The 72,089-nt window shown below is 33.2% G+C and overlaps 1 protein-coding gene and 1 long non-coding RNA gene across 2 annotated transcripts; both read left to right on the plus strand.

The window, feature by feature from the left end:
• Positions 1-2,918: 2,918 nt before the first annotated feature.
• Positions 2,919-5,821, plus strand: LOC145318455 (uncharacterized). The gene is made up of 3 exons (XR_013879340.1): positions 2,919-2,971; positions 5,342-5,394; positions 5,768-5,821. It is a non-coding gene; the product is annotated as an uncharacterized LOC145318455 (long non-coding RNA).
• A 312-nt stretch (positions 5,822-6,133) lies between these two features.
• LOC145320063 (uncharacterized) lies at positions 6,134-15,821 on the plus strand. Its single transcript, XM_080162502.1, has 8 exons — positions 6,134-6,181; positions 7,379-7,488; positions 7,985-8,050; positions 8,800-8,918; positions 9,325-9,419; positions 12,133-12,167; positions 12,866-12,942; positions 15,739-15,821. The coding sequence occupies exons 1-8, from the start codon at positions 6,134-6,136 to the stop codon at positions 15,810-15,812; spliced, it is 624 nt and encodes a 207-aa protein (XP_080018628.1). The 3' UTR covers positions 15,813-15,821.
• Positions 15,822-72,089: the final 56,268 nt, after the last annotated feature.

Below are 72,089 nucleotides of genomic sequence, written 5' to 3' on the forward strand. Positions count from 1 at the left end.
AGGGGTTGCTAGACATTGGAGAAAAAAACCTCCGCCCCTTATCCTTAATTTATTTCAAAGATAAAAGGAGGTGTTATCAGTGCTGACAATGCACTTTGAAGGAAATCACAAAAATGTTTTGATTTTTTCTGTTTGTTTAGAGGAGCCAAAAGAAGTAAATGCTCCAGTTGACATTGAGGTTGTTGAAGAAACTGTAAAAGATAATGATGGAGAGATACCAAAAGTACTCTGCAGACAAATGTCCAGGGTAAGTGGGAACTGAGTAGATACCCCTGATTTAGGAATAACATGTAGCGTATCTGCTCAATGTCTGGAAGCTGATAAGTTTGAATCTCGGACAAATAACGTATCATAACTAAAGACAATAAAATGGTTCCTACTGCTGTTTTATCAGGTGTGTAACATAAATAGTTAGATTAGGTGGAATTCATTACTATTCATTAAAGTCTCTAGGAGGGTAGCCGCTAATGTTAATGATAATACTTTAAGTGCTCTGTCTATAAATATTTTTTTTTTTGGATAACAAAATTTATAGTTTGGCTTATTTGTATTTAAACATTTTTTAAATAGTTACATATTTTATTTAGAGGACCCAGTTTACAGAATTTCAAATTGTAATGCTATGGAATAGTTTTAAAAGAGAGTTCCCGAATGGATATATGAACTTTAACCAACTACACAACTTGGTCAAGAAACATTTTCCTAGGTATTTGAATATTTTATTAAAGACCTTGAATATTTAGTAATATTCAACAAAAATTACTTTCAAAGCTTGTTAAAAACATCAACTTTGGTCCAAGGGTTTAAAAGTTCCTTAGGAACTAATAATCAACCAACAAATACAAAAATGACCTTAGAATATATACAGGATGATGATATGGTACAAGGAATTACTTTTATGCAATGCATTTGACACTTTTCCCATTAAATAGCGTTTGCGCCCCTAGTAACTACGGGCTCTGTATTTAAAAAACACTTAGGTGTGGGGGGGGGGTGAGTTTAAAAAAAGAGAAAATAGTTTCAAAAAGAAGAGTAAAAACTGAGACAGCGAAAAGTGTCACCAAAAAAATGACGTCATACGATAAAATAACCAATGAGAGAGAAGTATAACTTTTACTATTAGTCAATTACAGTGTATACTGGCCTCTCATTGGTCAACTTTATCTATGACGTAATTTTTTGGTGCCACTTTACGGTGTCTCGTAAAAATAATATTTTGGGGTGGGGAATATTTTTTCTATGGACAATTTCTCCTTAGAGGATAGTGGTACCTACTCCCAAAATAGTTGTAAACCTTCCCGGATCCTTGAAAAGTTAAAGTTTTGAGGAGATTCTTTGGTACACCCAGACAGAATATAATCCTGTTTTTTTTCTGTAGAGACCTGACATTTTATTGAATTTTAGATCAAATTCTGAGTTGGTTACAGAGAACCTGTACAAAGTATTTGACCCTATGGAGACAGGAAAGCTTTATATAGTGCCAATAAAAAATACGTTATACTGGCATACAATTGGTCAATTAAAATGTATACTGACCTGCTATTGGTTATTTAGTCTGTATATTGGCCTATCATTGGTCATTTGTATTGTATGGCCTCATTTTTATTGGCACTATAAAGAGCTATGGAGACAGGTGGAGTAAGGTTTACAGAACTACTTCTAGCATTTTCAATGTCCATGAGAGGAACAGGTTAACCTAAAATTTTGTAATTTTTATGTCCATTTTCAAGGCAAGGTTATCGTTTTATGAATAAAAAAGAGTAAATTTCTACTTTTTGCTAATCAGTTTCCTAATGGTTTCGCTCATCTCTTATATGCTTTTTGGGGGGGAATATACTTCAGGTACTGTGATGGTTTTATGCTAGCATTATCCTGCCTATTGTTACTGAAAAATTGTCAGGGGATTGGGGGGGAGGGGGGATTAGGATAAAACACAAAATAATATTCTCCACATCTGATTATTAATTAGTAAGGTAGTTTGTCTGAAGCTTAAGATGTCAATAACTACTGATCCGATTGAGTTCTTCATTTTAGGGAAGCTCCACATAAGTCCCAGGATGGTTTTGGGCTAATTTAGTTTAAGATGCAAGTGTTTGGATGGTTTATGATTTTTTCAATCTCCGAATGCAGAGCCTCTAGATGCTAGTGGCGCAGCTAATTGTTTTTAACAAAGAATTATTTTTGTTTATCATGATTGAAGAGGATGGGAGGGGGGGGGGGAGGTTATTAATCATTCACCATACCTCTGAAAGTCACTAACCTGAACCATATTTCAGCACGAGATAAATTGAAATGGGCTTTCAAGCTGTATGATCAGGACAGTAGTGGTACCATTGCCAGGGAAGAGATGGAGGATATTTTCAACAAACTTTGCATGTAAGCATTTAATCATTGGTTATACCTTATAAACAGGTTTGTCTGTTTGTTTGTTTTAAAAGATCTCACCTAAGGTGGCTTTTACTAGAACTAGTATCTATGAATCACCGATTGGTAGCCAGATCGCCAAATTTTATTTGTGCGAATTTTTCTATAAATTCTAAACAGTGTTCTAGAACTATATGATGTTATTAACAGAAGATTTTAGAAGTTCTTGCAGATTTTTAATGTGATTTTGGTTATTTTGCGAACCATAGCCAATTTAGCGATACTTTTTATAAAGAACTTGTCTCTGTTCCATTGTACTTTCCAGGTTAGAGCACCTAGAAAAATTAACCTTAGAAAAATTAGATAATATTCATATTAAAAACATAATCGTACTGATAGGTATCCTAACACTCTCCCTTTGTTTATACGTGTCATGGAAAGTTGCTATTCTAAAGCTTCTACCAATATTAGGTTTCTTATTTTCATATATCTTTACCAAAATAATAATTTCATCCTTGTTTTCTAGGATAGCTGAGGGTCCCACCCCTGAAGATCTTCAGAAGATGAGAAACAGACAGAAAAGAGCTGTCAAACAAATAGCATTAAGGTTGGATAGATAGATAGATAGATAGATAGATAGATAGATAGATAGATAGATAGATAGATAGATAGATAGATAGATAGATAGATAGATAGATAGATAGATAGATAGATAGATAGATAGATAGATAGATAGATAGATAGATAGATAGATAGATAGAAGGTTTTGAAATCATATATGAAATTATGAATTTATATATGTTTTTTACACTATATCATTTGATGTTTCGTATTTCTCATGTCGTTTTGCATAATTTTGGGAGCTTTCCACTACTTTCTACTAATGCATTTTTTTGTTTAAGTATTTTGATGTTTAAGTATGTCTGTAAAATGTCTATTAACATCCTATTGTGCAATTTAAATGTCTGGGAATGTCCTATTGTGCACAGTGAATGGGATGCACCATTTTTATGTATATCGTCATATGGTTCATAATAACATTAATTAAATATTTTGGAATTCCAACAATGTATGAAAAAACAAGGATGACAACATCCATAAAAGCGAAGCACTAAAACGGTAGGACAAACGGACATTAACACTTGTATAGTATATGAACTGAAAAATCGGAACATAAATGTATAAATCTCGAATCAAAATTGTAGGTAAATTTGTTGAAAAACTGCTTAAAAACAGGATAATGTTTATGGACATACTTACATTTTTGGACTTGATTATAGAGTTGCTTCGCTTATAATATTGTTCTTTGTTGTCCCAGGAATCAATATACCAAAAATCAGATCAAACGGATAATTAAAACACTTTAAAATTTGTTGTTAAAAAAGTAGAAAAATCAACATGTTTAAAATGGACGTACGGACATTTTGGTAATGATTATAGAGTTGCTACGCTTTCTAAATCGTACCCAACTACTACAGGAATCATCATGCAAAGTTTGAAATCGATAGGACAATTCTAACATGCCTAAATTAACGAATAAAAGCTATCTATCTCGGACGGACGTACGGACGGACGGACCGACCCTAATTATAGAAAAGCTTCGCTTTTTAAAAGATATTTATAGTTCCTAAGCTCAAAGCCACTTCTAGGACCATTTTTTTTTATCTTAAAAACAACTTGAAGTACTAAATAGGGAAACTCATTAAAATGACAAATAAATAAAGACATAGGGACAAAGATAGGGTAGATTATAATCGATTTTAGAAAGCTGTCTTCAATAAAAGCCGAGAAAAACATATTTTCTTTAAAAACATACGAAATATTTATATCAGGGTCATTTATTGAGAGCTAGGAATGATTTTCATATTATTACTTATAGTAGATATCCTATGATCCCTGAAATTTTTTTATGAAATAAACCAGAAGTAAACAAAAGAAAAAGATTACTCATAAGAACATATTTTGAATTTTAGGGTATGAATACAATGGGTTTTAGGAATGATCACCTTTTATGTTGTGCTAATATAGTCCTTAGATATTGGTCAATACGATCTCCTTGCCAAGGGAGGGGTTATCTGTTATATTAGCCAGCTGAGAGAACATTTTGTCATGATATTCCAGAATCTTACACAAAATCCACGTATATTATATCCATTCCTATTTCATATTAGTGAACTACACAAACCCCCTATAATGAATTATATATTGACCGGACGGACCCTAATTATAGAATAGCTTCGCTTTTAAAAATACAGTAAAGCTTTTTGAAATATAGCTAGGTATCTGTGAGGGAGAGAAGTATTAAAATAGCATGCTGATAGCGACTTTTTGGTACAGACAGAAACGATTTTTTAATGTTGGATATTGAAATATCCTAATTTTTGATCGCATTAACTCTTTTTGTGTGCTTGGAAGCGGTTAATCTCTCCTTTTTATTAAAATTATTATTATCAAATCATTATATACAGATAGTATCAGTAAAATCATTTTTAGTAGCAAAGCTAAGATACTCTATAATATATAGGTCTGTTTGTCTGTATACAAATTATTATTTTTGAATCAAATATAGAGATAGTATTAGTAAATTTTAGTAGCAAAGCTAAGCTACGCTACATTTATAATCAAGAAGTCTGTTTGTCTATATAAAATGTGTTGATATTATCAGCTGTTATCTTAGATAGTTGACTGTCAAAAACATTTTCTATTTAATTTTATAGTGTCCAAACTCTGATTATGTGTCGATATTATGTCAGCCATGGCCACTTTCTTATAAGTAAACCTACATATTTTTTTATATTATTTACGTTGACTGTATGGCTTTTATAAAAAGTAGTCATGTCTGACATAATATCGACACATCGATAGTATATTGACACTATAACTACAAATGTACACAAAATTTTGACATGGATTTTTTTATTAGATTTTCAATTATTGAACGTATGCGTAAGTATCATTATTTCCATTTATTTTTAAGGAAAAAGATTGGGTTGTATAAAGCAGAGGAAGAAATTGATGAAGTCATAAAAGGTTATGTATTAGTATTTTTAATTGCAAGTTCAATGACACGCGTCTTTGGCATGACACGATGCGCATCCGCTCGTTGTCGAATCTTGACCCGACACCGAGTCATAAGTGTTAACAGAGTGGTTACTTTTGCTACTCTGTTAGGGGCGCTACATAAATAAGTTAGAGTAGGGGAAATGTCATTGCCAATGACAGGCGCAACTCATTAGCATTGAAATCTACGAAATTTTTAAAATCATTTTTCCAAGACCATTTAAAGTATTTTTGTTTTTGTTTTAGTTCCTTAGTTTAGTTTAGAAAGTGGTCTTTCTAGGTCAAATTCTTCAAAAATACATTTTCATCACTTATGTAAAGAATTAAAAATGACATTTTTTAGAATTCAGCCCATATGATCTTGCAAAAGAAGTAGTTCCTCTTCCAGAAAACAAAGGTACAAATTATTTTTTCTTCACTGTAAAAAAAATCTTTTTGGAAAGTACAAAGTCAAAGATTGTTGGTTTTCAAGACATTTTTATAATAGATTTTTAAAAATTAGGCTTTTAATGTTTTTTTCCAGTGTTTTTAGATCTTAATGTTTTTTTTTAAATCTTCCGATATCCTGATCCAATAATGACTTTGCTAAACTTTCTAGTGCACCGTGTAAAAAAGGAAAAAAATTTTTCTTCTAAAATGGAATCTAAGATATTAATTGTACTTTTCTTAATCTACAGTGTCTGCAAAGAAAAGTTCAGTGACAGCAGGAATGAATACGTCCAAAACCAGCATATCTTCAGAATTCACCAAACCCCAGGTTAGTTCGTTTAATTATAATTCATCCAGATGATAACAGTCAGGGAGGGAGGGGAGCTGTTTATTACACTAGTCCCCAAAGTTTTATAATAACGTTGTCTTATTAGTAGGCTAAACAACTTTGGGGACTTTGTTGAAATTTGAATTGGGTGTCCAAACGGTTCAACTACAAATTGTAATCTACAGAAGGGATAACTTTGTGTATGAGCATTGGGGATGTACATCAATATATTGGCCATTGTATTATTTCTTTAGATCCCTAGAAAGCAGTTAATACATTTTTAAAAGCGAAGCTTTTCTATAATTAGACCCGGTCCGTCCGTACGTCCGTGACGGATAGCCTTTTTCGTTAATTTAGGCATGTTAGAATTGTCCTATCGATTTCAAACTTTGCATTGTGATTCATTTAGTAGTTAAATACGATTTAGAAAGCGTAGCAACTATATAATCATTACCAGAATGTCCGTACGTTCATTTTAAACTTGTTGATTTTTTTACTTTTTTATTAACAATTTTTTGTGATCTAATCATCCGATTGATCTGATTTTTGGTGTATTGAATCCTGGGACAACATAGTAAAATGTTATAAGCGAATCAACTCTATAATCAAGTCCTAAAAATGTAAGGATGTCCATAAACATAATCCATATATCAAGCAGTTTTTCAACAAATTTACTTACAATTTTGCTTCGACTCTTATACTTTTATATTCTGATTATTAAGTTCTGACACTATACAAGTGTTAATGACCGTTTTCCTACCGTTGTGTGCTTCGCTTTTATGGATGTTGTCATCCTTGTTATATCATTTTTATAATCGAAACTTTCTGTTATTAGGGTATTATCCACACATAACATATAGCTCTTTTTTTACTTTTTTGACAGCATTTTTTCACATAATTATCATATTCATTTGATTTTTGTAACAATGATGAACGACAATATTTCAAGCACATTATCTCTATAAATAAGTTCTAGAAATGCAAGTATGTCCTTAAACAGTATATTTTTTGAAATATTTTGCAACAATTTGAAATGCATATAATTCTTTATAGATTAGTATTATAAAAGTCTACAATTGTTAATGTTTGTTTTATTAGAGCTTCGCTTTTTTCATCCTTGTTATCAATAACACTTTTGTCTCTTTGATAACTTTCATTTATACTTAATTCTTTTTAACAGTTTTCATTTTTTGTTAGGAAAACCGGAAATCTCTGAAAGATATAAAGAATGCAGCTGCCATACAAAAGAAAACCCTGGCTGCAATTCCTAGAAGAATGAAAGATGCTGAAGGATTGTCTAAGGCTAAGTAAATCAAAACAATGATTGGCATGTCCAATTAGATCCAACAATAAACTTATGAAAAGTAATAGTATGTGTATGTGTGTGTCTGTCTGTCTGTACCAAAGGATCCAGCTAATAGTTGAACTGATTGGGTTCTCCTTTATAATGTAGCTTCTCATAGGTCCCTGGAACGTTTATGACTATTTAGGAGAAGGTAACACCCACCATCCTCCAATGAGGAATCCCGCCCCCCCCCCAAATTGTTTTTTTATTTTAATAAAATTTAAATTTTAAATGGAGTGTGGTCTTTGGGTAAACTTTCCTTAACCACCCCCCGCCCTCTCCAAATCCGAACTAAAGTTTCCCTATAGGCCTCTAGGGGCGTAGTCGCTAGTAAATAATGAGGAATATATCAGAAAGACTGACATATTAAAAATTATATAAATTAAGATTTTTACCTACTTTTTTAAACAGAGCAATATAACAAAGTTAGTAAAAAAATTAACATATTTTTATTTCAGTAAATTTTTACAAGCAACCAAGACTGTCAGTACTATGAAAGGAGCTATGGATGAGAAAAAGAAACGGTAAGCCATCAATGCTGAACAGTTGACATAAAAAAATGTAGAATTTCTACGCAACAAAAAAAGTTTTGTTTTGGGGAATAAATACAAAGTCAAAGGAAACAGAAAAAAATTAGGTCAATAATTCTAGTTTTTTAATATTTTTCGAGATTTTTAACTTTTGACAGAGAGACTTTCTTCTTTTACAATATAGACTAGCTGCTTCGTCACCTAGATTCTAAAACACTACGAGGAAGTACCAGAACAATAGCCTAAAACCACCAAAAGGCATTAAAAAAGGTCCTAAAAATACACAACTGGATCAAACCATCCATTTTCGACATATTAAACCTCAGACTTTATATTAGAGGATTGAAATGTGATCCTGAAGGCTGATTCGGTAAACCTTCCAGCACCGTCTAAGCACTTTGTTATTTTTTTTTGCATTTCTAGTATCGCTTTGAAACCGATTAATATCCGTTGGGTTAGAACTGGTTCTCAGCCATACTAAAAAATTATGTATGCATCGTATTATATCCAGTTTTCTAGTAATATAAAAATCTTCAATCATAAGATCAAATCCGCAGAAAGCTGTTTTAATATGATGCGATAAATAACTATTCCAGTATACATAAATATCTGGAAATCTGATTAAAATTTTGTTGGATTAAACAGAATTTGAGACATACTGAAAATTCATTTTACTTTCTGCGGAAACCTGTCTATAACACAATGCCATTTATTTAATTACACTTTTTAATTGTATTCTCTAGGTTAAAGATGGACAACTGTGTAGATGCAAGACTTGCAATTGATAAAGTAGTGTCTATAAAAGAAGAACAAGCAGATGAATATGTTATTGTTGAAGCAGCACCAGTTAAAAAGAAATTAAGTAAGTTATTACTATTCTGGGAAGGAAAGGGTGCATAAAACGATTACCACCCCCCCCCCCCCCCTCCTCATTTTTTTCTCTAATTTTAATTGTGTGAAAGATAAAGTTACAAATTTCTTGAAACTTTGTTTGTATCCATTAATCCTGGCGGCCACAGGAGCCATCCAATATCCGGGGATATTTTTAAAGTGGCCTTAAAAATACTAAATCACATTTTTTGCTCCAAACACAAAGTAATTTGGAAAATTAAGCTTACCAAAGACTTTTTTGACCTTAGGTTGAACGTATTGACCTATATCAAAGGACAATATTAGCGTCCAAAATTGACGTCAACAATTCCCATGTCACAATATCATTATCCACGTATTCTATATCCATTAATACTGAACTTTGATTTTATTTGCAGCTGTAATAGAAAAGTTGAAAGCGCAGGCAAACTTTGCCAAGATGTCGCAAGACAGAAAGTTTATCAGTTCTTGCAGACTTGCTCAAATATTGAAGGTATGACAGCTGGCAGTTGAGCAGCTGCTTTATAACTAGAATCTGTTCACTATCAGAATACCTCTATATATTTAATATTTCTCTGGATTTTGGATTCGGTCATCCTTGTTTTTTTCACTATAATAAAAATATTAGTTGATGAACTGCATATAAAAATAGTTTCAGCAATTATTCAAATATTGCAATAATGTATGTAGACATATAATATTACTGCATATTCTCATTCTAGATCTTTCCCTTCAATGGAATAATAAAAAGATTGGCCTAATATGCTAACTGTAATAAGTCACATATGGAAATAAAGGTTTTTTTTTAAAGTGCTGCTTATTTACGGTCAAACGGCTGGTCTTTATTAAACTTTGGCTCTTTTAGATTGTTTTTTGCTATTTTGCCAATTTTCTCAATGTGCTTATGTCTATATTCAGCCAAAATATTCCTTCTTTCGAAAATCAGATCCTTTTAAATAAGCTTTTTTTTGCATATTAATGCTATATATTCTCTACATAATTTAGTTTATGCCTAACTAATTATAAACGCGATTTTAAATAATTCATTTTCTGGTATGCCAATATTTCGACAAGTAAAGCAGAGCATACCATTACGGGATACTAACATGCCCTATTTAACTTGGTCCTCTCTTTATTGAATAATAATAGTTTGACGCACAAATAAACCTCTTTTGTGTTTTCCTATAACTTTTTGCACGTAACAGCAATTAAACTTTGCTAGTTTTTTTACTTTCTGTATATTGTTTATAGTTAGAATGAAAGGGAGGGATATCTAATGTGTCGAAGGATACCAAACTATATATTTTTGAATAATGGATATAGAATACATATATTGACGATAATAACTATTCTGTCACAATATCAACGTATTCTATATCCATTTTTTGGATGGTTAGGTTTTTGTTTCTAAAAAGTAAAGTAAACTTCTGACTTTTAACATGCCCCTAGAGACTAGCGGCACAACAAATATAAGAAACCCTAATATTTCTAGAAGGTGTCGTAAAGCTCCTGTTATTAAAAAGACTACTATACATGCATACTAGCGGATTCGCTCCTAGAGGCCTCAAGGGACACTAAGAAAAGGGGGGGTCAGTCGACCCTATACTCGACTTTCTTAATTTTAGTTTCAACTAAATTTTGGTTGTGGTGGTAATTTTTTTCTGAAGGCAATATCTCTTGAGAAGGTGGAAGTACCCTCCACCAAAATAGTTATAAACCTTCACAGGACCAATGAGAAGCTACATTGTAAAAGAGAACCATATCGGTTTCACAGTTAGCGAGATTCTTAGGTACACGCAGATAGACATCCTTTTACTTTTATATTGGAATATATTTTGAAAATCCTCAAATCCTTTACTATTTAAACATAAAGGAGAATTGGAAAATTTTAGCAAATAACAAACGTACATATTCAATTTATAGAGTAGGTGCGGTGGTTCTAGAAATGTAGCACAAATATTCTAGAAGTTCTAGTTTATCACAATTACTCTGCATAAGAAGAATCTTTGCATATTTAGTGTTCATGCAAACTAAATTATTCTCATTGTAAAAAAGCATATACACCCAACTCCAAGTGGAAAGGAAAATGCCCCTAAAAACTTTATTTCAATTTAACATAATAAATTTACTCTTGGGAGTACCATAAGATATCCAATTTTAAGACGCAGCGCATGTTTCAAGGTGCGTGGAGAAGTCTAAAACCCGAAGCGACACCAAACCCTCTAAGTCATTAAGATACTCATGTTTAATTGGATTATTTTTTTTGGAGGGGGGGAGGGGGGTGGAGTAATGGAATTTTTATTAATACCCACAAATAACCTTGTACAACAAATTTTACTTTTTAAAAATTGCATTTGTGCACTTGCAGTGCTAGCGTTGATTATTTACTGTAGTGTATAAACTGTGAATCTATTATTTTCGCGCCTGGTTGAACAAATTCAAATTGCTGAAAGTTTTTGTTGACACATCTTAAAAGGTTCATAGGGTGTTCCAATCAAGCAACAAAAAATTATTAATCATTTGTTTTTCAAAAGAAGCTTTTAAATATTGTTTTGGGACATAATAGATGCGTGCACAGAGATTTTAAAGGATCTATGAACTACATTTTTCATGAGGTGTTTTTTGACGTTTAACTTTTCTAACTTTATCTAGCATTAAATACTATAACAATTCAAAATCAATGAAAAAATATATATCAAAAAGATAATATTATTTTTTATTAGAACAAATTTTTATGACATAGATTGTATAATGATCAATAAATATGAAATATTTTGTAAGATAGATCATTATATTCTAAGCAGCTTTTCAAACAACGAATCAAAATAAAAATAATTGTAACTTATATTGAATGCCTTGAATTGAGTGACGTAGCAACTAAATAACAAATCTTTTTGGTGCTGTTTTAGTTTAAATTTCCCCTGTTTTGTATGAAAATAATTGTCGTGACTCTAGTCTTTAAAACCAGTAGCATTAACATCACAAAATAACATTAAATTCTTTCAACAGTTTTAATACAAGTTTTATTCTACAAACACATGTACATTGTACATCCTATTTATTTTATAACATATTTGTGGCTGCGCAACTAGACTGAAAAGTTTTATCGCGGAAGAGGTTATTCTGGTTCTCCCTCGTCATTTTTTAAGAATATGAATTGTCTAAACCGTGAACTAATTAAAAAAGAACTTATATTGTTTTTACAGGATCCTGAAAGAAATTGTAAAAACTTCGATGCCAGGTAATTGATAAATTTTAGTTGATTTTTAGTATAAAAGCTACTCTATGATTTACTTTTCCTGTTCGTCAATAAGTCTGTCGTTACCCTTTTAGGGAAATCTGATTTTCTCGGCAACTAACGAGGCTAGACAGCTGGGATTGTTCGCCTGACTGTCGGCCATGCTTCAAAAGACATAAACCTATTCAAGGTTTCATAATTTTTTTTTCAGAGTTTTTAGTCTTTATTTTCTTTGTTATAACAATTGAACATCTGCTCTATAAATAACTTTGTCTGTTTCTTTGTTTATATTTACTATAGCTTCCTTGTTGGTAACAGATTTCAAAATTTAAACTTGTATAATTTGCAGAAGATGTCATAGTCAGTGAGTTATATACAACAAAATGCTACTTTCAAATTTTTGTTTTTAAAAGAATGCAAACAAAAAAAAACTTATGGAGGCCATTTTAAGGTAGATTTATCTTTGGATTAAGGTTGAACCCTTCCCAAAATGGTTATGACCATAACAGGACCTATAAGAAGTACAATGCAAAGGAGAACTTTATCGGTTCAGCGGTTTGAGAAATCCCCCGGTACAAACACACAGACAGACAGTCTCATAGACAACTTGCTACTTTTATTTAAGGATTATTGATAAAAATTTAAAATTTTCTCTACAACATTGTATGAAAAATTCTTCTCATAATAAGATCCAATTTAAGGAAAAGGGCTCGAGAATTATTTAGTACTTTGGATAGAGACAACAATGGACATGTTGATATCGATGAATATATTAATGGTAACACATAGATAGATAGATAAATAGAAAAAAAAGATATATAATTTCATAAATTGATAGATTTATAGACGTATAGATTTGGTGGAGGGACCTTAACCCTTAAATTACACTTAAACTAAAATTATCTTTTCGTTCCTAATACGAATACTTAGATCAAAAATCTTAATCTACAGAGGGCTTATATTGTTTATCATCATTGGGGACGCAGCCGCCCAAATGAAAAAAAATCCTGAGTAAAGTGGCAATATTTTTAGACAATCTGCAGTATAAAGTGCATGATAACAAGGGTGACAACATCCCTAGTTTAAACAGTAGAACACACGAACATAAACACTCGCAGAGACCAAGGACAAGGGAAGGCTATTCTGGCAAACAATGCTTTAGAGCTGATTTCATAGATTTCCAGTTAAAACTAGATGATGAGATTATGCAACTTTTGGCAGAATTTGATAAGAATCTCAAGCATTATTTTATTAGTTTTTGCTCACTTTACTACAAGCCATGCAAAAATGATAGTCAGAGATTAGTTCCATGTTCAGTTTTGAGATGAACGAGTCGAATAATGCTTTTTACATATTTTATATATTTTCTCTAAATCATAGACTACTCGTAAATTATATGTTTAATAGTGAATAAAATTTATTGAAAATCCCAAAGAGTGGATAGCTGTAATATTTTCAAAAATATTTAAGATTGTTTAGATATTTATCTCATCTAAAAATTTTACATAAAAAAAGTTTTTTGACACCTATCAATAAAATTCTGAACTACATAACTATTCTTTTCCAAATCCTAAATTTTATAATATATGTTGTGGTTTAATTTGGTATTTCTTGACAACTTCTTGCCTCTAATTGTGAAACAAGTTGCAGGGAAGTGGCGAAATGGGTAATGTAAATTAGAAGCTTCCCTGAAATCATGATTTATTATGTACTGCAATACTAAAAACAACTAATCTTCTCCGAATATTAACATTTACAAACTTTTCACAGAATTTAAAATATGGGGAATTTCCCCCATAGTGCCTTGTAGAGCACAGAATCCCCACTTTCCCGACCATTAATTTAAAACAAATTGTAAACGACCAAAGGGGAGGGAGTCTTGGTATAGCATTAAAGAAACCAAAAGATATAATTCAAATAAGGAGGGGGATCAGTGCTTGATAGGCAACTTTGTGGTAAGGCACCAATATATGTTTTTTATGATTTATATTAAATTAAGTTGATCGTCAAATAGAATTTAGTTCTTTATGTTTCTAGGTCATTTATTTTTTAAAAGTGAAGCTTTTCTATAATTAGGGTCGGTCCGTAAGTCCGTCCGTACGTCCATCCGTTACAGTTAGCTTTTCTCGTTAATCTAAAAAGGTTAGGATTGTCCTTTCGATTTCAAACTTTATATGCTAATTCCTATAGCAGTTAGGTACAAATTCGAAAGCGCAGCAACTCTATAATCATTACTAGAAAGTCCGTACGTCTATTTAAAAGAAGCTTTTCCATAATTAGGGTCAGTCCGTAAGTCCGTCCGTACGTCCATCTGTTACAGTTAGCTTTTTTCGTTAATCTAAAAAGGTTAGGATTGTCCTTTCGAATTCAAACTTCACATGCTAATTCCTATAGCAGTTAAATGATAAGCGCAGCAACTCTATAATTATTACTAGAAAGTCTGTACGTCTATTTAAAACAAGCTGATTTTTTACTTTTTTTACAACAAATTTTTATATATTCAAATTATCCTAGTCATCTGATTTTTTTAATACTGATTCCTATTACAACAAGGTATAGTGTTATAAGCGAAGCTTCTCTATAACTAGTCTTAAAAACGTTAGTATGTCCTTAAACAGTAACATGTATTTAATAAGTTTTGCAACAAATTTACTTACAATTTTGCATAGACATATGTTCAGTTTATTCAGTTCTGTCACTCTATGAGTGTTAATGTTCGATTTCCTTCCAATTCAGAGCTTCGCTTTTATAGATGTTGTCATCCTTGTTTTAATAAGTAATGAGCAAAGGATTTTATTTTTGAGCTTTAAAGTAAGATGTTTTTAAGTTATTGAATCAATTTGAAACTTTTACTTTAACTTGCTCTAAAGGGTTAATTAGGAAGTGTTTGAAAATGAGCCGAAGTAAAAATTTGTCAAAATATTTTGTTTTTCGTCTTTTAACAGTTACAAATTTTATGGGTAGGAAAAATATTTAAAGATTTTATTTTTAGGAAGTATTTAAAAATGTTTTTTAATCTCCCTACTGTGTTATTTTTTTTAAATCGGTCTGCTAATAACATAAATAATCAGGGTTTGGCAGCCGCGCCTCAGCCTCACTTTTAAACCTGCTTGTGAGCAGAAAAAGAAATTTCCGAAAGAAGGATTGTCTGCTAAAGAGCAGTTTTATACATCCAGCTGAATATTAAAGTAATAAAATGACGATATCACTGAGGCTTACACGCGGCTTACGTGCGGCTGCCGATCCCTGTTAATAATCTACAAACTTTTGATGAGGTTTAGTGAATTTAGATTAGCGAATTTATACTCAGACATAATTACTACAAGCCCCTTTTAATAATAGTTGAATCATTGATTATATTACACACTCATAAAGGTTTCGTGATTAGATTGCATGATTTTAATAGACTTTTTTGGTCAGAGAAACCTTCCCTTGTCCCTGGAAGAGACGGCTGAACGTACAGACGTATGGATGTACAGACTACAAATATTACAAAGCTTCGCTTTTAAAAAGTGCTGCATGCTTAAAACCAAATATTTTAGACTTTTTTCAATAAGACTTTTACATTATTTAGGTTGTATGATGGATAAAGAGTTTGTTTATGTGTTAAATTCATGGAATGGAAGCGCTATTTTGGATATTGAATAATCTTGTTATATCAAGAATACATGGATATTTTAATGGAAGATTAATTGCATTTTTAAAGAAATATAATTCAAAGTTCTATGTACCAACGAATTCAAGACCCTAAAAAGTTTTTTAAAAATATGAAAATCTTTGAAGTGTACTATTTCAAAATAAAGTGAATATAATTTATCTACTCTTGACCTATCTGTGTGTTCTATTGTTATTGTAAAATAAAATTCATAATTTATCCAATATTTATTAAAATCAACAAATAAAAAAAATATTAAATATTTGTTATATATTCTTAAACTCCATCAATGAAATTATATTCATGGTTTTATTACACTTTATGCATTTGTTTTTAAATTGATAACAATATAATCACAAGCTTTTAACTTATTGATAAATGGCATAAAAAAAAGTTACTATCGTGTATTTATTTATTTATCTATCTATGAAAAAAAATATATTCTTAAATGTTTGTTTTTGTTTATTTATTGAATTCTATCCAAACCTTAGTATAAAGTAACAAAGATATTCTGATATTAAAGTGGCGAAATATATGTATTACTGATCTTTCCCCCAACAAATTAAAATTTTGTAAACTATGCATAACCTGAAGGGACTCTAACTCCAAGGCAACCCAACCTGTCCTTAAGTAATAAACAACACCCCCCCCCCGCCCCAACCTTTTGTTTTAAAATACACAATATTTTAGGTAATACCATTCCATTCCAAGTAACAAGTTAAATTTGACTTTACTCTGAAAAGGATTAGATGAAAATAAAAAAAGCATATCTTGAGAGAGCATAAAAAGAGCGAGAGAGAAAGAATAATATACTTATCGAGATAAAATAATCAAGAAAAAAGATAATCAAGATAATAGCTTATCAAAATATAAGTCCATTTATCAATTATTTTCCAGTGTATCCATCCCTTCTTGAATTATGTGACATTCATAGTAACTAGTTATTAAAATACGAGTCTATTTATCAATTATTTCCAGTGTACCTATCCCTTCTTGATTATGTGACATTCATAGTAACTAGTTATTAAAATACGAGTCTATTTATCAAGGTTTCTTAGATAAGCTTAATATACAAACAGTCAAGATTCTTTTTATGCAACCAAACTATTTGAGACAATGTGCTGTTATATACAATAGTCCCCAAAATTTTATGATAGCGACTTATTCGTTGGCTAAATAACTTTAGGGACTACAGTGAATTTTGATTTGTTGGTTTTTTAAGTTGAATGTCAAACGTCTTAACAACTAATTTTACGCAAAAGAAGGGGTAATTTTGTGTAGCATCATTTAGGATGTACATCAATTTATCACTCACTGTCTTATCCCTTTAATTCCTGAAAACTATTGCTGTTTTTTTATCAACTTATGATAAACTAGCGGCTACGCCCCTAGAAGCCTCTAGGGGCACTCAACGCTCGACCTCATCTCATTTTAAATTTGGGTTTTAAAAGAGTAAAAAAAATATTTTTTTTGAGGGGAGGGGCAGGTACTGGTAGGGGGTTGAAGAAACCCTCTCTAAAAATAGTTTAAAACCTTCCCAGAACCTATAAGAAGCCTTATGGTAAAGGAGAACATTATCGATTTAGCAGTTACAAAATAGGTCTGGCTGACATAGTTTGATATAAGGTAGATTCTTATTGGTATGGATATTTTACAAGAAGTTTTGGCGTTATCCTCTTTTGAAAATTTTTATATCCCCACCTCCCACCCCCCAACAGAACAACTATTTTAGGTTAGGTTAGGTTTTAGGCTAGGGAGCCGAATGCTGCGGCTAGGCAGGCAAGGGGGCTAAGCGCTGCGGCTAGGCAGGCTAGGGGCCGAGCGCTGCGGCTAGGCAGGCAAGGGTGCCAAGCGCCGCAGCTAGGCAGGCTAGGGGGCTGATCGCTGCGGCTAGACAGGCAGGGGTGCCGAGCGCCGCGGCCAGAGTTCATAGTATTGTCAGGGAGTGGGGGGGGGGGGGGGGATATTTCTAAGAGGATAATACCGATATACCGATAATAGACGCCAAGAAAATAACATTTCTTAAATTTCCATTTCCATTAAAGTGTAATTGACTGATGGAAAAGTTAGTTATTTGGCATATTCTAATTGATTATTAATATCTTAACATGAAGTTTCAGACAGCTATCTTTGATAGCAAGCAAGAAAAATTAAGTTATAGACTACCTAAAATTCTGCCAATTACTAAAACAAGTCTCTCTGCCAAGGCATAATTTATAGCTGTTTACGAGTTCTTTAATGGCTTGAGTAAATAAATTGAATTAACGAAATATTAGAACTAAGCTGCAATACCCAAATCTTAAAACTTAACATGAAAGGAACCATGTCCTACTACTTTATATTTCAGAAAAAAATGAATAGAAATTTCGAAATTTGATATCATGCAATTATCCCATTAAAAACAACTTTAAAAAAGAATAAAATTGGAAAGCTGAACTAGAAAATTTTAGGATATTTTATTGTCTCTAGTCTTATATAATAAGAAATGCGATCAACCTTATATAAAAGTAACGATAGTGATGTGTGTAGTGTGTGTGTGTCTTTCTGTCTGTCTGTCTGTACCAAAGGATCTCGCTAACCGCTAACTGATATGGTTCTCCTTCACAATGATGTTTCTCATTGGTCAAGTTCATTACTTTTTTTGTGGAGGGTGAAGACCTTATGCAATGATTTTTTCATAATATGCTTAGATTATGTAAACACCAAAAATCTACCCAACACCTAATATTAGACAGGAAATTTGCAAGGCCCCATACAAAGCTTCTGTAGAAATAAAAATCATGCATTTTCTGAGATATTACTGCACACACCACACCTATATACGATACAACTACCCAACCAGAATATTTTTTGATTTATGGAGTGATCATATTTTTTGTCACATCAAAAGAAATTCCAAAAATTGTAAAATTAAAATTGAGAAAACTAAGATTTAAGTTTAAGATTAGAAAATTTGTCGAAAATCAAATTGAATGGTTCCTATGCTGTTTAACTCTGCAGTTCAATGTTTTTTCCATCAAAACCGATAAATATCAGCTGGATTATAACTGGTTCTAAGCCATAATGAAAAATAATGTATCTTAATGTATTGTAAAAAATGGATTTATTATTACTTGGATCTCACAGCAGATTTTTATGTTCTATGATAAAGTGAACTCTGTAGCAGGCCAAAATAACGATCTTCCACATCCCCTACTTTACCCCATCCCCTCCTCTCCTACTGAATAAAAGGCCTGACCATTAAAAGCGAGGGGAAATTGCAATATACATTCATTTTTAAACAATTGTCTACAAATAATAATATAAAAATTATAAAATTAATCTTTAATTTTCATTTTACTATCCATGGAAAGATGCGATAATTAACAATTATGTTTAATCAATGCTTTTTATTGAGCATAATCGTTCTTGTTAATAAAAAGATGAATAATAATAATTGACTATGAAAATTAATTAATTTAAATTGACTTGAGTTGTATCTGTAGATAGCCATAATCAAATGTAACTAACCTATCAGGACTTAAATATTATAAGCTTATACAATACAATAAATATTTAAAACTAGCTAAAATTATACTCTTTAAGCTTTCACTTAGAAAACTGCTATATGGATATTAACAGCCATTTATCTTTATATAAATAATAACAGCCAGTTATTTTTAAGGGGGAAATGACTGTAAATTTCACTGGTCCCGACAATTATCTATGTAGTCCAAATAGCAGTGTTTAACTTCTCCAATAATTTTAATATACAGAAGGTTTAATTTGGGTTTTCATAATAACTGGTGCAATTCAATCTTATCCCCTACAGTTTCTATACAATAGCTTGTGATGTTTTTCAATAATTAATATTTATTTTTATTTTGAGTTAACATTTCACCTGTTTTCCTAGATAACTTTTTATATTAAACTAGATTTAGAATTGGCACAATATTCATCAAAAGTCTCATCTTATTAAAGACTAGAAGCTTCGCCCCTATCCTACAGTGCCTTGCCACTCAAGGATGGTAGCAGGTGACCGCAATCCGTATATAAAGTGACAGGATTTCTGTCTGTGTGTCTGTATCGAGATATCTCGATAACTGCTTCAAACCTTTTATGTAAAGACACTTTGATTGTAATGAACAGCAAAAACGTAATTATGTTTAAAGTCATTTGTAGTAATGTAAAGCTAAAACAAATCAACTAACATAGTACAGACAAAGTAAGGAAGCTAAAATTTATAGAACACTGTTGTGCTTTTAAAATGATTCTTGCCACCTTTCCCGATGCTTCGTGTTTAAAGTGTTTTTATTGCCCCCCATACACAAAAAAAAAATAACAAAAACGATAATGTATTTTAGCAGCGCAGGTAGCAATGTAAAAAAATCTGATAATTTATAATAGTTTGATGATATTCCCTGTAAGTGGCAGAAAATTATCAAAACCTTTGGAACCTACAGTTTATACTTGCAAGAAAAAACTTGATCATTCATATGCTTACCTTAACCCCCCTTGCACTGGAATAAGTAGACCATGAAAAAAGTTACCCTACTCATCTCGACAATAAAATATAAAACCAATAAATCCCCCCCCCCCAAAAAAAAAAAAATAGTAATATATCTTGCATGTTTTTGTTTATGTCATTTAGAGAAAAATGCTATTAAAAACATAATTTCACACAGGAATCAGGAGGGTAATTTGATTACCATATATTGTATTCGTTCAACAAAGGTAATTCTTAATGTTATACATATGCTATTAGAACCAAAATACATGCAGAATAATTGTAGAAAACTTACACCGACAACAAAAGAAATTGAAAAGAAATAAAAACAATTTTACTTGATCTAATATAGACCATTTTTTTTGAAGGAAATTTGTAAGATCATGGTAGGTGAATGAAATACTTTTTTATAGTGAAAATAAGAAGGAGGGGTTATTAGTGGTACATCCTTCGATTCAAGGGATTATAAAAAAACACTAAAAGATTAAATTAAATGAATCAGCAGACATTTATAATTTTATTTTACCTTATACCTCTTGGATCAAAGAAACTGCCAATGGAAGATGAATAAAAAATTTGCGACTCGAAAATTTTCCTTAATTAAAATGTAAAAATTCCATCGAATAATATGATTTTATGTTTTTGATTGCCATGGAAATTTGTGAACTCAAATTATAATCCCATAAAATGATCTTATATCACAAGACTTACGTTTCTCTTCAAAACCCTTGCCATCATATTGCAAATATATTTGAAAATCTTCGCTTCGGTGGAAAATGATTTTTCTTGATTAAAAAATATTTCAATTGTTGTAAGAAAACAAACAAATGTATTAACTCTAATTTCTAAAGTAAACAACAAAAATTACAAGCAACAATGCTTTAAAAGCAAATTGCTTTCTTTGAAGCTTAGCTTTCCAAATTTGGTCTTTAGGTTTGTCCGTCTTTTTTTATGTATGCAATAAAAGCTTAGCCACGTTAATTTTAATTTTTTGGGGTTATATTTAAGGATTAATTACAAAATTTATGCTTTTGAACATTAAATTAAAGGATTGCAAACCATCATATTATTCGAGGCTAGACAATGCCTTTAAAACTAGACCCGTCTGTATTATTTCATTGTTTGTCCAATGTAAGGTATACAAAAGGGGCGTCGTAGCTCAGTGGTAACGCACTGAGTTACGGTGGTGAAAGTTCGAGTTAAAGTCCCCATGTGGCAACTCGAATTTCTCAGTCGCAATTCATTCACGCAACTTTCCCTTGGTTGTGTAAGAGGGGTGGTAATTGAGTAGTTTGGATACCCAATATTCAAGTACATAATATCAGTGCAACCCTTACCCAAGCTCCTCTGTGGAGATCGTCATTTATTATGGTGACTTAATTTGGGACACCTGCCTTACTCGGCGAGGGTGAGTTAATACAGAGTAGATCCCTTGAGACAGCTGGACAAATACTTGTACTTGAGCGTGGACCTTGAGCTGACCTGGTGCTAGCATACAAAATTGTCTCGTCCTACTCCATAACTACTTAGGTCCAAACACTAAGAAACTATGGCTACACACACACACAAGGTATACAATCAAATTATAAATTTTACGTTAAGTTGGATTTTTGTATTCTTAGTTTGAAAGAAAACGAGCATTGGAGGAAAAATTAACGATTCCCTTTATCTCTTCGTATTATGGCCACATTCGGTCTTGTTTTATAATCAAAATAAAGCGTAATTTTCTAATAACAAGCAACTCTTTATGGTACATTTATGACGGGAGAGGAAAGATAAACAAAATTAATAAGTAATAATGTTATGTTATTTCTAATTAGAAAATAGTTTAAATGCATATTTTAATCTATGCAATTTATTTTATTCATTTTCACAAGTAATATTAATTTAATAATTGAAAGATTTATAATTTCTCTAATGTTTATTCAATAAAGACAAAATTATATTAAATAGTAACAGAATGCAGGTTTGTATGTCTAATAAGATATCATAAAAACAGTTTGTTTTTTTAGGTTCTTTTTATAAAACATTGTTTTTTAACAAAGATTACAATATCCAAAAATAAAAGCCATTTCTATAACTTTTATAATTTTCGTATGAACATAATTATTTGCTTAATACTGAAAGGGGTAAAGCACATCAATTACAAATTTACTTAGCGTCAAATAATGAAGGGGGTGTGCATCTAAAACAACAAAAATAATCTTGTCAATAATAGCGAAACAAAAATTGAAGCAAAATTTAGTTGATGTATTAAGGAAATTACATAACATATTCAGTAAATGTGATGTTTAATGATTCTTTGTCTTTAGAATATAACATGGAACCATCCAATGGACGGAGGGAAGTAGTAACCCTACTTGTAAAATAGATTGGCTTCTTCTATCAAAAATATTGATTTATTGTTGTACATATTGCTTAATCACTACTAAAATATAGGTTTTTTAGCCAAAAAGTCGAATACTCTGGAAATTCGACCAGATATCATTTATTTATACCTATATAGAGAGCTCCACGTCTTTATTTAAATCATAAGTGCATAGCCTAAAGAATAAATTGCATTTGAACTTGAGTGTATTTTTTCTTGAAAAAAAGCTGTAAAAATGTGTTTTTAACCTAACAAATTCATTAAAAAAAATCCGTAAGTTAAAATATGAAAAATCCGGGAAGCTTTTTAGTAATAAAATTCATGTTTAGTGTGATTATTTCATAAATAATAAACATACCATATTTTGCAATAGATCATTTAAAAGCTCTAAAACAATTTGTTTTGCTTGTGAAAGAAAAGGCAAGAATTGCCAAGATTAAGAGAAAAATGAAACAGTGTTTGTTCTTGAAAACCTTGTGCAAATGAAGGAACTAACAGGTCTTTGTAATACTTGTAAAACATGTTTATAAAACATATTTGTAATTATGAATTATAAATTCAAAGTGATGTGTCTATTAAAAGCAAAACTGTTCTAAAAATAGTGACGGTCCATTCGCCCATCCACATAGTTTCTTCCCTGTTAACTTAGGCATGTTAGAATTGTCTTATTGATTTCAAACTTTGCATGATGATTCCTTTAGTAGTTAAGTATTTATTTAGAAAACGTAGCAACTGTATAATCGTTACCAGAATGTCCGTACTCAGTTTTTCAATAAATTTACTCCAATTTTGTTTTGACATTTAAAATATTTACATATATTATAATTATTATAAGTGTTGATGTTCGTTCGTCCTAGTGACCTATTCCATTATGAGAATCTGAATTGCTATAATAATTTTTTGAAATCTTTATATACTTTGAAATTTATTTTAAATTTTGAATGCCATCTTAGTTAATTAAATGTATTTATACAAAAAAAAACAAATATTATTGTGGATTTAAAAGAACTTCATATAAAATAAATGAATAAAACTTGTTGAAATGATGTTAGATTTTTGGAAAATAGAGGGTTTTATTAGGTATAAAATATAAAAATATGAAAAAAATTAGGCTATGCACTTATGATTTAAATAAAGACGTGGGGCTCTCTATTTAGATATAAATAAATGATAACAGGTCGAATTTCCAGAGTATTCCTCTTTTTGGCTAAAAAACCTACATTTTACTAGTGTTAAACATTTATTTCCTCATCCATCGCTCATGTAATAATGAAATAGTAGTGGCGGGTTCAAACGAAAGAGATAAACTTATATAACAACAAAATATAAGTCTCGCGTTAACTGTAATCTTATTATGATACTGAATTATTGGAATACAAAGAACCATAATCTTTAATGAATAGGTAAAACTAGATAGGTGAAAATTTTTATGTCAGGGAATTTTTTCTTTCAAAGAAACTAAAGTTAGCTTTTCAATTTGCAAAATTACTTATTTTACATTAAAAGATATTAAAACCACACTGGTGGTGAAACAAACATCATTATATTGTAGCATAATATCCTTTTCATAAATTTTCTTTCTAACAGTGCATTTTAATCAGATATCTTAAGAGGGGGACGGGTGTTCTATGAAAAAAAAAAACAAGCAGAGCCCAATTGATCCAGCGGTTAGAGAGATCTTAAGCTTCATCTGGACATACATTGTTGTACTTTGTAGCATTGATTGATTAAAATCAGTGAAATTTAAATCTATTCTTTATGGGGAATAATATTCTCAATTTTTTAAAAGTCAGCTTTTAAACACAAAGTGTGGAAAAACTTGCGAATTGGGCAGTTGAAAATTAATTATAAAAACCAATATAAGTAAGAATTTGGTGTAAATGAATACAAATTTCATTAAATCACAGCAATATAAGGATAAGTAAATGAAAATTTGTTTTAACTTTAAGAAATAGTTAAGAAGCAAAATATAAACAAACTAATATATCAAGAATAGCCAAACTAATGGTAGAAAACAGGGAGTTATAAAATTGAGGATTCGTTTATAAATTTCATGACTCTATAGCAATTGGGACAAAAAGACAGACAGATAGACCTAGTGATATGATATATTTTTTTATATGATATTTAATCCTGTGCAACTGCGCGCCTCTTGCACGGCAGCTTGCAGGCCTACATGACCATTTGCACCAACATACATTACATTAATGGCCTTAATAATAACTTTATTAATTACAAAATTTTAAGCTAGGGGCGCTAACTCGCTGCTGGTGCCGGTACAGCGAGTTAGCAACAAATATGTTTATTAGAATTATATTAATAAATCAATGTAGGCTGCAGCTGCTGGACAGTTACACTTGACCCATTCTTTCTGGTTCCTCCCTAGCCAAAAACTGGTCGGCTCTTAGAGGTCCTGCAGGCGTGCAGGACCCTTCTGGGGTTCCAAATTCAATTAGAAGATGCTGAAATACTGACATACTAACAAAGTTAATTATCCGAGAAATCTGTTTTTCTTAAATCAGCTATCTATCTTAAAGGTAAGCTGAGAAAACCTTTTTGGATAGATGGAGAAATTTTTCAGTATACGCAAGAATTTATTTAATATTTCAGTTTACTATTTTACTATAAATTTGAATATTTATTTTCATATTTTTCTTTCCTGTATTTACTTTTCATTAAATTTCAGATTAAGGTTACCACTCATATTTGAACTGTAAGTTTATTCATTAAAAGATTTCATGCATAATTTTACATAATAAATTTGCACTTTCTGCACCCACTAGTTGTCAGTTTAGTTTGGGTTACACATAGTTTTAGATTTATGCTGTTGTGAAAGTTCCTACTGCTGCTTACACATATCAGTTGAGCGAGGAACTCCAAGGGGTGTTTGCCCGCTCCCTACCCCAAAAAAAGGGGTTTCGTAGGCAACCTCAAACTTTTGGAAATACGCTAGATTAAAAAATTTAATACCCTGATTTTATACATCGCCCCCCCCCCCAAAAAAAAAAAAAAATTCCTTCCAGTCGAGGATAATACATCTTTGTTCATAAACAGTTAATTGAAATGATATATCAGATTTAAATAAACCCCCAATTATGATAAACAAAATTGTCTCTTTTATAGATTCAAAAAGATTTAACATTACTGAAGTTTAAAACCCAATCCAGATTTGATTAATATCCCAAAAGCTATTACTGATTTACGTATTAATGAAATTTGTTAATCAGTTTTATTTACAGTCAAATGTATTCTCCCTACCTCATTTTATGTTTTTATCTAATTCTAAAGATGGAACTTAACCTTTAAATCATATTGATAAGTCTATCCATTTTTAACTCTAATGTTTGAGCTAAGATCACAATTTTTTCTTAAAACTCACATTAATGTTATGCAATAAAATATATATTGTCTGTGCTTTTTTTATTCATGAATATACTCTTTTATTGAAAATGTTTGCAAGGCCGTTTGTCTGTCCGTCCGTCATTATTGATTGGTTTTGTATAGTTTATAACCAGAACTGTGAGCTTTGTAAAGCTTCCATCCATTTGGTTTAGTGGTTAGCAAAATCTTAAAGTGCAAACAAAAATCCTTACTATTTGATATCATAGTATGCATAAAAACAATATACAAATTCTTTAATGAAGAAAAAACACGCAGCCGTTTTATTAACACATATTGATGCGACGTAGTAGCATACTGACATATTCAAATAATATAGTAGATGGACTTCTAAAAAGGATAGCTTCTATCCCTAAGGCAAAAGTCTAAAATATACCTTCTTAAAATAAAAGAAACGAACAAAAGTCAATTCTCTAAAAAGATTCCGACACTTTTATCTACCTAAAGTAACTGTCCTAAATTATTCTAGGAGATCTCCGAACAATTTCTGGATCTCTTTATAGACGTTTTTTATATCTTTTTATAAATATTAACATCTTATAGTATAATAGTACTTATATGTATATATTTAAGTATCTTGTTGTAGCTACGTTACTCATGAACAGTGAATATAATGGTTCTTGTTGATGTCTATCGGTGGATTGAAAAGAAATTCGGAGTTCATCATGAAATTTGATGAATAAAAGATCTCTAAATGTTATATATATTATACATATATATTATTTACAAAGCAATTAAACTTAAGTAATTAAATAGTAATTTGTATATTTCTCAATTCTTCAATATATGTTATAGGGCTTTCCTTCAAAGTGCCCGTCGAGCACTGAAACCCCCATTTCTTACTTTTGTAATAAAACTGAAAATAGGGAGCGGTTTAGTTTTCGTTTCTATGCCTAACACATTGTTATGAGGGGGGAGGATGTTCCTAATCCAGTGGAGCTACTCATTACCTAATAAAACCTAATCAAACCTAACATAAATTATTGAACCAACAATCGAAAAACTACCAAACACTATTTTAAATTTGTTATAAAATAATGGATAGTTTCGGTGTTCAACCACTTTCAGGTAAAACTCCCACATGTTAACCATTTAAGTGGCCAGTTAAAACTATGAACTGTTTCGTGCCATAGTAACCTCAATTTTTAAGTGGTTACGCTAGTTACAATTTCAATACCTGTATAAATTATCTTTGACCAAGGGTCCGACAATTTATAAAATTTGGGCCAATTGAAAGTTTCCTCAAATATTGTTTACCAAAAGTTGGTGCTAGTTTTTTGTACATTTTGTTTTTGTATTTGTAAAACAATTCTATATACTAAAGTAGTAAGTATGTGTTTTTTACTTTATGTTTTTTTTTAAGTAGAAATAGCTGAAGCATTAGGTCTCGATTTTGAAGGGAAGCTTCATACAAAATACTAGAGAGTAGAGATGTATGATTTTTTCAAAGAATTTAATTATATGATGCAATCCAATTTAAAAGAAAGGAAGACCTAATTAATTAATCTTGTAAAATCAAAATTAAGGTTTTTGACTTGTTTTTCATTAATAGGCATTTGGTAAAATATATCATTGAAGATAGGTCAAATTGGTTAAAAGGATTTCAACCCTGTTAAAAAATTTTGTACGTATTATGCTAATGAAGCAATGTAAAAATTGTATGTCAATATTAAGGCATTCTCAACCACTTTTTTTTAAAGCCATATAGCCAAAATAAATTGTATGAAGGTAGAATATTGACATTTTTACCATAAATTAATACGGTTTAATTGTTAAAATAAATATAAAATTGAATATAGTTTGTCAAATAAAAATATAATCAACTGTACAAATTATTAGAGCCCGGTATTGAGATGTAGATTGTTAGTATAGAGAGTGGATAGTTTGCCTCAGAGGCAACTTTCACACCACCACCTCAGGATTTAAAGGACCATAAAATGGGGGTGTTGCAAATCAAGTAAATATCACAAGGGTACAAAGGTGATAAAAATACATAAATTTTGAAATATCAATAATAATTATCCAAAAAAGAAAAGATTTTGAAAATATGTTTCTAATTATAACTTAAATATAAAAAAAATAATAGTGTGCATAGCGAAGGATTTCGATAACCGCCGATTTTGTTCTCCTTTACAGTTCTTAATGTGTTTTGGTTATTTTTAATTTATGAAGCTGATCTATAATTCACTTCGTCAGTCAGTCCATAACGCTATGGAGGAAATGTGATTTTCTCGGCTGTTATTAAAGATAGACAGCTGAAATTTTACTGAAGATTCTTATGACATGTATGCAACTAGTCTATACATTGCTTTGTCCGTCGGTCTGTCTATAACGCTTCAAAATAACCATTTTTTTACAGTTTCTTGATTTTCATAAAGTTTTTGCAGATTGTTTTTCTTACTGTAATTTACTATAACTGACTTTGTCGGTTTTGCTTCGCTATTTATAAATGTTGCCATCCCTGTTTAAATCACTACTTAACAATTTATAGTTCTTATTTTCTTGCGCTTCTTACGGTCATCATTTTCATAAATATTTGTAGCACCATAAATAATTTAAATACTATAGACAAAATTATGCCTTTAGTCTCGTCACAATTTTTATGGGTTGGGGGTCGACACTCTCAAATATTTATAAGAGTTTTAGTCAGCAATAATTTGAGTGGTTAATAGTAGAATAGTGAGGAAAATTACTGTAATTTTAATTTAAAATCCTACCTAACAAACTACAGCAGAAAATTAATTTAATACATTTTGGGTCAAATAATTTTTCGGTCTTTGTCAAATGACCACATAAAAGTCGGTACGATAATTCATATTTATGAACAGATTTGAACTTTCTTAGAAATTTCTTTGAATACCTAAACTTTACAACAAAACTACTGTCAATGATATAATTGCATTACTTTCAAAAATTTAACATCAGTTTTTGTCACATGTTCTTCTTTTATTAAAAATTCTATTACCTTCAGGATATTATTGTCCATGTTGCGTTAAATATCTTTCAGAATAGCCCCCCCATAGAACCCGTCATTTTACTTTGAAAATTTGTGTAAAGGGGGTCGGATCTCTTTATTTTGCTTTGAAATCTGCGAGTTAATCTATTTTATTATCTTCTACATATTGAAAATAATAATAAATGTAGATATGACCATCAGATAAGGTTAAAGGAAGAAAAGCAACGCTTTCCTATATAAGGAAAGTTCTTCGTTCATCCATTGCATTAGTTATTGATTATGACACGATAGAAATATACTATTAATTTTATGTTATTTAGTATATTATAAGCAAAGTATTTCTATAATATCTAACTGTCTATAATTTTAACATAGAAATACCTATACTTTTTTAGCTTAAAGATATATTCAAATATGTATATTGGCTATTACAAGGGTTTTTTCTTAAAAATTATAACATTATTTAACAAGGACAATTATATCCAAATCAAAATGTGTGATATAAACGAAGAAAACAAGAATAAATATGCTGAGAAAAAGCGCAGCTTACATATTCTAAACTAGAAAAGAATAGCAAATTATTATTATATGTTGAAATTGTAATCTATGTAAATCTATTATTTAAACAGAAATCGAAAGGTTTTAGAACTTTATAATATGTGTGTGTGTGTTTGTTAATATTGGTTTGTTGAATTAATATTTTACCCCGAAAAAGCTTTGCTTTTTTTCAATTTTAGTTTAAAAGAAAAGTTAAATATTTTTTTGGGTTGGGGGACATTTTCTCAAGTAAGTGGACGATTTCTCTTGAAAGGTTGGTAGTACCCTCCCTCAAAAAAGATCCTTTGGTACAGGCAGTTTTCTATTACTTTTATATAAGGACACAAGAATTAAAAACGCTAGTAAAAAAAAATTCGCTTCCCTAATCTGTCAAATTGATCACCTTATCTAAATTTACCCTGGGTCATTTAAAGATTCCTGTGTACGCACGTTTGTTTGTCCCATCTTGACCTTTGACATAAATATTGGCCAATATCCTTTTTATTTTGTTTACACCAACTAAATAACCCACTCACTATGATAAATTTGAAATGATGAAACAAAATTTTAATTTTTATTAATTGACAATTTGACATATTACCCGTTAGACAACTTAACCTTCTAAATTGTCTTGTCATGCGCTCGATCTAGCAGGAGAAGAAATTAGTGTTATAGTTTGACCCATATTCAAACCTAATTTTGTCCTCTTCTCCCCCAACTTCTATTCAGATTTTTAAATGAAATGAAATTAAATTTTTTTCTGTTTTTAAACCCATTCCCCCTTTTGTATCATTTCAGAATCAGCGGATTAACCATTTTCGAGATCTTATTACAAAAATTCAATGTATTAAGAAAGGTGGCCTTTTTGGAGGTACAATGAAATCCCAAATAAATTGTCTAAGATTTGAATTTGAATGTTACTATTTAACCCCAGAATGGCCGAACATGATATTCGTACAATTTTGTAAATTTTCAAGGAAGTTTTATAAGGAAAGGTCTAACCCTTAAAGAGATTTCCCTCAAAATGTCCAGTCGAGCACAGACCCTGTCCGTCTTATTTTGAAATAAATAGAAAATAAGAGTGTAGTTTTATTACTTTAGGTCAGGTTAGGCTAGGTCCTATTGGGTACTGGGTAGCCCTGAAGGGATAGGGCAACGCAGGTATAGAGTTCGGCATAAAGCAAAAAAAAATTATTTGGAAAATGAGGAGAGGGGGTTACTGGGCTTACTAGGCATTTGTCGGGAAACACCTTTATATAAAAGATTTAACCTAAAGATCTTGTTTGTCTTTTACAGTAAAATATACAAAGAAATTCCTCTATCTCATCCTAATTTAATGGAAAATCGTTTTTCTTTAGATGAAATATTCCACTCAAAAAATTTTGTGAGAGAACGTATGAACGCCAATTTGTAAGGATATTTTTGCTTTTAGAATTTTCAAAAATATTAGGAGAATTCTTAGTAGCGTATTTTTTATAAGATTGTCTTAAATCTGTTTTTTTTTATAACAAAACAAAAAGAAATATAGTACTATTCATATTAAGGATGACATACAACCCTAGGATAGAAAGCAGGGATCTAAGGGGAAACAAGGATGACAACATCCATAAAAGTGAAGCCCTGAAACGGTAGGACAAACGGACATTAACACTTGTTTAGTGTTAAAACTGAAAAATCAGAATATAAATAAAGTAAAATTGTGAGCAAATTTGTTGAAAACTTCTTGATACAGGATAATTTTTATTGACATACTTACATTTTTAGGACTTGATTATAGAGTTGCTTTGCTTATAATATTGTACTTTGTTGTCCTAGGAATCAGAATAATCGGATAATTAGATCACATAAAAATTAGTTGATAAAAATGTAAAAAATCAACATATTTAAAATGGACGTACGGACATTCTGGTAATGATTATAGAGTTGCTACGCTTTCTAAATCGTACCTAACTACTACAGAAATCACCATGCAAAATTTATAATCGATAGGACAATTCTAACATGCCTAAATTAATGAAAAAATCCATCTCAGACGTACGGACAGACCGACCCTAATTATAGAAAAGCGTCGCTTTTAAAAACCGATAAATTTAAATATATCATAAATTATAATAATAAACAAATATTTAATGTAGAATTAGAATATTGGATAAAAGGCTTGGACACTGATAGCTTGTAACTAACAAATCAAAATTTAATAAGAGTAATCAAAGTTTTTTTGAGCCAAAAAATAAGATACGTGATTCTTTGGGTGCTAGTGTAATTTACACCCCAATTTCCTCTACTACCCTAGAAAACTGTTATAGAATGGAATTAGAACTTTTATAAATAAATTCTTGTTAACATTAATTGTTAAAACTAACAAGAATTCTAAAATGATTTCCATAATAGAAATATATACAAGTATAATTATGTGGCAACTTTAAAATATTTCTAAAGGACACTCTTTTCATTTCAACTATATTTTTTGCTTATGATATTCAGCGGCTAATCTTGTGCAAATGACATGATTTAGGACACCTGCCATACTCGGCGAGGATGAGTTGAAAATTGGGAGCTCTTATGAGAGAGTGTATTATAAGTTTAGCTGACCCTAGTAGCTGCTCGTTAAACACTTTAAGTGAAAGCTCCACAGTATGAATTTACAAAATTTAGCTGTCTATCTTCAATAAGAGTAAAAAAAAATCACAAAAACTTAAAAATCTATGAATCGATAGCAACTCAATTAATGATTTTATTAGCAAAGAGTGTATTTTTAATGATTGGCCTGATTATTTCTAGTATTAGAAATGAAATGAAATTTTTAAATTTATTCACCAGAAGCTTTTTAAACTAGTGTGGCTATAGAAATGTTATTTTTTAGATTTTTCTATAGTTAGCATTTGACCTACATTATATTACCAATTTACAAAAGTTCATAAAAATCAGAGGATTCTTTTTTGTAATTTCTGAATTCAATTGGTCCCACTGTAAATTAAATAAACATAAGCCATATTTCAAGCTAATCAAAAAGTTTGAAGTGCGATAAATAAACACTCCTTATTATTTAATGTTGCTATTTTTATGCCACATTAAAACGATGCTTTTATTTTAGCCCCAAATCAATCAATAGAATATCATTATTTAGAATGATAACATTGAAGGCTAGATGATAAATGTTATATAATTGATTTCTTACCAGCTAAAACTAAGATTGGACTGTAAATTATATAGTTATCCAAAGTTTCATACTCGTTACCTTAAAAACTTTGGTTACTTTATAAAAACCTTGATTGGTTTATTTACACTTGCAGTGTCCAAACTTTACAACCAATAATTTTTATCTACATAAAGGGTAATTTTTGCCATCATTATAGGAAAATACATAATTAATTTTAATATGTCTTATCCCTTAAGATCCCGGCATAAAATTATAAAATTAAGCGCAGTTATTAATTGATCACTGATTTGAATAAAGCAACTAATGTTGATCCCTTCTCCTATTCCCCTTTTCTAAGTCATCTCTTTCAACCAGGGAGCTAAAGGGATAATACAATGACCGACAAATTGATATACATCCCTAATGTTAAAACACAGAATTACGCCTTCTGTAGATTACACTTAGTGGTTTAAATGCTAAGACACTCAATTTAATGAAGCAACCAATCAAAATTCTTTATAAATCCCCAAAGTTGTTAAGCCAACTAATAAATAACGTAATTATAAAACTTTGGAGACTAGTGTAATGAACAACCCATTGTCCACTCTCTCGCTGTCTTCTACCAATGACGAGCTAAGATGTAAGTTTTTGCAACAAAAAAGCTTACTTTAACTTAATTTTGACATGGACAGATGAACCTGTAGTTTGATTTATTCTGTTTATATTAATCTAAAGCTCACAACCATTAATAAAGTTGCTATGACTGCTCAGGGGTAAGAAAGCTTATTTAAAATACAGTAAAAGAGTTTTATAGGCTTATACAATATAGTCGATTTTTATATGTTAGCTAATCTTAGAAAAGTCAAAAACTTTATTTAAGAAATTAAGTATCAAATGGATATTAATTGTAGAAAGATATCCACAGATATTAGAATGAAAAACTATACATCAAAACCACTTTTCTTAGCCCCTAGGTGTTAAAAATTGTCTGTAATACGATGCTATACATGATCAGTATTGATGAGAACGGTGCTAATCTAGCGGATATTAATCGGTTAAGAAGTCTTTATTCCACTAGCAAAGTGGTTAAAAACCTGCAAAGAACGAATGTGAAGCTTCTCCAAAAAGGTTCTATATGGTCCGACTATTTGAGAGACCTTAATACATAGAGATATCCTAACTTAAAATTAAAACTATATTTATCATTGCTACATATGGTATTATCTACATTTTTACTATTTTCTTTTCCTGCAACTTTTAGAAACACTTTATAATTTGAAATTTTCTAAAAAAAATTTATGAAAAGGTGAGAAGCATAATTAACTAAAACAACAAAAACATAATTGAACAAAAATTATCTAACATTAGTTTAAAGGATATGGGGTTAGGACAATTGACGAGAATATAATCTTTCCTCAATTAACATGCACTAAATAGAAATATAAGGATGACTTTAGAACAATTATTCGAGAGATTTTTCAATGGTCATTAAATGAATCCTCCCTGTAAAAGGAGTAAGGTTTTTGATCTGTAGACTTCAAGATTTCAAAAACTACTGAAATGATTAAGTTTTCCATTTTATGGAAACTTCTTTTAGGTCTCTGGATGGTTTTAGGCTATCTAATTTATATATCTAAGATTAGTTTTGGTTATTTAACTACTTTTCCTACTCATTAGAATACAGAGCTCATAGATGCTAGGAGCGAAGCCGTGCTGTATATTGGGGAATTTAAGAAATAAAGAGTCTTCCAAAAAAATATACTCCATTTACCTATCCCTGTAATTATGTCGTAATTTAGATGTTAGATTGCATCTTTATAAATGTTATGCAAGTAAAGGGGACAGTGCATACCTGCTAGAAATTTGCAGGATTGTGTACGTTTCTGCAAATAATATTTTTTTTGTTCATCTCAGGGCTATTGTCCTTAACCGCAGCCACAGACGAATAGTTAGCCTTGCATCTGATTGCAAATGTAAGCCATCCAGAAAGCATCATCTGCGGAAATGCAGCTTATAGACAGAGGCCACTATATGTTTCGGCCACAGCCACACTGACCCTAAGCGACCATCAGCCGAAGCCTAAAATCTTTAATTTTGTTTGTGGCAGTTTCTCTCAGTTTCAATCTTTCTAGCCTCAGCTGCAGCCACAAAATTCGAATTAAGCAACTGCCAGGTACATGATAATAAGGTAGCTGAATATAGCTGCGGCTTAAGTAACGAAAGCAGCTAATCAGCTATATCAGCTGCGACTTCGAATGATGAGGGTTAAATCTTACATAATTAACTTTATTAGGGGGGGAGGAGGGGGCAAGTCGACCTTTTCTCATCTCAATTTAAGTTTTAAAAAGAAAAAAATTTAAAAATGATTTTTGTGAGATACCCTCATAAAAAAAGTTACCTGGATCTATAAGAAAGAAGAACCATATCAGTTCAGCAGTTAGCGAGATCCTTTGCCACAGACATAAAGGTACTTGAATTGAAATAAGAAGACAACAAACCATAATATTGGAATATCCTTTTGAAAACATTTCAATTATCTTTTTATGCATTAAGTAATTTTTCAAACAAAGATTTTTTATACATTTATCTAAATTTAGAAATGATGTTTATTTAATTAATCATTATTTTTTTTATCTTTGAATTAAAAAGGCAATGATTTAAGTACAGAATCGAGTAAATAATATTTTGTACTTTATGAAATAGTCATAAACCTTACTGGGACACATATGAGCAGGGATAAGGGATGGGAAACGTAGGAAAATATTATTTCAGGCCTATTTCAAGCCTAGGCCTATTTCTAGCCTAATAAACCAGTTTTGGGATGGCGCAGTGGTTCGTCCTAAACGCTAATGAAAAAGCTGTGTGTGTGTGTGTAGATAAAGTATAGAATCAAATTCAGGTAGCTAGTTTAAAGTAAAAAACATAACTTTTTATAAACCTATATACATTAGGGTGGGTCGATTTTGGACATTTTTTTTCTGAGGCCAAAGCGGGGATCTGCACTCAATTTATATAGATATAATACACCTCTGGATGATTTAAAATTTATCCTAAGTCTTAAAACCGCTGACGACCAGACATTCAATTGTATAGCTATTTGTAAATGGGAGTCAAAAATTTATTGAATCAGAACTATGGCTTCATGGTGCTCCCTGGAAATGCCTTGAGGAGCTGAATCAGGAACTTTTGTCCTTTTCAAAAAAATCTCGTTCCTAGCCTGAGAAAATCTAAAAAACCTCTATAAATAGGACAAATCTCAATAAACCTTAAAATTTTTTGGTTTTTTAGTGATTTCTAAGGCTAGGAACGATATATTTTGAAACGGACAAAAGTTCCTGATTCAGCTCCTCAAGGCCTTTCCAGGGAGCACCATGAAGCCATAGTTCTGATTCAAAAAAATTTTTGAATGTCGTCTTTGCATACTAATAAGTAATGAATTATATTTTTAAGTGGTCGTGTTCTAAAACTCAATTTTTTAAAATTCTTTTTTGGTCAGAAATGTTTTTAAGGTTAATTTTATCTGTTGCATATCCCCGCTTTGTCTAATTCCGATATGAACCCACCCTAATATACATATTAATGGATTTTGTTAAAATGAAGTTTTTTCTCTCCCAAAATTGTTTTTTCTTTTACTTTGGTAATTTAAACTGTCAGAAAGCTATCGTTGGGTTTCCCTCAGACAGATTTTAGTTTGTATTATTTGCATTTTTATTAATGAGTAAAAATTTTATTTGAAAATTTCATTGCTAATTAAAATTCAAAATAAATAAATAAATATGCACTTGGGTAACATTCTATCAAGTTCTTTGGATACTATTATGTAATGATATATCTGTACTGTGTTGTATTGTATTAGGGTTAAGGTGTTGTATCAATTCTGTATTAAATTTTTAAAATTCAAAATACAACATCTAATTTATAAACTACCAAATGAAAATTCGTAGCTACCTTCTTTCCAAAAAAAATAATCCCGTTATTTTTGTTTTTTCTATATGGCCCTTTTTTAATGTTTAACTCTAAGCAGATTTAATAATTAAACTAATGTGATCTAACACCATTTATATTTATTTTTTCGTAGCAGACAAATCATTATTTTTTCTAGAATTATCTGCTTCTAAAATTTCCGCCAATTGGTGATTGGTTGATACAAAACAAGCCCAAATCACAGAACACTATTGGTTTAGAGCAGTAGCCAATATGAGCCGTCCGCCAGTAAGGTCATTAAATTAGGCAAATGGTAAAAGTTGCATGATCCCTTTCAAATCCAGGCCGAGACCTAATTTATGGCCAGGTTTCCTATCCCTTATCCCTGCATATGAGAAGTTACATTGAAGAGGAGAACCATATCGGTTAGTAGAGATGCTGTTACTTTTATTAAAGTATTAAACATGTTATTCTGTTTATGTTAAATCATATATAATTTCAAAACTTTTGTTTCCTTTCTTTTGGATATAGTTATTAAAGCTTTTCCATAATTAGGGTATGTATGTGAGTAACGGATAGCTTTAATTTAGGCCAGTTAGAAATGTCCTATCAATTTCAAACTTCGCCTGATGATTTACGAAGCAATAATGAGCAAGGTACGATTTACAAAGCGCAACATCTGAGTTCTTAATAATGATTACAAGGACAACAATGTACAATGTTTTGAGCGAGGCATCTCTATAATCAAGAACTTAGGTATAATTTTAAACAGAAACCTGAACTATTCTGATTATTTAGTTCTGGCATTCTACAAGTGTTAATGTCCGTTTGTCCTACTGTCTTATTTTAAAGTGTCGCTTTTGTGGATGTTGTGATCCATGTTTATATTTCAAATTACAAAACTTGAATTTTCTAAACCATATTAAAACAATGTATAAGTGCTTAACAAAATAATTTTTACCTAATTAACGCATCGTTTCTTGGAAAAATTTAATTTTTCTGCCAACAATTCATTAAAGAACAAGGATAAAACAACTCAAAGTGGCGAAGAAAAAACAAATATTCATAATGAAAATTGAAAATTGAAAATTTCTTTAATTTTTACATTTAAGTAAAGGCCATATATACAAAATATGTACTATATAAATAACAGTCTAAATTTACATGTAATCCAAAAACTTCATTTTAAGTTTAAGTGTATTTATGTCTTTAATTGTAGTTTATTAGTTGCTGCGCCTATAGCATCAAGGTGATCTGAATTCAAAGGGGAAGGAAGGATGCAGAAAAAAAAGCCTTAAACCATTCTAACACTTTTTAACAATTTTCAAAATAAGGACCTATGTTATTATTTTAAAAATAAAGTACCCAATCGTTTTATTGGTTAGAAAGATCCTAACATACAGACAAATAACCTTACTGATTTTGTGGTATGCGGCAGCTCTGGACCATGCAGAAACCAAGACATTATAGTGATGCTACGCACCTAGTTAAATCCTGTTATTCTACAATTATGAAGCCACCTGAAAAGATGTCAGATAACGGTACTGATTTTATCTCTCAGTTGTCCTGCAAATGGAGGGAGGGGTGTTACCCCTCCCTCTCCCATCTTAAGCACCGGAACCTTCCCCTTCAACCACCAAGTTATCAGCACCACCTCAACCCTGAGGATAAAGGATCTAAACCTGCCCCCACACAGACTGTTGTTGTCACAAGTAATCATCAAACCTTCCCTCTTTAGTACCCAGACCTACCACTCAACCCCTCTATGCTTATCTACCTATTGTGCTGCTCCATGGGCTATCCTGCCTGCCCCAGACAGGGATAGCCATCTACCTAACCATTGCAATTATCTATGTTTTACTGTATGATTTATCTTTAACCATCTTTATTCCTAATCCATATGTATTTATATTATGGTTAACTGTATTCTTAATCCCCTCCACCCTTTCCAGGGATGGGGAAGCATGATTGCCCAAACTGACTATTGTATATGTATTATAATGCTTTTATGTTATGATCATTTATTCCTATCCATGTAGTTATTGTTTGTTGTATATAGCTTTAGTATCCTTTACACCTTCAATAAAGTGACAACTGAAATAGATGTTGATTCTTGTCTAGTGAATGCTAGAGAAGCGTAGCTTCTCTATAGTAAGGTGTCCACGTCTGTTCACACTGCCGTAGTCTTTATTCGAACTCTGGTGTCTGCCATTCACCCTAGGCAGATACCACAACTTTGGTGACAGCTGTGTGAGATTACGGCGAACCACAAGTGTAGAGCAGACGCGCATCTGAGGCTAAGGTACTCCCAGCAGTGAATCTGGCAAAACTGACGCAAGCAACCTGAATTACCCACCCTGGACAGCAAAGTTTAACTCTGCATCCGGCAGTTGTGGAAGCGAGACAGCGAAATTTGATGAATAACCGCGAGCAGCGCTGATATCTAACGGAGAATTGAGCGCCAAAAGGGCTGAAACAGGCCTGCGGACCGGCTGAAACAAGCCAAATAAGTGTAAACGGCTGAAAATAGGCCAATTTTACTGCAAGAGATAGCAGGATCCGAACCAGTGGCGCTAGCAGGACGGGACATTCCCTGCCGCCATCAGCTGGAATTGGATAAGCGGCGCTAGCAGGACGGGACATTCCCTGCCGCCGATAGGCTGAAACACGCCACATAGCTGCAAGCGGCGCTAGCAGGACGGGACATTCCCTGCCGCCGATAGGCTGAAACATGCCACATAGCTGCAAGCTGCGAGCTAACATACGAGTGTAGTGCACCAGAACAGAGAAAAACTACGTCAACCCCGAGTATCCTGAGAGGCTACAACGCAGCCACCCATCTAGAAAACAGATATTATATCACATTTTCAGGGATTACCACCCTAGTGTGATGGCCAAACAATAGATTTATGAGCAAAGCTTGGCAAACAAATTGTTGTGTTGTGATAAATCTAAGAATAGAACAGGCTTGGATTATTGTGTATTGTGATAACAGCTAAAAATAGAACAGAGTTGGTAAACAAATCTGTTATGCAATTGTGATAAGGACAGAAATAGAAGCTAGATGTAACATAATAAAGACCCTGATATACAATCAAAACAATCTCAAGCCCACAGCACAACAACAACAATACACCCCTTATTCCAAGGGAAGGGGAGGGGCCCCTCTCCATTGAAGGCAAATACAATCAGGGTGATATAATAGATAAACCTAGGATTAAGAAGAAAAGGCCCTATTACACCAGCACACAGTTACCCCCCTCCCTCACAGGGGGAACGGACGGAGTTACCCCCGTCCCCTCACGCGCTTCCCCCTTCCTACCCACACTAGACTAAGTCCGTCTGTAGTGTGGGGCTAGCGATCGGACACACAGAGCGCCATTCACGGATAGCGCAACAGAGTGCGGAAAATATCATAAATCCAACGGACGAAGCGGACCAATGAGAGAGCGAGTTGAGGGGTGAGAGCGCGTTTTCCCCGTGTGCGCGGATTTGACGGCGCGGACGCGCGTTACAAGGACAGGAGATTCCACGCACACACACACACACACACACCCACACAGGAGAGGGGCCATTCTATAGCATACATCAGAGATATTTTTTTAGGAGAAAAACTTGCAAGCTCCTCCCTCCCTGTCTACAGTGTGATAAGGAAAACTAAACCAGTTCCTTAAACCCGCTCAGACCCTCAACATCTCCTAACCCTGCCAACCCTACTTCAAAGCTGAGTGGTTAGTGAAACAAATATATGTATATATAAATACCCAAGTGATAAATAATGTTGTTTTTTTGTATCATGGGTACAAGTAAGTGAATACTAACCCCACCATACAACACTGGAAACTGATATGGTAACTGAACGAAAGTACGCCCACCCTGTGGACATAGCCTGACTTGATGCCCCACACTGGGCAGTGGTGGTGTGTACCTGGACCATCGACCTCATAGTTGTGAACTTTATCCAGAGGAAGCGTGATTTTTTTGGAGCAAGGAGGAAAGCTAGCTAGCTCTGGGGATATTCTTATACACGTATATATATATATGGGAGTGTAGCCATATATATATATATAGTTAGCCTACCTATCCATATATCCACTAGCGGATACGCTCCTAGAGACATCTGTGATACCTAACATATTCCCTGTTACCTTTAAGCTAAGATCCGCTGGTTGCCACAGAAATCAAGAGCTATACTGGAAAGGAGAACAACTCAGGCTCAACAGTTAAACAAGACGCTGGCACCAACAGACCAACCCCCTACTACTTATCATGGGGGCGCGCCAGCCACAGAAACTCTTGAGCCAGGAGGACCGAGCCTACGGCTACGTGGACTACCACCCTAATTACACAGCTATAGTATTTATACTAGGGGTGAGCCGGCTCGAACCTCCTTGCGGTGCGGCTACTCTACTCTGCTCCTATATCTACAAGATACTGCTTCTGTTATTACTTTGGCCTACTGTGTCGAGTACAGTGGACATCAAACACATGCCAGGTCACAGACCCCTGGTCCCTGAGATGCCCTTGTCTGGAAGGGTGACTGAATGTCCGCTGCACAGCTCCTGTTCAGTTGGTGCTCAACGTACGAGAAATAGCAATACTGGACTGGGGGTTGCTGAACCTGTAGGTGTCCTCCTGGGGGTGTTGAACGATGCAACTGAGCCTAATGAGAAGGTGACAAGCTTCAGAGACTTAGTGGCCAGCCCCAAGATGGACACTACTACCAGAACTGAGATTTCAAAGGGGCCCAGCCCTAGGGCCAGTACCACCTGTTTCTGGGGTGGAAAGGTCCTCCCTGGCACTGGCCTCACCAATCTGGAGGATGGGGAGCTGTCCCAGGGGAATAGGCTCTTCACCCAGATGCCCGACGCGTACCTGGGGGTGGGGGAGCCGCCACCCAAGCCTCCCTGGGAGCCCCCAGGCATGGAACGACTGGGGACCGGCCTAAGGATGGGGACTGGTGACCTGCTGCAGTGGAAGACTTTACCCAGCACGGAGAGAGCAGGGTTGACCAGCAGCAGTGAGGCTGTTCCCCCACATTCCAAGACCAGATGCCGCTACTCTGTTGAACCACTGCACATGTCCCAGCCAAGTTCCCCCATGCTGCTGAAGATGGAGGCCCACCAGGATGCAGAGCTCCAACTAGGAAAGTCAATAAGAAGGCCACCCCTTGCCAAAACCAGAACCACCGCAGGGGCTCCCCACCAGCCGCTGACGGAGCCTGGCAGGGACGCAATACTAGCTGGCAACTCTGGCCCAACTCAGGTGGCTACCAACAGTCTGCTGACAGTCCGGAATACAGTTCAGGCTACCATCAGTATGGCATCTTCTGGGCCTTGCTGGTCCACCTGTGGGTACCTGTCCACACACTGGCCACAGGTACCCCCCAGAGATCATAGCCCCCTTTCCGACTGGCACCATCAACAGCCTTTGCTACCAACCACCTGGCATACCCAGAGGCAGGATCCCTCATGTGGAGAAGCACCTGCAGAAGCTAAGGCCGAGGCTGGCCTCGCCACCCAGGGGAGGAGAGCCGCTGTTGGATGGAAGGAACCTGTGTGTATGGGGAGGAGGCTGAATGTAACCAAGGAGCCACCACAAGCAGCCCAGCACCGCCTGACCCCTAGTAGGGGAGACCCTGTTTGTCAGCTGGTGCCCCAACTGGAGGAGGAGAGACCTGGCAGGTTGATACACCCTGGGGAAGCCGGCCTGATGGGACCCAGCTGGACGAAGGGGCGCTGCCGCTTCAACGGCCACACAGCCGCCAAGTGTAGAACCGGTTGGGACCGGGCAACGAAGAAACACCAGGCCGCCCAACAACCTGCATGCAACCAGTCTGCCACCCAGGTCCACCTGGAGGGAGATGCCCAGCCGTCACCCCAACTAGCTGCCGCCGCTGGGGCCGCGGCTACCCAGGAGTCTGTGTCTCAGATTGGGACCATGGTGGCCAGGATCAACGTGCTGGGAGGAGCGGCTGAACCCAACCGGGTTGGCCTGGACCTCAGCCGCAACCACAGGGGACCGGTGTCCGTAACCCCTGTCACCCCCAGCAAGAGCCGAGGGGCGCTACCCAGCGCCACCGGGACGGTGTACGGGGAGGCCCTGGCGGCCGCCGAGTGGGAGAGGCAAGAGGCGCTAGCCAGCGAGTCTGAGTCGATGTATGGGACGCCAACCGGCGTCGCCACCTGGAAGGAACGAGAGGTGCTTCCCTGCACCACCAAGCTGATGTCTGGGGCGACAACCGTCGCCGCCACCTGTGAAGACTGGGGGGTGCTATCCAGCGCCCCACGCTGGTGCCTGAGGCGACAACCGTCGCCGCCACCGAGAGACCTGGACCCCTGTGAAGACTGGGGGGTGCTATCCAGCGCCCCCACACTGGTGCCTGGGGCGACAACCGTCGCCGCCACCGAGATACCTGGACCCCGGAATGAGCCCGCAGCCCCAGAGGAAGGGGTGACACCCGTCACCCCCAGCCAGCCAGAGCCCCCAGCCAGCAGGGAGAGTCCAGCTGTCCCTCACCTTCAACTGCATCCAGCTGTCTACCTCCCTCAACCAAGCCAGGGTAATTGTATTGCACTGGTGTACCAGGAAGTTTGGGCTGGGCCAAACTTGCCTGCGCCCCCTGCATCTGCCCCAGGAGCCAGGGTATCAGCCATTACCAGCCAAACTGAAGAAGCTTTGACCGCTGCCTGGGGAGTAACACAACTAGATGCGCCAAGTGCCGAGCCTAACCATAGAAGTAGAGGATCCCCAACAATTATGTCTACCCAAGATGGAGACAATGTGCCTGGACCCCTTCAGGCTAGGGGAGGAAATCCGGAGCCTTGTGCCTCCAGTCCACTAGCAGCAGTGTCCGTGGATGGGCCTGTCTCCCAGCCAACTAGAGCGGAGCCACCCTTGCAGATCCAAGACAGCCTCCGGCATAAAGGGTGGACTGTTACCTTTCCCTACCCCGCAGGTCGGATTGCCATGCACCACCCTGCCAATGTCCAGAATGAGCCTGAAGGAGGCAACGCTCCTACAGTATGCCAACCACCACCTGCCCGCGTTGACAGAGACCCTGGAAGCCGAATGAACCTGACCAGCCCCGAGGGCGAAGAAACTGCGCCTGCATCCAGTAGCCAGCCTGCCAGCAGCAAGGTGACCAACACGATGGAGACCACCAGCCCAGTGGAGAAACCTGCAGAGGTGTACACCAGGCGGCTGTTGGTCCAAGCCCCCTCATGTGCTGTGCCACCCCTGGAGGTTGCCAGGGTGGCCTCAGAGGTACACATCCAACGGCCAGAAGATCCAACAGGACCAGCTACTCCAGCAGATATAGCCGATTCCGTTAGACCTGGGGAGGGCTGGAGTCCACCACCGTCCAGCAACTGGTATCCTGGCGGACCCATTCCACAAGGACAACAAACTGAAGGCCGCAACCACTGTCGGAAGTCTGGCGGTGCAGACAACCCCTCCAGCCTTCCGAGGGGAGAGTTGTGGTATGCGGCAGCTCTGGACCATGCAGAAACCAAGACATTATAGTGATGCTACGCACCTAGTTAAATCCTGTTATTCTACAATTATGAAGCCACCTGAAAAGATGTCAGATAACGGTACTGATTTTATCTCTCAGTTGTCCTGCAAATGGAGGGAGGGGTGTTACCCCTCCCTCTCCCATCTTAAGCACCGGAACCTTCCCCTTCAACCACCAAGTTATCAGCACCACCTCAACCCTGAGGATAAAGGATCTAAACCTGCCCCCACACAGACTGTTGTTGTCACAAGTAATCATCAAACCTTCCCTCTTTAGTACCCAGACCTACCACTCAACCCCTCTATGCTTATCTACCTATTGTGCTGCTCCATGGGCTATCCTGCCTGCCCCAGACAGGGATAGCCATCTACCTAGCCATTGCAATTATCTATGTTTTACTGTATGATTTATCTTTAACCATCTTTATTCCTAATCCATATGTATTTATATTATGGTTAACTGTATTCTTAATCCCCCCCACCCTTTCCAGGGATGGGGAAGCATGATTGCCCAAACTGACTATTGTATATGTATTATAATGCTTTTATGTTATGATCATTTATTCCTATCCATGTAGTTATTGTTTGTTGTATATAGCTTTAGTATCCTTTACACCTTCAATAAAGTGACAACTGAAATAGATGTTGATTCTTGTCTAGTGAATGCTAGAGAAGCGTAGCTTCTCTATAGTAAGGTGTCCACGTCTGTTCACACTGCCGTAGTCTTTATTCGAACTCTGGTGTCTGCCATTCACCCTAGGCAGATACCACAATTTGTACGTATAATTGGACTAATCATGTCGTACAAACTAAAGTAAACATAAGCTACTCTATTCTAAACGTAAATCGTCTGCCAAATTAAATTACTGTAAAGAAAACTAGGAACGTACTTATACATTATGAATAATATAATAAAATAAAATATTTTTGGTTAAAGTATAAACTATGATGTGTTTGGTTATAAATAAGCAGAGTGAGGGATTTCGGACCCTCACAGAACTTATATTGCAAGAAAAAAATAAGAAGTTTAAAGCAGTTAGCATCAAATAGTAACAAGATGTCTATCTGTACGAGTATATATATAAAGATCTGGCTTACCATTAAACCTATATGATTCTTATGTTTCATGGAAGCTACTTTTAGGCCCAAAAGAAGATTGTTATTTTATTTTGGGGAGGGAACCTCAGGCTCAACCCCTTCAAGACAAATCACCCAATAAAAAAAAATAAAACATTTACATGTTTAAAATTGGTACAGAAATTATAAGTAAGTATGGAATTATAAGTATGGGATTATAGTGCCCAAAAAACACATTTTATTTTTTTTAAAGTAAAAATAAATAGAATGGGGGAATAACTGTGCTCATAGAACACATTTTGCGTGCAAAAAAATCATAGTTAAGAGCAGTAAACGTCAAAAAGGTTGCAATTTTTATAATAAAATAATTTAAGTTTAACATAAATTAGTCTTCCCACATTACAGTAGAAATATTTCACATAAAAAATGCAGATATAAAAGGCATAAAATATTATTATCATTTTTAAACGATTTGAAAGTTAATTTTAAAATTTTTTTCAGGTACACCACTGACATATTTTTATTTTATAACTTTAGAGAATCCATGTTTCTATATTTTGCTGTTGCTGTTTTAACAACAGTGTAACAATGTTAAAACACTGCTACAGATAAAAATCAGTTTGTGCTGGCATAGGCATAGTAAAAGCGCACATTGTAAAAGCTTATCAAGCAAGAGTTATTTTCATGCTCGTCAGCCGCGCTCCAGCCACCTGTAAGCGTGTAAGGAAATCCAGGTCTGATATGATAATCATCTGGAAGTCTAAATATTATGAAAAACTGTTAATATCCGCTGGATTAAAACCGGTTCTAAGCCATACTGAAAAATAAAGTATCGTATCGTATTTTATTCAGTTTTCTACAAATTTAAAAATGTACAATTAGATGATAAGACATCTGTATTGGAATTATAATAGTATGTTTCCCGTGTGGATTCAAACCCTTATCCTTTCTTTTCCTTATCATTATAGGGTTGTTAGAAGAACGCCAAAATTTGAATTTCATATGTGCGTGCGGCATTCAAAACAATGAACGCGCACCAAGCGTAAACAAAGGCCACGGGGCCATTTTGATTTAATCTGATCTTCCTGTGAAAACTGCAGGCATTTCAAATCAGCAGCCACGCTGCTGATCAAAAAATTATTCGAAAATTTTTTTTTTTTTTTTGGCCACTCTGTTTTGAAAAGAGTTGGCAACTCTGTTCGGTCGTACAATAGCCGTACACGTGCGATACCAAGATGGCGTCTACTTCTAGTAGAACATAGCATTTTACATTCTATTCGGCACGGGCTCTGCCAAATAAAGGACTAAAATTCTTTTGAGCCTTGCCGATAATTATTAGTGATAAAAAGTAATGGTACAGAGGTAAAATATTTTAATTCATAAAATTTATAAAAATTTTTTAAAATATTATATATAATTTCAGATAAATTATATAATTCTATTATGACTCCTAATGAAGGAGCAGAGCTCAATGTGATGTATCAGTTTCTTGATAAAAAACTTTTCTATGTCATTAGAGACTTGATAGGACACTATTATTTTGCGGTGGGAGCGAAAAATGATGCTCAATTTATATTACAAACATTTTTTCCACAAGCAAATGAGCTTCGTTGCAGGCTAGAAAGACTCGCACCGGGTCCTAGGGACTCTTTTCTAGTATATAAAACATTTTTTGGTGAATTCTGGGGAGACCTAGAAAACTTTGAGCAGGAAGTGAAAGCAAATATTAGCTTACTAATAAATTAACATGTAATGTATTTAAATATAATATGACAAACAATTTTGAATTAGAATTTTAGCTTTAAACATATAAAATTTTTTCAGATAAGTAACTTAATATCATGCTAGAAGGCCAGTACTATCGATTACTGGACCAATGGTCGATTCAGAGACGGAGATTAACAAGTTTTCGCAACATACTATTAAATTACTATGATTTGGCTCAAAAACGTAAATCTGACATGGCTCTTATCATAAGATTGTATTTAAGCAATTTAAAAACATTAGTGGATAGAACAAATTTCTTTAAACCTATGTTAAGGGAAGGGTTTACCCGTTGCTATACCTTTAACATAGAAACAAAGCGTAGGGTGGATGAGATGCAGAGACTAATTGATTTTGTAATGGCACAATTTAGGGATTAAATATAAAATATTTCGACATAAAATTTTCCTCAAAAACTATTTCAAAATTGTTTAAAATATGTGATATAAAGACTGATGTAATTGAAACGAGTAACATACTTTTGACAAATTATTTAAAATTCTTATCTTGCATTTAGAAAAAATTTTTAAAAGTAAACGATTTTCGAATGCTGAATTAAAACTTTTGATTTAAATAAAACTTTAGCATTTTTTCAAAATTCTATAGCATTTATTTTAAAACTTAAAATAAATAATTCTCATGTCTATTTGAACATTTTGGCAAATTATTTTAAATCTAAGATTTTCATTTAAATTAACAATTCCAAATATAAACTTTAGGCACATTTTCGAAATTCAATAGCATTTTCTTTTAATTAAAATGAATAAATTTTGTTAACAATTGTGATATCTTTGGCAATACTTATAACTTTGGATTTTAAACTTAATGTATACTTGAAAAACTTTTTCAAAATTCTCTTAATTCTAAAAATTTTCAGAGAAGATAAGCTCGAAGATGTCTGAATTACGCAGACAATTGATGATAAGTAAATACAATGCCTGTACTGACAGGATGCTTTGTCTAAAAGTAGTGCTAAAAAGTCACTTTGACTTGGCAAGTAACCCAGACTTGGTAAACCGTGGCGACACTCAAGATTTATTAGGAAAGATGATTAAGACTTTCAACTGACTTTGTTATTTGATTAGCAAATGTGAGCCCAATGATGGGACAAATTATGATTTCTTTAAAAGAAAGATGCAGTACATATGTATATATGTTGATCGTTTAAACTATCAGTTAACTCAAATAATTGAGGAATTATTTATTTGATGATATGCATAATTGTTCAAGCAATTTAAACTTAATATTCAATAGAAAATTATCCAAAGTTTCTCTAAAAATTCTAAACATTTTCAGAAAGAATGTCTGATATAGACATACTACTAAGACCTACACAAACGTTAAACGATAAGTTTAACAAGTTATCGCTTAAAATGAATAACCTAAAAAGCACTCTGATTAGTCACTATCGTTTAGCTAAAAGACCAGACCTAATAAATAGGCCTGATGCTCGAGATATAATCTATAAACTTATTAAATATTATAACTGGGTATGTGATAGACTAAATAAATGGAAACCCAGTGAGAATGTTATATTTTTAACGTATGATAGAGGTTTAACATGTGTAGAACATGATATAAGCCATTTAAATTTTCATGTTAATGTAGCAATTGAAGACCTGTTTAATTAAAATGTAATAGTTCAATGAAATAGTTTCAAATCAATACACATATTTTCTTAAATTTATAAATATTCAAAACTTTTCTTTCTTTTCAAATTTGTCGGGAAAACTGAATTTTGATAAAAATGGGTGATAACACTGAGACGCAGAAGAAGCAAGAGGATGATCATGAAAAAGGTAAATAAAGATATAGTACAATCATTGAAAAATGCCTAAATGCAGCAACATCGGTGAGTTTATTTTTTGGAACAGCAATACTTTGCTATGCTAGTCAGTTTAGACGTTGCTGCAAAATTAGGCAAATAGTTTATATATCGATGCTAGTATAAGTTAAGAATGGAATTTTGATAAGCAGTGTACTGCTCTGAAGAGATGACTGCGTTGCAGCAGGATCATCTGTTCCTGGCGGAGCTGGGCCCGATCTCAAAGCGAAGCCAGGAACTGATCTTCCTGTGAAAACTGCAGGCATTTCAAATCAGCAGCCACGCTGCCGATCAAAAAATTATTCGAAAATTTTTTTGGCAACTCTGTTCGGTCGTACAATAGTCGTACACGTGCGATACCAAGATGGCATCTACTTCTAGTAGAACATAGCATTTTACATTCTATTCGGCACGGGCTCTGCCAAATAAAGGACTAAAATTGGCCCTCCCCCCCCACCCGGTTAGACAGAGTAATATAATATTGTAAATTGTACAGTTGTGAGGGTATCAAGTCCCGATGGAAAAAGAATAAGGATAAAAATCCTAATATGCAAGGGTATAATAGTCCCGAATGCACAACAAAACTGGGCATTAAGCCCGTACAAATATGGAATAAGAGAGGGTATAATAGTCCCACAGAATATGAAAAATAATAGGTATAAAGTCCTAAAATAATGTAGGTATCGAGTCCTACTATCATGGGTATAAACCCCATATTTAAAAATTAATGAATATAAGAATTAAGTTCTATGAAAAGTTGAAAACTTTATTGATTTAGATTGTTGTATAGAATAACGGGTATTAGCCCCGAATAAAGAAATGATAACATAGATATTCAAGGATAATATATCCAATCAAAGATTATTAATGATATAATAATAATGAAATATAATATTTTAGACTGCGTCACTGAAACCTTTGTTGTGGAAAAGTTGTCTGAAGAAGAATTCCAATCCAGAAAGGAAAAGGTAATTAAGATAGATAGAAAAATAGATAAGACGAATTTAAGAAATATGAACAGTTAAGAAAAATTGAGCTTTAGGAAATATGATTTTAAAGTTGAAGAAAATAATTGCCAAGTAAATAAGAAAATTGCAAGATGTATAATTCTAATAAAGAAATTATTTAGATCCTCAGTGAGGCGACTATCTGTAATCCGTTCTCAATATCCAGTGACCGGCAGAAGTTGGTGGCGTCCGCCAACTTCTTAATCCAGTCGGAAGTCACATTGTTGGGTCAACCTAAGGATATTGCCACAGGTGAGAACTATAGAATAGAAATAGAATATTGTAATAAGATTCTAACATAAAATCTTTAATAGAAGGGTTATTTAAAAGAATAATAAAATGTTCATATTCGACGTATAAGATTTCGAATACGTTTATAAGTATAAACGATTATAATTAGAATAACATAATTAAATGTTATTTTTTAAAAAGATTAATCGGGAAAAATTATTGAAACTTATTATATATACGTTAAGTAGCTAAACCAAAGATTAAGAAACAAAACGAGTAATTGAACAGTCGAATATTATGTTGTATTGATAAAAATTGAGAATAGTTGATAAATCATGTTCATTTTGATATAAAATGACATAAGGAAAGGGAATAATCTAAAATTATATATATTTTAGATGACGAGGCGACGAAAACGGCCAAAGAATCCCAGCGGCAGTCTGTAAGAGGTTTAGTGTTACAAACACGAGACCAATACAGATTGGCGTTGGCGGAATTCATGTACGGGCCTGCGGTCCGACATCTTGTACAGAGTGACCATACTACCTTTAGTATGCTGGGCTCGAAATTGACAAGGTACTATGAATATATTAGCAATTAGATTAGATTAGTTGAATAATATTGAAAAGATAGAAAAATTACTGTTTTCTAAAGACGATAGTTTTATAAAACCGGCAGAAAACACATGAGAATAATCGAAATAATTGATAATGATAAACGAACATAAAGTTAAAATCTAGAGTTTACAAAAAGTTCTCGTAGTTGTTTTAAGATATAAAGAATTTGATAGAAAGTTATATAATGATTAAGATTAATCAAATAATAAAATTAAAGAAAATGAATTTAAAAACTTCCTATATTTAGGACGTTACAGAACCACAAGCTAAAGAGTAGAGGAGGAGCCCAAAGAGGAGGCTACAACAATAGAGCCAGATTCTCCCCTGGATACTCTGGATACTCTGGCAATAGAGGAAATAGAAGAGCGTATACACAACCTGCTTTGACACAGGATTTAGTGTCTGTACTGGCGGCGGCGGTACAACAAGCGTAGGCAGTTCCAGGGACGTCAGGGACGGCCACTCTACTGCGGACACATATAGCTGCTCAAAAGATGACCAGCAAATGCACGAGATGCAATGTCCAAGGGTAAGAACGATTTTAAAATTAATTAATTAATTCAGGGGGAAGAAATGAAATTAAAATTAAAACTATAAAAAAGGGGGAATTTTCACATTAATATATCTTATTTAGTTACATACCAAAAGATTAAATATTGAATAGAAATTGTGAGTAATCTTAAAATCCATGCACATTCAATTTGAAAGAAAGTAAAGATTTATAGAAATTACATAGATTATATAATAAAATAAATAACTAATGCCAAGAATATTTTAGGCATTGGTATAAGGACAATGTCTGCAAGCCGTCTGATATAGCGGCATTCGAAGCCCAGCGTGCGCAGCAAGGCAGAGTGGCAGCCCTAACTTTACACCCTGGCAATAACAATAGAAGTAAGTGAATCAGATTAGATAGACAAGGAATTATCTGTAACTTAAGATCTCTGAAAACTATGGATAAATGACTAAATTAAAATAAATTATTTGGGAAAAATTTAAGATATAAACCTATTATATATAAGTTAAGCACACTAAAATTTTTTAGATGATTTCATCGCCATTGTGCACAAACTGGGATGGTCTGATCCCGTGCACACAGCGGATGAACTTGAGAAGTTCCTAGATGAGAGAGGCTATACATTGCCCTCGGAGCCATTCTCCATCCATTCTCAGTCTAGCATCGATTTTGTACATGATATTCTACAACCAGGATTTTATAGATTTTTATGAATAAGAATAATAAGGTACAAATTAGGATTTTATGGCATAATTCATGAAGTAATTAAATTTACAACATAAAAATCATGAAATATAATTAGATCAATGGGTGATGGAATTAATGAGAGATGGCCTTAAAATCAATTTTCTTAAAGATCCTCCCTCCTCTTATGAAGAGGAAAACAACAAAAGTGCCCTTGAGCACATGGGAGATTTAGCGGTAACAGTAAGGAAGTGGCAAGATGAAGGAGCAGTAATAGAGTTGGAGCATAAACCATTGTTTATCAATCCACTCTCTGTTTCAGTAGAGAAGGACGATTTTAACAACATAAAGAAAAAACGTCCATGCATTGACGTAAGCAGGTTAAAAATTCTTTTAATAAATATGATGTTTTAAAGAATTATTATAAAAATTAAAACATAACTAGTATTAAATTTAATTTTAGATGTATTAATTTACACATCCAGTCACCAAAATCAAAACTTGAAACGCTCAGTGAGACAGAGCACCAAATCTTTAAAGACTGTTATTTTACAAGTTTTGATATTTCTAATTGTTATTTTCATATAAGATTACATCCTGATTACCGCAAATACTTTTCATTCAAAATAATTGACAAGGAAGGCATAGAAAGATTCTTTGTCTTCCTTGTAATGTGCTACGGATTAAATGTAGCTACTGAAGTAGTAAATAGATTAACAAGGCCTATCAAATCTCTCATTCACATAATTGGTATCATATTCAGCATTTATATAGGTATGAAAAATTTAATATTCCTAAAATTTATGAAAACTTTATATTAATCCTTAGATGGAAAACTTAAATATAGTAAATATTACTGAACAATTAAATAAAAGGAAAATTAAATTTTTCAATGGTTCAGATGATGGTAGAGTCATAGCAAAGCACAAGATAGAGTGTGAGCAAAAATTAAGAATAGTGATAAGACTTTTCAAACAGGCAGGATGGAACATTGCATATAAAAAATCGAACTTAATTGCTTCCCAAAGTTTATTATACCAAGGATTTATCTCGAATTCTTTAAGAATGATGTACTATACATCAGGTGATAAGCAAAGTAAATATTTAAATTCCTTAAGAAATATGTTAGCCGAACATAATCATGAAGGTTCAATCCATGTAAAAATTGCAGCCAGTGTGCTGGGTAAGTTACAAAGCCTGAAAAAATCCCATGGCTCAGTGGTAAGCGTGATACCACGCAACATGTATAATGAGTTAGGAAGGCAGGTGATAATACATGGATGGAATTCCAAGGTTACCTTTAGAAAAGGGTTGCAGGAACTTGAATTTTTCTTATATCATTTGCACACATTTAATGGTAAAGCCATTAGTAACGCAAGGTTAGGAGCCATGACAGTAACGCAAAGAGAAGTAGGACGGATGATAAACAATATTAAACATACGGCTATCCCTATACCTAATTTACTTTTAACAGATGCCTCTGAAGAACGCGCCTTCTCGTTATTCCATGGAGAAATCGTGGAACTCCAAAACTATGAGTTTAATAGTGATGAAAAAACTTTAAGTTCAGGACATAGGGAACTTCTTGCGTTGATAAGTTTATGCAATATAATATTTCTATTAACAAAAAGTTTAGCGCTCCCATAATATACTGGGAGACCGATTCGCAGCTTTGCTATTATTTTCTTCACCATGGCAGTAAAAATAATTTTACCCAGCAACAAATTGTTAAGGTTAAGACCATGGAGATACAATTAGCCGTCACTATCATCCCGGTCTGGACGCGTCGTTCACACTGCCGTATGCTAATAGCGGATGAAGGATCTAGGTTTTCTTCAGATAGTGACTTATGGGGAATTCCCCGTTTTATGTTAAAATCTATTTTTTCATATTTTAATTGTGAACCTACTGTTGACGGTTTTGCAAATCACACAAATAAAGTTTGTACTAAATACATTTCAAAATTTCTTGACAATGAAAACTTGGCCATAGATTTTTTCTCACATTCACCAAGTGAGAAGGAGGTTTACTACTTATGCCCTCCAGTTTCAAAAATCGGCAGAACTATTAGAAAAATTGAGTCAACAGTAGGACCATTGTACATATTAATCTGTCCTATGTGGACATCGGCTTCTTGGTGGCCGTTGTTACATAATGGCAGTTCATACCAGAAGCTCATTAGAGCATTATTTATTTTTGATTGTAAACCAGATTTGTTTCACAACATAGAAGTTGATACGATATTTAGTAAATCTATGAAATTTATTGCCTTTTTGATGCATCACTAAAACTTTTGTCAATAAAATTACTTAATAAGATAGACAAAAGAATAGTACATAAAGTAAAACTTGTTAATATGAAGACTTCAACCTAGAATATATATAATTCATAATTTTATTGACAAATGAGTTAATTATATATATTAAGCTTCATACAAAAATTAAAATGTATTGTTTTATTTTCAAATAAGTAAAATGGCGGAAAGATTAATACTGACGATAGAAAATGAAGTGGAGATTGAGACCCAAGAGGAAATAATGGAAGGCTTTGAGAATATGCAGATACAAGCAACCGAAAATGGAGTTGGAAATATGATAGGTAAGGATAAATAGATAGAAAAAGGGGTAGATATAGTCGAATAATGAAAAGAAATAGATATAGAATAGATAAAAGATGAAAATAGAACATTGAAAGAGATAAAGAATGACAATAAATAGACGGAAATGACTAAATAGGATAGAAAACATATAAATTAAATAAGATAAAACTTAAAGTGTTCACGAAGCTGGAATTAAGTTGATATATGTCACTGATTAATGTTTTTTAAGATTACTTTTTTGAGAATTAAGTCTTAAATACTTCCCATTTAAAAATAAATCAAACTTTAAAAAAACGAATTTATTCCCTTGAAAACATCGTTGTATTTTGTGTTTTATTATACATATCTAAAAACCTATCAAAATCGACAAATAACAATCTTTTAGTTGAAGTTTACTTGCAAATTTATAGTAAAATAAAAGCTTTTGTTACATACCGTATTAAACTAACCAAAAAATGTTGAAATTGTTATCTACGGATAGATTTAAAATTTTCTTCCGATGGTCACAGAAATAAAGCCATATATGGTAATGAATATCACTGATAATGGTACCTGGATTTTCATTTTTTCCTTTATTTAAAAATTTATATGAATATCTAATTCTACATATCTACATGGCTTTAGATATGTGACGTTAAAAAACATTTAAAATCAGTTAATTGCTTTGTATATGTATGATAAAATGTAATATAACCATTGAACAGAATACATACAGGCAATTGATAATATTATAATTGAAACTATAAAATTAAGCTATTCTCGGGACCATCAATAATGTATCATCTTAATTAACGCCTATCTCAAAAAATGCTTATCTCAGAAAATGCTTTTCTAAAAACATTTTAAAAAGCAAAGCATTGTTTTATATTTAGCAATCAATATATTAATAAGAATATATTTTGATATCATTAATATGACTTAATTATATTCATTTTGTATAAAGACACATTCATTTATTAAAAATTGTTAAGATAAAGTCCAAGCTTTTTAGCTCTAACTAGTGGCTACGCCCCTAGAGGCCTCTAATGGTACTTTAAATGTTTTTTTTTATATTTAAAATATGTCTATGTTGCGTTTGACATTTATGTTTCATTGAATGCTCTTTGTTAAACCAAGAAACATAATTTTTTTGTTTTCTTTTGATTTCTCTTAGGAAGGTGGTGGTACCCTCCCCCAAAATAGTTACAAATCTTTCCGGGACCTATGAGAATCTACCATGTTAAGAAGAACCTGATTGCAGCGAGATCCTTTGGCACAAATATATAGACACACAAACATCCTGTTACTAATAAAGTAACAGGATGTTTGTCTGTGTGTTTGTACTCTCTTTTGGAATCATACTGCAGAGCTAAAAATACGAATAGGCCCCCACATAATTGGGGGATTTTAAAGTTTTATTATCAATTGAGAAAGTTTTTACAGTTATTAAGGTTTTATTTTATTTTGGGGTAAAATTCTTGCTTAGATTATATTTAATTAATTAACTAAAATTTATAGAAGACATTTAAAAGAAACAAACTTTAAAATGTGAATTAATTAAAGGTTTTGCTGTAAGTGCTTTCTAAGATAGGCGTTTTTTGAGTACAGACAGGTTGAATTAAACACACACACACATACACACAGACAGAGTACGGACACCACAGAACTTGATTGTATTAAAGTTTATTCTTCAAAACATGGAATAGGACAAAGAGCACACAAATTCTATTCTTTTAATAAATTTATATATAAATCTGTTGTATATGGATGTACAATAATTAAAGCAAGGCTTTATTTTAATACTAAACAAAATTACGTAAAGATGGTTCCTGAGATATTAAATCAAGTCAGTTTATAAAATAACATGTCTTTTCAGTTATGGGAATACAATTATTTACTTATTATAGTTATTGAAATTGTCCTATATTGGTCCAAACTTATAACTTAAAATACACTGAAGGGACTGCAACTTTTACAATATTCAAAAATGTTTGGTTTCTATATTTCAACTTAACAAAATTTGTTGGTACCATTTGTACAATGACAGGTAAGAGAGGGGACGAAGAAAGAAAGAGGGAAATACAAACGGCTATAAGTTGGGTTTATAAACAAAATCTGTATGATTATAAATCAATAAATTAATAAACTTGTTTAACCAAGTTGTCGAGATTTTACATAATATCACCAGGGACGTCCTAGGGGGTGGAGGATAAAGGGGTAGGCATCCCCAAAATTTTTAATTTTTACCCCCCTTAAAATAAAAAAAGCTTAGACGTCACTAACTCTATGACAAAGATTTCTCCCCCCAAAATGAACTTTGTGATGCTGTAGGCATCTCAGAAATTGTAATTTTTAATTCTTCCCCCCCCCCCCAATAAAAATGCTTGGACGTCCTTGAAAAGTATGATCTATGTTATCACGATTTTCAATGATAAACAACCTTTTTGTTTCAAAGACCCAACTCTGTGTAAATGAAACAGTGATATTACTGGATAAAAATTAATTAAAATCAACTTATATATTATCCAGATTTTATTTAATTGACGACCTTTTTGTTTTAAATCCCCAACTCTGTTGAATGAAACAGACAACTACTTAAAATAATGGGCCCTGAATGTTTATTTTATATGGATTTTTCATTTAAATAATGTTTAGTTGAAAGTTATGTATATTGATTGTAGGAATATGAATTTAAGGCTTTAAAAAAAATTAAATAAAAAACAAAATTTGGATATCTAGGGTTTAAATATAGGCAGGTATTTAGAAAAATTTGACTCTTTTCCGATAATTGGGAGAAAAAAAAGATTGCTTTTGTTTATGGAAAACCTTTAGTAAGACTGCTAATTTTTTTGCTAGTTATGTATAGCAAATGATATTTCTTTATTCTTTTTGCCCAATTTTATTCTTAAATCATGTATTTTCTGAAGATTTCAACAATTTTTCATATGTTAGTGTACCTGCATAGATATATCAATATTTGGTAACTGATTTTACGAAATTAACGCAGGTTTTATATTTAATTGTAAACCAAGTTTGAACATTTATTTCAAAAGAGGTGTAGTACAACAAAATTTTTGTAGTATAAATTTCGTTGTTTTTATGTGTAAGCAAAGAAAAGGGTGATTTTTCCTTAGTCTTATAAGTGCACAGATTGTTGTGGTATTTTTGTGAGAAGTGGATCTCGGCATTCTTAATTAATTTATTTCTACCTTTATGGAATTTTTAAGGCATTATTCAATGAAAATTACTTAAAACATAAGAAAAAGTAAATAAAAATGCAATTTGAAAAATTAGCTTCACGATCACTTTAATAGCTGCTATGTTTCAGGGGCAAACCGTTTCCAACCCCATGGCATAGATGTCTATCAAATAGAGGGAGTGGGTCAGATTGTAGATGAACACCCGCAGTATCATGATGCATTCCGCCAAATTTTCGCGGGCCACTTAGCACAATCAACACACCTGGCATATGACTGGATATTGACGCCGTTTAGAATATTCTGCAATGCAAATGGTAAGACAAAAATTAATAATTAAGGAATAGTATCCAAGGGATAACAAATAAGAAAATAAAAAGCTGGAGGAAAACTTATACATTTAAATTAAGAAGGGAGAGAAAAGCAGAAAACAATAAAATAACTTGAATATATTAAGTTATGTAAAAAGATGTAATAAGATATGCATGAAGGAATAAAACTACATATTTTGATATTTAAAATATTTAGATTTCGAGTATCCAATGTTCTCAAGCCGAGCGGCGCTACAATTTCTTGGCTGGTCAGTCCTGCATGAAAAGGGATTCCAGTGGTTTAAAAAATTTAAACCTGCCCTTACAAGCCTGGAGATATCTTTGGGAAAATCTAAGAGCGAGATTCCACCCACGATAGCAGCTGGATGCTCCTCGATGATGCGGAAGTTGGCAGCCACTAAAGTAAGAATAAAATTCCAATATAAGTCTAGATAATGATAAAAGATAGGTCAAGACCCGATTAAGTAAAAAATTCGTACCAGCTTAAAACACAAGTAAATAACGAATAAAGTCATAATAATATCATATTTAGCGAATCATTGATAAAACCTTAAATTGTGTATATATATTGAAAATGCTTTATCAAGACGCAATTAAGTAACAAAGTTCTACCGGCATAAAACACAAGGAAATAATAGGGTAATTTAAACGTCTAGTCAGAACACGATTAAGTACAAATTATTTACCGGCATAAATACGGGAATATTATTAAGATAATACGGGAAATATCATTATACTGAGCTTGTCAAATATTAAAATTGATATAATTTTTAAAAATTAAAAATATAAATATTTTAGCCACCTCCGAGAAAATGCGTCCCTTTTGGAGAAGCTGAGTTGAGGACTTTGATCCAAGAAATAGTCTGGAAGCCGAAATCAAGAGGACAAGCCCCATCTACGGTGGAGTTTAGAGCACTGTTGAGTAAGTGCAGTCAATATTCTCTAAAATGGCTATAACATTTGGAATGATTGTGCAGCTATTACCTTTTATGATACAAATAAGGATTTTAATTGCCAATTATCTGAAAAGTTTATATCTTTGAGCTAAATTTTTTTTTTAATTTTATAACTCTGCTAACCCCAAATCTTCATGCGGTTTTTAATATCTTTGTTATGATTCAATCCACGCATATAACGATTGCTTTAATCGTTTTCCAGGTCCCATAACTGTGCTGCTAGACCTTTATTTTTTAAAAATCGGTTCAGAAATAAGGATTTTAGAAGCTATAATATTAGAATATTAGTTGTTTGATCCTTATCCTATTGGGGAGTCTGATGGAGGTCAGGAACAAAGCCTAAAACCAACCCTAAGACATTTATAAACCTTCCCTTAAAAGTGTAACCAAATTGGAACAGTATTAGCAAGCTGTTTTCGTTATCGGCCGGCCGGAAATCGGCCGACTTCGGCCGGATTCGGCCGATGAACATAATCGGCCCAAATTTTCTTCATGTTAAGTTTAAAAATATCGTATTCGGCTATTCCTCAGCCGATTTAGTCGTCTAAGGTGGCAAAAAAATAGTCCTGGTCGTAATAAATTCAAATCCGTTGGCCAATCTAAAATCCGTCCACTGGTTGTCGCGTAACGATGTTTTTAAAGTTGTAGACATGATAATAATTGCATAAAATAGAAGTAAAATTTTAAAATACCGTAGCCGGTTATTCCTTGGCCGATTTAGTCGGCCAAGGTGGCAAAAAAATAGTCCTGGTCGTAATAAATTCAAATCCGTTGACCAATCTAAAATCCGTCCACTGGTTGTCGCGTAACGGTGATTTTAAAGTTGTAGACATGATAATAATTGCATAAAATAGAAGTAGAATTTAAAAATACCGTAGCCGGTTATTCCTTGGCCGATTTAGTCGGCCAAGATGGCAAAAAAATAGTCCTGGTCGTAATAAATTCAAATCCGTTGACCAATCTAAAATCCGTCCACTGGTTGTCGCGTAACGGTGATTTTAAAGTTGTAGACATGATAATAATTGCATAAAATAGAAGTAAAGTTTAAAAATACCGTAGCCGGTTATTCCTTGGCCGATTTAGTCGGCCAAGGTAGCAAAAAAATAGTCCTGGTCGTAATAAATTCAAATCCGTTGACCAATTTAAAATCCGTCCACTGGTTGTCGCGTAACGATGTTTTTAAAGTTGTAGACATGATAATAATTGCATAAAATAGAAGTAAAATTTAAAAATACCGTAGCCGGTTATTCCTTGGCCGATTTAGTCGGCCAAGGTGGCAAAAAAATAGTCCTGGTCGTAATAAATTCAAATCCGTTGACCAATCTAAAATACGTCCACTGGTTGTCACGTAACGATGATTTTAAAGTTGTTATAAATGCTGCGTATATTATAAATATAATAATGTCGTCTTCGAAATGAAAATGTCACTCTAAGAAAATTTTTGAACTACAAACAAGTAACAAATGTGATTTAGATGGACCTTTTACCATAAAATTACTTTTTCATAAACTAATTATTATTTAACTACCTTTTTTAAAGTAGCTGCAACCATTTTCCACCCAAAAAAAATTATTGACTGCACTTACTGTTGAGGATAGTTACCTACTTTTTCACATGGAGTAGGTAAGTAACTATGATAGATAAATAAAATGGCAGGAATTAAGATAGAGATAGATTACACAACAAGTTCATAAGATAATAGATATCTTATTATAAGGGGAAAAATAAGTAGAACATAAGTGTCGAAATTACGCAAAAACGAATGAAATAATATTGAAGTTAACTAATCGTAAAAGTTAATAATCACACCTTAAAATCCCATTACATAAAAAAAGTATTAATATAGATTGATACAAAATCAAAATAATATTATATATTAGGTATTCCGACTATAGCCTGGTGTCCGAACAGGATGTGGAGGACAAAGGTGACCACATTCGGATCAACTTCATTCGTACGAAACAGGATCAATTCTACTCAGGAACAAAGAGTTATTTACCATTAGTTGGAGGGAAATATTGTCCAGTAACTTTATATCGATTATATGCACAACAATTTGGATTTAACTTTGGCCCTCAAGGCAGTAAAAAGAAATATTTAAATTTTATGGTATACAATTGCAATGGAATTATTAAACCGAAATATCACAGATCACTCGGCTATGGAGCGGCAATGACTAGCATGAGAGAAATTTTGATCAAATATGGGATAAGGAAAGCATATTCTGAGAACTCATTCAAAGCTGGGGGTGTTACCGCTTATATAGAAAGCGGTAACACACTGGAGGCCACTATGATCCACGGAAGGTGGCGTGGCCTCCAGACACCCCTCTACTACCTAAGGGGAACAGATCAATATCGTCTGAATCTAGCCCGTAACATTCCTAAGATATCTAATGCACAATTTGAGATTTAATTCTAAAATATAGATAAGGGCATAAATTATTGTGATTAATAATTATATTAATAGTTGAATTTTTGAATATTGTATTTATATATGAAAATATATGCATAAAATGCAAAATTCAGAAATTCAACAATGAATTTTACTTTCAGAATAGAAATGACGGACATAGTTAAGATAAAACTGCTGTCAGGGACAGCTAAATATCCTACTAAAGGATCTATGAATGCGGCTGGTTTTGATCTATACGCAGCTCAAACTCAGATAATTCAGCCCAGAAGTAGAGAGCTGGTACTCACAGATCTGGCTCTACAGATACCACTTGGATTATATGGAAGATTGGCCCCAAGATCAGGATTGGCATGGTTGAGGGGGATAGACATCTCTGCGGGGGTGGTGGACCCCGATTTTACGGGAAATGTGGGGGTGTTGATGGTGAATAATGGGAATGAACCCTTCGTAGTTAATATTTATGATAAAATTTGTCAGATAATATTTGAAAAGATTTCAACACCTATGCTAGAAATGGCAGAAGATTTAGATAAAACAGAAAGAGGGGCAAGAGGGTTTGGATCATCTGGACGATAAAAATGGATAATAAATATACTTTTCATGAAATCTTTTCAAAATTATCCTTTAATATTCATTATTGTAAATATATCGACACATTTAAACTCAAATGCAATAATTTATAACCATTTCAGACTATAAAATGAGTTTACAGAAATGTCTAGTGATGCTACAGAATATGGCATTGGATGAAAAAGACCAAGAAGAGGAATTAGGTAATAACAGATAGATAGAAAATATTAGTTTAGCCAAGAAATATGAGATAGACTTACATAAAAAGAAAACTATAACAGAGGAAGCATAAATACGGGTGCAAATTGGAACAAAACTTAATCTATCAAAATAAGAGCACAAATCGTTTGAATTCTAAAACGAAACAATTACTTAAACACAGGGAAAAAATTACTTAAGATTTTGCGGAAATATTCTGATAAACATCGAATAAAATACAGTCTTAACTCCTTAAAATTTACTTTAAATTTAATAATTTAATCTGAGATTACTTAAGAATCTGCAGAAAATATTCTAAATAAACATCGAATAAAATACGGTCGTAACTCCTTATAATTCACTTTAAATTTCGTAATAATCTGAAATTATTTTAGTTTTGTCTGATGAAAGATTACCGGAATACGTAGAAATATGGCGGAACCAAAGGCGAGTGATGTGGACACTTGAAACCAAGCTGTATGATTCTTACCAGGATGAGATGGAGGATCTACACTTCCGCCAGTGGAGAGATCTGACGGATACTCTATCTAATATTATGTGGTCTTTAAATGTACATGTACCAGTAACAGGAATGTATATAGACTACATTTCTAATATATTGCGACGTAACCAGCGGAAAATTAATAATTTTAAACTTTGTTGCCAAGACTTTGGTATTGATATATAATAATGAATTATTATTATGCTAAAAGTAAATAAAATTAAAAATAAAAAACTTTTGTTCTTTAATATAATTTCAGATTAAAACGACCAAAATGCTATTATAACGATCGTCACCTAAAACACTTACACAAGTCTGTTCCACTCCAAGCCCTGCGGGACTTTGCTATGCTAGTCAGTTTAGACGTTGCTGCAAAATTAGGCAAATAGTTTATATATCGATGCTAGTATAAGTTAAGAATGGAATTTTGATAAGCAGTGTACTGCTCTGAAGAGATGACTGCGTTGCAGCAGGATCATCTGTTCCTGGCGGAGCTGGGCCCGATCTCAAAGCGAAGCCAGGAACCTTTGAGAAACACGGAGCTTGTGAAGCAAATTAATTTTCTTATTTTCATTAAAATAGACCAAGTAGTTGATTTATTTTTGTACCAGAATATTTTTATAGTAGTTAAAAATGATTCTATCTATAAATTATTAATTCGCATTATGTTTTGATTTAATTTTGAAGAGAAAAAGCTTATTTTTTCATATGCTTATAAAATAATATATTGCAAATCACGAAACCTCTTCGAAGCGAACCAAATAAAGATTTTTTTTATTTTTACAACATTTTAATATATCTTTATTAATTTTGTTATTTTTTGTTTCAGTGCCCACCGTTTCATACAATAAACTTGTATTTGTAACTGCACTAGTTTCGATTCATGCGGGAAGTTGCTAGGTTTAGTGCGTCTGCACTTTAAGATCTTGTGTACGGCCGTAGGTCAGGCATCAGCCATCTACGTCAGCCACGTACCAAAACAACATCCTATTATATAAAGTAGTAAGCGTTTTTTGTTTGTCCCGAAAGATCTCGCTAACCGCTGAACCGACATTGTTCTCCTTTACAGAGAAGCTTCTTATATGTCCTGGGAAGGTTTTAAACTAATTTTGGAGAGGTGTCTTCACCCCCCTACTAAACTTGTATTTGCAACTGCACTAGTTTCGATTCATGCGGGAAGTTGCGAGGTTTAGTGCGTCTGCACTTTAAGATCTTGTGTACGGCCGTAGGTCAGGCATCAGCCGTCTACGTCAGCCACGTACCGAAACAACATCCTATTATATAAAGTAGTAAGCGTTTTTTGTTTGTCCCGAAAGATCTCGCTAACCGCTGAACCGACATTGTTCTCCTTTACAGAGAAGCTTCTTATATGTCCTGGGAAGGTTTTAAACTAATTTTGGAGAGGTGTCTTCACCCCCCTACCCACCAAAAAATATTTTTTTACTCTATTAAAACTCAAATTTAAAATTGGATGAGTTACAGTTTAATGTTCCTTATTTTTTATTAATTTTTATTGATTTTAATGGATTAAATAGGGAACAAAATAACTTAATTGTGAAACACAAAAATAATTCTTTTATGTGCTTGCCTGTCTGTTTTTACAATTTTTCAATATCTATATTTTTGGGCATGAAATAATCTTTAGTCTATGTATATTAGTCTATATTAGTTGAATATTTAGTTCCTTCTGACTTTTAAATTATCTTAAAACCACCTAGATACTATGTAATATATTTTTTATTCTTAAAAAAAGGTAAAAGTATCAAAAGGATTTAAAACAATATAATTCTATCTTTTTTTTTATAGTTTTGTAGATATTTTAAAAGAAGTATTGTTTCCTTCTTATTTATTGGACACCTAGTTTGATAAGAGTAAGTTCTACTACAAGAATAATTATGTTCATAAGTAGCATATATAGCAATAAAAAGAATAAGGTAATGTTGTTAGTATTATATCAATCGACTTGTTATTCAGCAGGATGTGAGTTCAAATCTCGACCAAGAGAATCCAACCATAGAAAAAATATATCCACTCTTTTTTTCTTATATAAACTAAAATTGAAAATAGAGGAGTTCTCCTTCCCAGTCCCCCCCCCCCCCCCACACACACACACACAATAATGACTTCAAAGGACAGGCGTAAAGACATGCCTTAGTTATATGGTCGCTGCGGTACAAAAAAATGCTTTTTGTAGTATTTAAGCATAAAATTGAAGAACAAGTACCAAATTTTTCATATGTAGTGTAAACATATTGAACTTTCTATATTATAAAGTAATCCTTTCTGAGATTAAAATGTATTGTTTTTTTTTTGCAGGGTAATATAATACTGTAGTAATAACATAATTTCATTATTGGAATAGCATTACATGAATTAAATGTAAGGTAGTTTAGCTCTTATACTTAATGTCACTAATATAAATGCCTTATAGTCGACATAGGCCAATTAAACTTCTTGTCAATACAAAACACCAAGTTTAACAGGTAAAGACTCTTAGTGATCAAACCTTTAACAGTTAGGGAGTTTAATCCATTTTTATAGAAGCAGAAATATAATCTATGATTATGGTTTGGACCCTCTAAAACTGTAATCTACCTTTCCACTTTCCCCTCTCTTGGTGAAGATATCTTCAACGTCGATACGATTTTTGAAATGTAAGATTCTACTTTCCCTTCTCTTGGTGAAGATATCTTCAACGCCGATACGATTTTTGAAATGTAAGATTCCACTTTCCCCTCTCTCGGTGAAGATATCTTCAACGCCGATACGATTTTTGAAATTTAAGATTCCACTTTTGCCTCTCTTGGTGAAGATATCTTCAACAAGAGAGACAAAAGTGGAATCTTATATTTCAAAAATCGTATCGGCGTTGAAGATATCTTTACCAAGAGAGGGGAAAGTGGAAGGGTAGATTACAGTTTTAGAGGGTCCAAACCATAATCATAGATTATATTTCTGCTTCTATAAAAATGGATTCAACTCCCTAACTGTTTAAAATAGAATACGGACAGACAGACAAAGCGACTTAATATTTGTTAAATCTTATTTTTTGCGAGAATTTTTTTTTTATATATGCCATGAAATAGCCGACACAATACAAAGTATTTTGAAAGATGTTATGTTTATACAATACGTACATTATAATATACTAGCGGTTATGCCCCTAGAGGCCTCTACTGGCACTTTAGATGTTTTTGTTTGTTAAAGTCTCTACTTTACTTCATTCTCTTTATGATACGTTGAAGTCTCCCATATATTTTTTTGTCATTTCTCTTAGGAGGGTGGTTGCACCCTCCCCCAAAATAGTTATAACCTTCTCAGAACCCATGAGAAGCTACCCTGTTGAGGAGAACCCGATCGGTTCAGCGGTTATCGAGATCCTTCGGTACAGACACACAGACAAACAAACATCCTGTTACTTTAGTATAAGGATTTGCAACACGTTCATAAAGTTTTTAAGCCAACGAATGAAAGAAAGTGTTTGTAAAACGACGGGGACCAGTATAATTCACAAACCATTATCCCCTCCCTCCCTTGAACTACATAAAAGTGGTGTTTGTCAGTAATTTTTTTTATCTTTTTTCATAAAGATTAGAGCGATTTTCAGGAAAGCTTTACTTATGTCATGGACATGTTTATTGCTATTTTTGTTATTAAATAATGATGAATAATTTTTTTTAAACAAAATACACAAGAAAACTTTAATTACACTTCTGAATTTTTTAAGGATTTCAATTATTAAATCAAGCAAAGGTAAATTTGCTGTTTTATAAGTTCACCGAAATAAAGAGATGTTTATCTTTTATTTAGGTTCAAACCCCCCAATAAAACTACACCTCTTTGGATAACCCTCCCCATCAATTGTTATATACGGTATGCAATCAATATCGCAAAAATCAAAGTAAATAAATGTATTATGTATAGATGTATAACCCAGACAGCTACCTAATTCCAGTGTTGGGGACCTTTTTAATCTGCTAGCAAATTGCTTTTTGCTCTTTTGTTGCGACTTGGCTGTGTTAATATCTTCGACGCTATTGCCTGATATTTAAGACACAATTAAAAGTCAAGACAGGGCCTATGTAGTGGGAACATACAGTTATTTAACCCGTCCCCCCTCTATTGTTTTACTTTAATGTCAAGTATCTTATAGTCGCAAGTTAATGATAACATAACGCAAAAAGATCGACACCTTATTGTTAGAAAAGCATTGGTATTAGCCATAATCATATTAGCCAACAATTATACAATTAATAACAGCTTTGTTAATATTTAGACGGAAATGATCTCACATCATATTATTTGCACGTCTCTGGTTCGAACCCTGCGCCCATAAAGATAAAGATATCTTCTGTTTAAATTCTTTGTTAACATACCTGTATAATACATATGTCTGGACCGGTACAGGTACTGCCAATCAAAAATTTAATTTAAAAAATTTAAAATGTCGGGTATAGTCCTTTCCACGACATCCCTCCATAAGGGGCGATTTGTCGTATTTTGAAAATGGCTTTTTATAGGTTATTTTATGTTAGGTTAGGTTATATTGGGTTAGGTGATTGCCCCACAGGGTTAGGTAATTGGCCCCGCAGGGTTAGAGCCCCCCCGCAGGGGCTAGAAATAGGAGAAAACTTACTGTGAAAAATACGAAGAATCGCCCCTTATAGAGGGATGTCGTGGAAAGGACTATACCCAAAATGTCTAGTTTACTAGATTAGAGTATTTTTGGCGAAAACTTTGAGAAATTGAGGAGGTGTTGTGAATTTTCAATTTCAGTTTTTAAACAAATTGGATGGGGGTCTTTTTTATAGTGGCGATATCATATTAGGGTGGTGTTACCCGCAACTTAATTAGTTATATACCTCGGGGCTAAAAAACAAGTTTTAATCTTATAATTGTACATTCTATATCCGCGGAAAGCCGTTTATAATACGATACGAGAAATAACTATTCTCGTATTCATTCGAATCCGGTGGATAGGAACCGGTTCTCATCCATACGAAAAAACTATGTCTAGCATCGTATTATATCCAGCTTTCTACGAATATAAAAATGTACAATCATAAGATTAAAACCAGTTATAATTGTACATTCTATATCCGCGGAAAGCCGTTTATAATACGATGCGAGAAATAACTATTCTCGTATTCATTCGAATCCGGTGGATAGGAACTGGTTCTCATCCATACGAAAAAAACTATCACTAGCATCGTATTATATCCAGCTTTCTACGAATATAAATATATCCGCGGAAAGCCGTTTATAATACGATGCGAGAAATAACTATTCCCTAATATTTAGTTTACTGTTCCGTGTCTGTAATTCATCTCTGGTATTTATGGTTTATTACTATAGATTAGATGCTTTCTAGTCATTTATAACCCCTTCATTATTTATTATGTAGACATCTCTCCTTTTAATTATTGACAGTGGTCCAGGGAGGGGTGGGATACAGAACTGTAAATTATTCTGGTCCTCAAAGTTTTAATAATAGAATTCTTTATACTGCAAATCATTTACAGTGGCCAATTCTCTTATTCAAGTAGTCAATGTCTAAAAACTTTGGCGACATTATTGTCTTCTATAAACTAGCAGATTATTATAAATTTTATGATAGAGGTTCCAAATGTTGAGGTGTATAGTATCATGCTATGTCTTAAGTGATTTATTTAAATGCCTTTAGGGGTCTGGGGGAGGGGGTGAGTCGACCCTCGTCTTTAAATTCTAGTTTTAGGAGGGTGAACCTTCCCTTCACTTATAAGCAGCTTCACTGTATCGGTTCAGCGGTACACTACATATTTCGTTACACAGACACTCAGATAGTGATACAACTTGTTATTTTCATTTATCAATAATACTAATAATACTTTCTTTTAACTTATATTTATATGTGATGATTGGTAAACCTACTTTTTAATATGATACAGTTTATATTTCAAAGTTCAGTGTTATCGTTCAATAATCTGTTATAGATATGACAGGGATATATACTCAGAAAAAAAATCATCCAACATCCAAATGTCTTTTAGGTGATTACACACAGAGTACCCAACCCCTTATTTGAAAAATAGGGGATTGTGGGTTTCAGTGCTCAACAAGGCACTTTGAGGAAAAATGTAACTTCTTTAGAATACATATCCATTCCCTGATAATAGGTTAGATTATTCAATATGATAAAAAGCATTTGAAAGCTTATCCAGAGTGCGATATTTATCAAAAATAAGAGGGATAACATCTTCATTTTTTTTATAATCTTTCTGTTGGTCCAAATGGTCAATGGTTTGATTCTCGGCTCAAGCACAAAAAAACTTTAAATATTTTTACTGCTGCTATGTCAGAAGTATGTGAGTCAGAATGGTGAGAAATAAATTCTTCAAAGGACAAAGTTAAGGCCTCAATACACTCAGTCGAGCTGTTCTAGGTTATTAGATTACCGACAGGCGGATTTATTTTCTCCATTTTTTTTGCCAGAATACTTAATACCTTTTATTTCAATCGATGATATTTGATTTTTTACATATAGGAAAGTCAAAGACTAATAATATACAGAGATTTTCTTCAACAATAATTATATTTTCCCGAAACCTCGTATACGTGGATGTCAACGGTTCTGAGATAAGTATTTTCGCAAAAATTTTGGCTGTCCATCTTAAACAGCGTCCGAGAAAATCATATTTCTCCATAGCATTACGGAAGGACGGACAGAAATAGTTAATTATAGAGTAGGTTCGCTACTAAAAAATTGCCCACGGAATAACATTAGGAAAGACCCTAGTTTAATTGTTAATAAGCTTTCAAATATTTAACTTTCTATATTTCTAATTGTCTATGAAAAGGGGGATGGGTTAAATTCGTGCGCGATATGGAATAGTTTTGATTACAATATATATATAAATGGATATAGAATACGTGGATGTTGTAACAGGTGAATTTTCGTCGTCAATTTAGGTAGCCAATATACTTTTCAGATATTGGTCAAAACATTCCTCCATAGTCAGGAGAAGGAAAGGGTTGGAGGGGTGATATCGTTATATTAACCAACTAGGAGAAATATCAGGGTAATAGAGAATCTCTTACAATATCCATGTATTCTATATCCATTCAGATAAGTGTGCTTTCATTTACGCATATTGTCACAAACCATTTTGTTTTATATTCGAAACAATACATAATTCCAAATAAATCATAGAAGTACAATGATAATGATAAAGCAAAGGTTTTTGCAATAAAATTATTTTATTACCATGATACATATGCGGAAGGACATGCACACCAAACATTTAAGAATCGACAATTATGATCTTCACTCCTCTAGAACTATCTGCTATAATCACGCAGTAAAAGTAAATGCGCGAGAATGGTCAATACACAGGTAACAGCGTAAAGAGCCTCAAAAAATGACGTCATACAATAAAAAGAACCAATGATAGGCCAGTATAAATTTTAATTGACCAATGGTAAAATTTATACTGGCCTCTCATTTATCATTTGTATTGTATGACGCCATTTTTTGGCGGTACTTTACGCTGTTTCATAAACAGGAGGTTTCTCTTCCCAATGCACTATTGAGAATTATATAAAATTGTCAATCGAATACTTTGGTCGAAGAGTCTTGTTTACCCAAAATCTAATTTCTAAAAATTTCAAATTATCTTTTTACTATTTACTCTGCTTCGGCAATGTTTAAATAATTTTGACAAAAAATTATTAAAGGGACGATTAAAATATCTCTAAAGTTAATTAAAAATACTCATAAAAAAATTTTTCGGCTACCTGACATTTTGAAAAAGTTTTTTTTTAATGTGCTCAGTCGTTCAGAGAAATTTTTCACTCATTTACATATTCTGTCATTTCTGAGAAAGGCGTAAGCTGTGAACTTTAGCATAGAATGACTGGTAGAAAAAATATTATTTTGTCATTTTTATTCAAATGATCCAATTTAAAAAAAATTTAAGGAAAACGAACTATTTTCATAAACACCTCTATTTAATTTTAAGATATTTCTTAAAAATCATAGCAACACTTTTAAGATTTTCTACAAGAGGATTTTTTGGGGCGGAGAGCGAGGTATTTTTTTTCCAGGAGCGATTTCTCTTAGGATGGTATTGTTACCCACCCTACTTATAAACCTTTCCTAGACCTAGGAGAAGCTTCACTTTAAAGGATAACTCCATCAGTCCAGTTATTGACGCGATCTTTTGCTACAGACACAGATACATACACAGACAAAGATCCAGTTACTTTTATATAAGGACTAGCGGCTACTCCCCTAGAGGCATCTAGAGGCACGTAAAATGTTTTCTATTTTTGGCTATTTCTCTTGGAAGGGTGGATGTTCCCTCCCACAAAATAGTTATAAACCTTTCCTATACTTATGAAAGGCTTCAGTTTAAACAGATAGACAGGTTGTTACTTTGTATGTATATTTCTGCCCTTAAAATTCTATATTACGATTCAAAAGAGCAAATTTTGTGACCTACAGAATAGTAAAAAATCATATAACATAAATAAAGAAAACATTATTATTATATTAGTTTTTTTTATGTATTTTTGTCTGAGTAGGAAAAAGGCATAAAAATATAACAAGGCCCTTGAAACAAACAAAGTGTTTTATTTAGTCCGCGAAATTGTCAAAACAGCAAATGAGTTATATTATACTGTTAAAGTGTTACAGGAGCAAAAAAAGTTCATAACAGAAAAATAGGATGGAAGAGGACATTCAATCTTAACTTTACTTTTCCTAAAAGTTTTACAAACCATTTTTTTAAATTGTTGGCTTAAAACTTTCTGTTCAAAATTTTAGACCGATAATTTCTATATACAATACAGATGGGGTAATTTTGTTTATTGTAATTGGTAGTGTATTCAATTTACCGTCCATTGTCTTGTCCCTATCTCATACCAGGGAAAGCTTAGAATATGTACTAAGATAAGTACGTAGATAGCCAAAGAATGGCTTGGATAAAAAGGTTAGGAACATGTTTTTTTGCACAAGTGTGTGCACACCCTTGAAAATATAAAATGTTGCACATTGTTATTTCTTCTTTATACATATGTTTATGCAAAATTGACAATTAGCAAACGTGATAGCAAAAATCAGCTTAAATTCAGCGTTTTTACCAGAGAGAGAGGGAACAATGGGCTGTTTATTACACTAGTCCCCAAAGGTTTATAATAACGTTTTCTTATTTGTTGGCTTATCTACTTTTGAGACTAAAGTGAATTTTGATTAGTTGTTTCATTCAGTTGAGTCTTTAAAGGATTTAACCACTAATTTTAATCTACAAACGGGGTTATTTGGGTATCATCATTGGGGATGTTGAACATCAATTTATCCGCCTTTGTCTTAACCCTTAGATCCCTGGTTTTTACCCAAATGTATGGAATGCCTAGGCCAAAAAAAAGCTTTGTTTATTATCCCGGAGAGTGTATGATTTCTAACAAATGTTGTATATAAAGGGTTTTATACCTATACC

Source organism: Acartia tonsa, chromosome 5 (genome assembly GCF_053477335.1).
Source record: "Acartia tonsa isolate MP-2025a chromosome 5, ASM5347733v1, whole genome shotgun sequence".
NCBI classification, from domain to species: Eukaryota; Metazoa; Arthropoda; class Copepoda; order Calanoida; family Acartiidae; genus Acartia; species Acartia tonsa.

Coding starts and splice junctions, on each gene's coding strand:
- LOC145320063 (XM_080162502.1), top strand. CDS start 6,134: ATGAATACGTCCAAAACCAGCATATCTTCAGAATTCACCAAACCCCAG. Junction 6,182..7,378: donor CAGAATTCACCAAACCCCAG/GTTAGTTCGTTT, acceptor ATTTTTTGTTAG/GAAAACCGGAAATCTCTGAA. Junction 8,919..9,324: donor ACCAGTTAAAAAGAAATTAA/GTAAGTTATTAC, acceptor TTTTATTTGCAG/CTGTAATAGAAAAGTTGAAA.